The sequence below is a fragment of the Meleagris gallopavo genome, chromosome 8, assembly GCF_905368555.1.
Source record: "Meleagris gallopavo chromosome 8, MGAL_WU_HG_1.1, whole genome shotgun sequence".
Taxonomy (NCBI): domain Eukaryota; kingdom Metazoa; phylum Chordata; class Aves; order Galliformes; family Phasianidae; genus Meleagris; species Meleagris gallopavo.
The window spans coordinates 25,613,300-25,685,388 of record NC_139411.1 but is presented as its reverse complement, the minus strand read 5'-3'; the positions used below and the strand labels follow the sequence as shown (position 1 = coordinate 25,685,388).

At 40.2% G+C, this 72,089-nt stretch overlaps 1 protein-coding gene across 6 annotated transcripts; it reads right to left on the bottom strand.

The window, feature by feature from the left end:
- Positions 1-25,991: 25,991 nt before the first annotated feature.
- Positions 25,992-62,822, bottom strand: LOC116216900 (uncharacterized). 6 transcript variants are annotated; one of them, XM_085229473.1, is made up of 12 exons: positions 54,442-56,841; positions 54,108-54,284; positions 53,869-54,003; positions 52,511-52,605; positions 45,493-45,648; positions 43,884-44,410; positions 42,714-42,930; positions 40,094-40,210; positions 39,559-39,713; positions 35,459-35,549; positions 34,941-34,984; positions 25,992-34,258 (listed from the first exon to the last, which is right to left on the bottom strand). In XM_085229473.1, exons 7-11 carry the CDS (start codon positions 42,714-42,716, stop codon positions 34,961-34,963), a joined length of 390 nt encoding a protein of 129 aa, XP_085085599.1. In that variant the 5' UTR covers positions 42,717-42,930; positions 43,884-44,410; positions 45,493-45,648; positions 52,511-52,605; positions 53,869-54,003; positions 54,108-54,284; positions 54,442-56,841; the 3' UTR covers positions 25,992-34,258; positions 34,941-34,960. The 6 variants fall into 6 exon arrangements, 3 of the variants coding, with proteins under 3 accessions (XP_085085599.1, XP_085085598.1, XP_085085601.1); XR_014884709.1 differs by having other exon boundaries at positions 26,005-27,394; positions 28,257-34,984; positions 40,094-40,207; positions 54,442-62,822; XR_014884710.1 differs by having other exon boundaries at positions 26,005-27,391; positions 28,257-34,984; positions 40,094-40,207; positions 54,442-62,822.
- Between the last annotated feature and the right edge of the window lie 9,267 nt (positions 62,823-72,089).

Below are 72,089 nucleotides of genomic sequence, written 5' to 3'. Positions count from 1 at the left end.
TTGCCATGAGTAAAGAGGGAAGTAAAATATTCTCGATATGGGCAGATCTACCCACCATATCCCTCCCAAACATCTTTGTCCCAGTCATACAGGACTAGTGTCCCAAGTCATCAGTTTGATGATAGAATCATTTAAGCTAGAAGGTCATTTAGTCCAACTCCCCTGCAGTGAACAGCTAGATCTTGCTTTTCTACCTGAGGGCAGAAGTAGCACAACACAAGCCATCACAGCAGGACAGATGGCTCCACAGACTCTTTATCTCTACATATGATCAAACTCTGATTGAAGTAGCCAAGAGAACGTGAAAAATATTGTCATAAATCCTCAGGGAAGGAAGGAATTGATTTCTTCAGATTTCCATCTCTGAGTAAAGTCTATACCGTGGTCCTGTCTTTCACCCTGTGATTTGCCTTCTGGAATTTCTTTACATCCTGGAGATACACTGTCAGCACATCCAAAAATGCTAGCTTTTTCTCTACAAGACTTTGCTGTAGTTGCTTCTTGCCTTCATGCTAGCTACCATATGCAATCAGGCTGCATTGAGGATGAAAGGTATTTTTAAAAACGGAGAACCTAAAACTCTATTGAAGCTCTCTACTAATCTCTCCACAGTTGTGTTACAGCTGTGCAATAATTTCTTAGACTCATTATAACTGAAGCATTTTATGACCATATTATGCAGTCCAGTAGTTGCCAATGTTTGAGTCTTCATTCACTTGTAAATGATACATCATCTGCATTTCCACATGCATAAGAAAATGATTCTATTAATATGATTACACTTCTGATGTTTCCTAACCAAGGCAGTCTGTCAGAGCATCTGCAAATCCCAGGAAAAAAAGAACAGTTTTCCCTTCATTTTCTTCCATTTTAACTTCATTGTTTGTGTTCCAACTTCCAGGGAGGAGAGCTGTGTCGAGTAAGAGATGAGAAGATGACTGTAGTAGCACCTGTATCCCATCAAATGAAGAGCAAATGTGGTTGACCGTAGAAACTTCATGAGGGAACAGAGAGGAAAAGCTTGAGGACATCTTTCTCCTGGTATTTTGCCTCAGTTTCCAGTGGAAACACAGATTTTGTGTGTTAGAAAAAGCATATGTTCAGTACAACTTAGCAGCTGTAGTAAAACATTTCTTCCACTGAACATCCCATTTATTTAGAGCCCAGGCCTTTTGATTTCCTTTTCCTGGAAAAGACATAGCCTTTTTCTCCAGTCAAAGAGACTAAAACCTTTGATATTGATATGATATCTATGAATGTCCTTCTCTTTTTTTTGTTAGTACTATTTCTTCCTTTCTGAGATAAAGGGACTGTTAAATACCATAATGAAGATTCTCCAGATTCTTTCTTTCATTGGTTGTGGGTGTTTTTTTCTAATACTTCATACTACTCTTTTTGTTGTTGTTGTTAACAATCAGGCTGACCATCTATAATTTGTTCTTTTTACCATTTCTATAAATTATCTGGATGCAGGACTTGAAGTCTATCAAGTAAGTTTGCAGATGTTAAGTTAGGAGGAGCTCCCTGAAGGGTGGCAAGTTCTTGCAGAGAGTTCTTGACTGACTAGAGCAATCAGCAATCAAATTAAGTGTAATAAGAGCAAGTGCTGGATTCTGCACTTGGGACAGGGCGACTTTGGATATGTGTACTGACTGGGGCACGAGAGTCTGGAGAGCAGCCCCAAAGAAAGGGATCTAGGGGTTCTGGTTGATGGCAAATTGAATATGAGTAAGCAGTGTGCCAAAGCAGATTTGGTGAAAGTTCTGGAGGATAGGACATGCCATGAGTGGCTGAGGCCACTTGGTTTGTTCAGCCTAAAGAAGAGGAGACTGGGGGGAATTTCAACACTTGAGAGAATGAGGATGGCTGCTAGAACTGAGAACATGCATAGGACTGTAAAAAGTTTCTTGGACATGTTTCCAACATCTGTTCTGCCTTTGAAACTGCATGGTATGTTTTGAGCAGCGTGTTGAGATGTCTGGGAGCTTTGACATTTCAAGGACATTAGAAACTGTTTAGAAACCATCCTTAATAGCAAATAACTAAACAGAAACTTGATTCATTTTATTCAGCTCCGTGCAATGAGGAAGTGGGCAAGCAAAATAATAACATTTCATAGGACTAAAGCAGAAGTCCCAGGGCCCAGAAACTCTACTACAGTGTGGCACGTGGCAGTGTAAGGTCCTTTTACACTGCAGTCTCTGTTGTCCTGTACCTTGGAATTCTTCAGGCAATGAGGGTGTATAGTGTTACTCTACTTTAGTCATGGTTTTGCTCTGAAGCAATCATTTTATTTTCCTGATTTGTCTGCAAAGAAGAGAAGGGCAAAAATGTCAATACTGCTTTGTTTCAGAACTGCTCTCTTGCTTGTCCTTTGTACTCCCTGCTCTCTGTTGGTTTGTGTTTTTTGTTTTTGGTTTTTTGGTTTTTTGGTTTTTGTTTTTCCCCTCAACATCTCATCTGACTGCTTATTCCCTGAAGCGAAAATGCAAACCAGGCCCTTGTTCACCTTCCAACCTTCTTGGCATTTCTCTCTTTTTCTACAAATCCATACCAGCATTAAGTGTTCTATCTTAATATTCCTTTGTGTCTACCTCAATGCTGCTCAACCTCTTACTGTTGAATTGCGCAAATGGCTGTTTTACCTTTACCTTCTTTCCTCTGTTTCTATTTCTCAAGAACTCGCTGTTCTCTTTTCCTTTCCTACTCACTATTGTAGTTATTTTTTTCCAATTGGTCATTATTTGCCAGTATCAACAAATTTGTCACAAAGCACCACCTGCTTTCTTCTCTGTGCCCTTTATAAAACCTATACAAACCACAGAGAACTGAGTCAGAAATTCCTGAAAACCTCACAAACCATTAAGTAGGAAGGTTTAAACAGGCAATAATAGCTGGAGATTTAAAATATTCATTGACTTATTCATTATGAGGATGGAGTCATGAGGGCTCTAAGTGGCAAAAGCCAAACAGTAGAGGGTAAAGATGGAGAATTATTTATCAGGCTATGAGTGAGGTAATGAATAGCACATTTGACTTTCTTTCTCTACCAGAAATCAGATACCAGCTCTATATAAGCTACCTAACATCAGTCTGCACCATGTTTATTCCTGCTTCTATGTTCTGCTCCTCACTTTGGTGGGCTACGCACAGTCGTAGCTGGAGCTATATGAGAAACGCTTTTTGCAGCTGAAAGCTGCTTTTGAGACTTCCTTATGCAAAAACATGTTGCTTAGGATGGACCAGTGCAGGCAAAATCCTACTAAACTCTAATTCTTGAAGAAAGCACTGCTGGGAAGAAAGAAACTCAGACAATCGCACAATATTTTCATGTGGAATTGAAAGGTCTGATGAAGTCAGGATGAAGACTGGTCCAAAGTTACTTGTATCTAACAAGTAATTGCTGAAGCCATTAAATGGTCATTGTGGTTACATTCATTTCATTCTTACAGTTTAATTTGTTTATTATATACTCAGAGTTTCAATCTATGTTCCATAAAGTCTTGAGGGACTTGGACCTCTAGAGACTTTAAATACAGGCAGCATAACTCTCCAAAGATTTCCACACACAAAAAAAAAAACATTGTCTTAAATCAGCAAGGATTTTTTCCCTTAGAGAAGGCAGCACTGGTAAAATCAACATTAATCCTGCCTTGCTACTCTCCGTTCTCAGTAGAGAAGTCCCACTGAGTTATATTATGAAGCCAATCTTCATTTTATCTTGTTTTAATATCTGCTGGGAAATTGTGAAGACAAAGTTACCTTTCTTTTCTAGCTAAGAAAAAAAGAGTTAATAATTTACAGGAAGTTAATGGAGCCTATTCCACCTGGCATATTAAATGAAAGAAGAAGCATCCTAACCATCTTAGCGTTCTTGCTTTACTGCTCTGTCAGAGAGTCCTTGGCCAAATGCTGCTCTGCACTGTCCTGTAGGTATCAGGTCTGTATCAGTGGAAGATCTGCCTACGTACCAAGGCCACTTTCAATATATACAGAGCTCCAATACTACGAAAATGTCTTCACTGGGCAAAAGCTGAGATTGACTCAGCTGGAAGTTTTATTACTGGGATCATTATGGTTGCGCATTACCAAGCCTGGTAAATCCTTGGTAAAATTAATACACAGCAGAGAGATGTTTCCTACTGGGCTGTGTTTTCTATATATTTGGTGTCAAATGGAAATGGGTTGTTTTGCTCTTCTCTCAATTGAATGCCAGCATTCCACAACAGATGCTGCAAACCTGTGTATTGACTATTTTCTCCTTCATAAACTGACAACAGATCTCTGAGCGATGCTGGACGGCCCCAGAGATGAATACTGGGCAGCCTGAGAGTTAAATGGGCTCTCTGAGGTGATTTTTCGGAGATTACCTTCTCTGTTTCACTCCCACACCCTGTACCCAAACAATGAAGTTGCTTCAAGACACTACATGCTAAGAAAGAAACATTGTTTTCTTGGAAGCAAAAAATAAATACAGCGCTTCTCCTGTAACAACCTCTTCAGTCCCTTGCCCAGCTGCTAGTAATAAGCTCTGCAAAGCAAGTATTGGGGCTTGAATGTGAAATGACAAGAAAGAAAGGAATGGAGCCTTTGAGGTTACTTGCCCCCAGAGTGATTTGCATTTGTTTTCTGTGCTGGGAACAAGCAGGAAAATCCAGTGAAGTCAGCAAATATGTTGTAACCCCTGTGTCAATTTTCTTTGGGGGTTAAATCTAGTACTGTTTTTTTCGACTTCCTGATGATAGAAAGATACATTCACCGCTCTCTTTCTGAGAGTGGATTTTTAGGTTTTTTGGATGATCTGTGATTTCTAGTTCCCTGAATAACTCATAATTATTGTAGAACCCCAGTTTCCCATTTCACGGGTGGTACACAGCACAGCTGGACACATGGGGATCAGTACGTTGACCAGCACATCTCGATATTGCTATCGAGACTTCAGTCTCAGTACCCCTCAGTAGCCTTGGTTAATATACAACACCATGTGGCCCTGCAGCTCTGTCCCTGTAGCAAACAGAGGTGCTTCAGTCCTGGACTCCATCACAGCATTCAGGTGGGGCTCACAGCCCCACGTCACCTCTCCTTGTGTCACCTTCTGCCTTGAGCCTGTAGATATTGTGTCCTTCTGCAACACACCAGCATTTCAGGCAAACTCAGAGCCGTCAGCATCAAACACTTCATCCTGGAGGGGCTCCAGCTCAATGCAGACTGAGCTCCCACCCCAACAGAGCCAAGGTCTTCAGTGCTAGTGCCAAGGGCACAGCAGCAAGGGGCATCTTGGAGGTGGTTGGTCCAGGCAGGCAAAGCAGGCTGAGCATGGGGGAAACTAGAAGGTAAATGCTCTAATTCTGTCCCCTCTCCCCCTTCACTCTGCTCTTGCCTGCTTGACTTTCAGGATGTTGCATTATAAAAGCAAATACCTGGAAGTCAGCATGAAACAAATCACCTTTCTGGTGTACGTGATCGCTAGCACAAGCTCAGAGCAGGCTGTTAAAACAGAAATTTTCTCAGACGGAGCTCCTAGTCTGTTTTTTGCTCTACTTTTCTACAACATCCTCATGTATTAGGTTGTAATTGTCCCCCACAAGAACACCACTACTTCCTGCACCAGATCTGAGTTCATTTTTTCCTCCCTTACATTGCAAATGATACCCACTGAGCTCTGCAAAGAGAAGCATAATGGACTGCTGTTAGGCTTCGTTCTAGAGATAAACAGAAATGGGGAATATGCCAAAAGGAACAACCTTGAATTGGCTGAATTGGCCACATTACAAAAGAGTCATTTTCAGGAAAGTCTGTCCTTCAGGGCCTGGCTGAGTTCACGCTCTGCAATTCACAGAACTAGTGTCATTAAGGGAAAGCATTCCTGCTCTGCCTGCACTCAGGAGTCAGCAGCAGATTGCTGTCCTCACAAGGCTCCCAGGGGATAGGCTACAAGCCACTACTTCAGGTGGTTTATCAGACTTCTGCTCTGAGATAAAATGACAGAGTGAAAAAGAGCATGCTCTTATTTCATGTTCCTCCTGGATCACTGGAACCGTTTCTTTCCTTACACACAATTAAATGCTATTTCCAAAATCTGTTGTAGTTGCTATAGGACGCTAACAATAAAACAAACTTAATTTGTTTAAAGAAAAAATAAATTCCAGTATGTGATCCCCAGAAATACTGTATAAAGATTTCTCTTCTAGCTTTTATAGCTTCTATTTAACTCTAGATCCAGGGTGTTCATTTATAATTCACAAACTTCTCTTATCTGATTAGTTTAGTTCCACCAAGCAAAACTGCAATTTCAGAGGACGCAAACAAAAGTACAGAGTTGGAATTTTTAAAACTCCTTTCTTCTCTCTATCAGAATTCATACTTTCAAAATGTAAGGAGTTGGTTTTCCTTTTTTTTCTCTTTTTCTTTTTTTTTTTTTCTCTCTTTTTTTGTGTGTTAAAGGATTTAGTCGTGATTTTGTAAAACTCAAAATTCAGGGAATAATTCAGGTTAGATCTTTGACGACGCATGGCATGTTAGAAAACAAACGCTCACTGAAGCTCAGTCTTCTGCCAACATGCTGCCACATGACAAATGCTGTCTTCCAACATCATTAATCTCGCTTATATAAAAATATTCTACAACACTTCTTTACAGGCTCAGACACTCACTTTAGTGTTATTTTGTGGGAGAACATTTAGAAACTGCAAGGAAGCCATAAAAGAATGTAACTAGGATCCAGCTTCTGAAAGCTAGAAAAATGACTAGATTGATTTCAAGACTAGAAAGCTTCTAAAGTAATGGAGAAAAAGTGGCTAAGAAAAAGTGCTCCTGAGGCAAAAAGGCAAAGGAAGAAAAAGTAAGGGCTCTTTTGCCATGATCTGCTTGCTCTTCTTGGTCTCCTGAAGGGCTGTCACTTGAATCAGGCCAAAGGACAGATTGATATCTGTTGCTACCACAGAGCTGAGGTGAGGATGGCCACCCAGGAAGCCCAGTTGCTGTTCTCCTGCTGCTGAGCCTGGTGAGATCACACACTGTAGCAGAAAGAGGTATAAACCAATATATTTTACCTCCCATTTGCTGTGGAAATTTGCCTGCCACAGGTTTACTGAAGGCGGTAACACACTAAGTCACAGACTCAGTCACGCGTTTAATTCTGAAGTGTGGTGGGATTTGATTCAGTCCATATGAAGACATTAAGCAACACCCACTGGCAAACTCATCATCTGCAACCTGGAACAGGTCCTGCACAGCAGCTTCCTCCTCATGCGTGGAAGTGATTCCTCCCATCCAGCACATGCTTGGAGGCACATCTTAAGTATGATTAAGTGCTTAAGTACGTTTCCATGCTAACAGTCCTGTCTCTGAAAGAAAGCTGCTTTGGAAAAAGTGTCTCTGAGGGAATTGTAAGGAGATGGTGACCCTAAACTGTACCTTAGCAAAATACAAATGCTACAGCACAGTCCTGATCAGACCTCATCTTGCAAACATATGACTTTGAGCAGGTTTGCAAATGACTTGGCTACCTTGAGCAAGTCTATTTTAATGTCAACAGGAGACCAGCCACACACTCACTCATGCTACACCTCCAGGTACATGACTTCAAGAACTTCATCTTCCAGATAAAATAAAAGTGTCTGCTCTGAATCAGAAAATCTCCTCTACATCACTGCTAATAGTGGATTGCTCATTTAATCTACCTCTGATTTCCCCACCACTGATAGCAATAGATCTCAGAAAATTAGGTGTGATTTAGGCAGTCAGCCAGCTCTAGAAATTGCAGGTCTTCAACTGCTTCAGCTGCTGAGCCTTTTGGAACAGCTCGAGCTGTAAATAAGTGTTCAATGCTTTTGCATTTTTTATGATATGCTGATGCAGTTTTTTTGCGTCCTCGCTAATTTGCCAATAAAACATGGCACACAGAATTCATGTGTTGTGCTGGGGACAAACTGTTTAGAAGACAATATCAGAAAACTACGGATTAAAATGTTTCCAGGTGGAAAAAGCATAACAATTGGAAGCAAGATGACTTGATAATCTGTTGTCCTGAGAGGGTCTTCTGATTTAAAAAATAAATAAATAAATAAAAATAAAAATGAATGGTTTGCTTTTATCAGTTCCAAAGCCATTTAAAGGAAAATGTTCATTACTTTATAATCTTATGTTTAAGGGCAATTTGCATATTTCAGAAGGAAACTTGACTCTCCATAATTCAGATTGTTGGACTGGGACTTCAAAAACAGAACAGCAAATTGGTCATTGCTTTTGGTACAACACCATCTGTTAGTATGGATTTTTTTCAAAAACAGCTTGTCCTGGATTTCACCCTTCATCTGTTCTTCTTTAGTGCTGCTCACCTTCAGTCCAAGAACTTCAGAGCACTGAATATACACTACTTAAGCTTCCCCACTAGCAATACTCAAGTAAGAATGCAACAGGCATATGAGGAGCAGTTGACAATCCCAGGTCTGCCCTGGCTGACTTTTAGAGTTCCTCCCAGTTGTTCTCTCAACCAAAGCTCCATCTTTTCTTCTCTGTCACTGTACAAAATGCCATTCTTGCCTGGCAGTGGAAGTGTATGGTCAATACTCCTCTTTCCCCACTCCAGTGAAGACATTGTACTTGTAACAAACGAAAAACTTTTTGTGTCTTTCTTTCTTTTCCCTGACACAACATAATGTAACTGCATTCAGACAGCCACTATTGGTTCCTGTTGGACATTTCCCCACCAACCGCATGTCAGGTCTCTAATTTCCTCAGAGCAGGCATTAATATTCTCCCATTTTTTTGACAAACAGCAGTCACAAGTAATTGAACAAATCTTCCCGGACAGTTGACCAAACTGAGGGAACAGAAAACAACTCATTCCTCATCTGCAGAGTCAAGAACTTTTCCCGAAAGGGTTTTGATTTTGGCTTTAAAAATGTAACAAGATATCTTTGTTTTTACTTTTTCCAGGGCAAGGATATTCACTCTAATAAAAATAGACATGAAAGTAGAACACAGCTGATGTCCTTAAGAAATCAACAGTCACATCAAAACGTATGGCTATCTGCTCTTGATTAATGCCACATGAAACACTCCATAGCTATGAGCTCTGGGCAAAAGCTGAAAACTTTCTTGAGGTGTTGCCAGCTGTTTTGTAAAAGCCAGAAAGAGTGCTTTTCACGGAGGAGGCTGCAGTATATTTGCTAGTCACACAAGTGCTTACAATTCAGCAGCACCTATTTATGCTGCTTTGTGACTAACTGCGCTATATGTACCTTAAAGGGACCAGGCAGCAGCTCCATGCCATCATCTCTCTGGTAAATCACTATGATCAGAAATGAACAGCCCTATTCCTACCATTTCTTTCTTTAACTGAAGTTGTTTTTTGAGGCAAGAACAAAATTCTAAGCGAGACAGAGTTGAAGTAAAGATGTAAAGGTCTGGAGACACAGGCTCAGCCAGCTCACAGCAAAACCCAGCTGCTGACTCTAGAGGAAAAAATGCCAGTTTGCTCAGGCTAAAGAGTCTGTTTCACTGAGGCCACCCAAGCCAAGTGATGTTCCAGTAGCATCAAGTGTCCTCATGCTAACGTCAATGAAAGCCCCCACTGAAAGTCAAGGTTTAGAATACCCATTCTGGCACTCTCTCCGCATCACCTGCAGATGCTGGAAGCTCGAGGCACTGCACTTTTACAAAATACTAAAATTTTAGAAAAGGACCAGAAAGACAATAAGGATAACTGTAGAAGAGGGAGAAAAAAATAAAAGGAAAAAAAAAGGAAAAAAAAGTAGAATTTCCTTTTTACTTTTTTTTTTTTTTCCCCTCAGACTATCCATTTGCAGAACTATGTCAGGGCTGTGGGATTACGCAGGGATCTGTGTGTGAAAGCCTTCTGCGGTCTCTGTCCTAGAAGCCTCTTCTTTTCTGAAAATAGGCCAATGGGCCTCTTTCTGCTTTGCACAGCATGGGGAGGATTGTGACCAGGCCACACCAGCCCCCAGGTGAGTCCATGAGCATTTCCCTCAAGGAGAACTGGTATAGTTCAGCTGCAGCAGTGAGCTCTGTGAGCACACTTCCACCAGCAGCAGTCCCTAACTATTTCAGTTGATTCACAACCTGACGCCTCTGACCCCAGCTTGCAGGCACTGTGAGTGCTTCAGATAACACATGAAAAATTATCAGACTACAGGGAGAGACTGCTGCATTATTTCTTATACTGAAAACCCATGGCTAGCTTTGGCATGAAGAAAAAGTGGCTGCTTCCTCCCAGATGTCCTACCCCATTTTTCTGTGTTTGTGGTCCTTCATTTTTTCCCCTATGGGTAAAAAAGGACCTTATTTCTTTGCACTAAACATTAATGATTCATGTCTCCGAGGGCTGAACTGGAAAATTTCCTAGATTATACACCTGCCTGTTCTAGGAGTACTAAATGTACTAGTAGTGGGTGGACTTACTCAGGCTCCCATTAAGCAACATCTGTGGGTGGATTTTTAGTCCAGCTGTTAACACGTGATTTATTCTGCAGTCAGATCAACCATGCCAATGGAAAGAGTAGGCTTCAAGCCTGCTACTGAAGGGACTGATTACAGTAATTACTGTCACCATGAAACATCTTGTAAATGTTGGCAGATAGGCTCATAGTCCCACATGCCAGCTGAATAAATGAGATCTCGTTACTTGCAGGTTGTCAAGTCAAATGATGCAAAGCAGTTTAGGGCAGGCATTCACAGCGTGGAGATACCTACCAAGATACTGGCCACAGTCACAATGACCACATCCTGCTACTTCTCTGGAGTGTCACCACTCTAGAGAACCAGAATCATAGAATCATAGAATGATTACAGTTCAAAAAGATTTCTAGGATCATCTAGTCCAACCATCCACCTACCACCAATATTGCTCACTAAAGCATGTCCCTAAATACCACATCTCCATATTTCTTGAACACCTTCAGGGACAGAAGCCCATTTTGGTGCATGACCACTCTTTCTGAGAAGCTTTTCCTAGTATGCAGCCAAGAGTCCATGTTATCTGTCCGTGTTACAGGAGGATCTAGGAAAGTCATGTTCTGTGGCTGGAAATTGGTCTCTACCATAGGGTACAAAACTTGTTTCCATTTTATGATAGAATCATAAAATATCCCAAGTTGGAAGGGTCCCATAAAGAACATCAAGTCCAACTCCTAGCTCCATGCAGGACATGGAATTGGAATGCATAAATTAAAGAGTCCAGGGCTAATTTGTCAGTGACAAAACAGGTTGGGCAGATGTAGGGCAGTACTGACCTCCCTGATAAGAGGTAGCAGCACTGTGCTTCTGGTTTCATTCTGACCCCAGCACTCCATGAGGGCAGAGGCAGGCAGATGGCTGTGGTCACCTCTGCACTTGGAGGTCACACAGCACAGCTGGCAGAGCCATCACACACTGAGTCAGGCTAAGCACATGTTCCTCTCCAGTTGGGAACAAGAACAAACCAGATAAGTATGGCCATGAATCAATCTAGCCAGAATTTTAGGAAAGTTTGCAGTTATCAGACAAAAGAGAGGAACCAGAAAAATACATTAATCAGTGAGAGTGAACTCACCAACCAGACCTAAAGTTTAATACATTTTAATAGATGTTACTTCTAATTAATGGATTAATGTAATTATAGTGATTATAAGTTATGTAACCAATTCTTGATCAATTAATCTTTAATTAACTCACTTTTAAGTACTCCCATTTTAATTAATCGATCTGTACTTTGTTTGTGTATCTCAGCACTGCACTCCATGACCCAGGAGATCTCTTCTTGTCACTCTCTTACAGTCTCGTTTTTCCTGCCCTGCTTGCCATTAATTTCCCATTAACATTAACTTCTTTCCTACCCCTCCTCAACTCTTCCCCACAGCATGGAGTAGCCAAAGATGAGGATGTCATGCTTCCCTCGAGGCGGGGAGATGATGGACTGAGGTGATGGGCCCAGTCTACTCAGGGCCAACTTCAGAGTAGAAAAACTGCTACTCAAAAATGCACTCATAAATGCTAATTCTCCCTCTCAGACCTCTCAAATGCAGAGCAAACAAGGCTCAGATTGGCACAGCCAAAGCAAAACCTCTCCTCTCCTCTTTGCTTTCTCTCAGCACCTTGAGCTGAAGCCACTCTGATTCTCATACTGATGCTGTGCTAACTGCTTTCCTGTGGCTTTCCTGCTCATCAGCCACAGAACTTACCTGCTGCTCAGGAGGCAGCTGCAGCTTTGGGGACAGCTCTTTGTCACACTCACTGATTTTTGCTTTTCCAAAACAGTATTGTGCTCTGAAAGGATGTTGCCCTCACTCCCCAGACTCCTGGCTGTGTTTTGTGTGAAAAGACCAGCATAAAGGCCGGACTAGCAAGAAAAAGCAGTTGAAAAGATTGATTTGCTAGGAAGCAAGTCTGAAGATGAGTCCTTGAGATGCAACATGTTGTATTCAAGGATCATAGAATCATAGAATCATTAAGGTTGGAAAAAACCTCTAAGACCATCTAGTCCAACCATCCAGCCGCTGCCAATACTGCCCACTAACCATAGATGCCTCAAAAAGTCACATTGTTCTAGAAAGTAGAAGTATTTTCCAAACTATACAAATTCTATTCTATCTATATCTTACTTTTGAAATCAATACTCACGCTTTTGTATTTTAATTGCAGACATTGCAATGTATGGACAGTCGGAAGCACCAATTTGAATAAATATTTTAAGTTGTTTTGTTAAAATTTAGTACAATGCCAAGTGGATACTGCTACTAAGAAACAGTCATTGAATTTCATTTTAGCCTACTTTACGTAAAAAGTATTTTGTTTGGGGGAGCAGAGCCGTTCCACTGCACATACTCCTAAGGGGTCATAGTCTTAATACTTGGATTTGTTCACTGTATCTGAGTATCAGAGTTTACCTCTGAGTAAAAATTAATTGGATCCTAGTCTAGGAAAGGGAGAGGTGATGATCTGTTCCTATGTCCAGCAGAATAGATAGTGGCAGGCAAACCTACAGGCATTTCTTGTCCTCAGTGACAGGTTTTCTCCTCAAATCCCTCTAGGATAAATCAGTTTAACCTCTTTGCTATTGAGTGGCAAGAGAGAAACAGCTCACCGTATGGCCCAGAGGGTGACAGTGCTATAGCCAGAGACATACCAAGATTTCAATGGATGCATTTTTTTCTGAATGGAGGAATTCAATTCCACACCTTTTCCTCATCCAGATTTCCATGTCAGATGCCATTCTGCTAGACCACTCCTCCGCTGCTATCTGTCACTCAACAACAAAAAGTAATGGAATATTGGTGGGAAGGTCCAACCTCTACTGCCGTTGCACCAACATCAGCCTCTGTTGTTCAGTCAACGTAACAAAATAGGAGGCATTACTTTTGGAGCAGCTGTAGTTTTATTTGGATTTAAAAATTGCTGACAGAAACTGAATATGTAATAACAGTTTTGCTATAGTCATTCTTGTTCTCATAACAATCACTCCTTCCAGAAGCACTAAAGAAAATTAAGTGCTGCAGCAAATGAACCATGCAAAATTATTTTACTACCATCAGTGATGACAGAAATCATTTACAACAGTTTTAAATGGTTTATTGCATGGGTGTAATTGCACATGGGGCAGTAGTTCCAGACTGAGTGCACACTGTGGAACTATTATTTATTATTATTTAAAGATTTGGGGAGTATCTCTTGCTGCAGCAGTTAGTTGCTTATTTACTCATTAAAGTTGGTGAATTACATGCACACAGAAATACCTACCCACAATGACTGCAATTATGAACCCTGTAATTTCATCAAATTGGATAGAAAAGTGCAGAAAGGCAATTATCAGACAAAGCCTAAACCTCAGCATCTTATCCACAGCTTAAAACCCTGATGGCCTCAGACAGTGGCAGAGAACTCCAGTGACTTCAGTTCACTGGAAGCTGTACTCAGCTACTAGTCTTGGAGCTGAACAGGTAGAAATTTCAGTGTCTTAAATAACAAGAGGTCCAGTCACAGAGACTTTTTCTTACACTACTACTTGCTAGTGATTACAGGGAACTCCACTGGGTCTAACACGGTTATGGGCAGAAAGCCAGCTGTCCTCCCACCACCCAGTGAAGCTCATAGTTGGATATGGTTTACATAAACCCATAGGACACCCAACTTCTGCTATCTCCAACCCTAAAGGCCTCAGTGAGGATGCTGGGAGCCTACTGAGAACACTTTGAGCCATTCTACCCACGCACCAGAAATGCAGATTTAAGACATAAGGAACACCGGGTCAAGTATAGAGTTGCTTGGTCACTTCCATGAGACAGATGAAGGCTCCTTTGAGAATATCATAAAGAAGAACATATATTCGAAGTATTTCTCTGTGGAAAACCAAATGAGCAGCTCCAGAACCAACCCAGAAGGCCACACAGCAGACAAGTGATGAATTTGGCCTCAAGCCACACAACCACCCTTACGTGACAGGCTGTGCAGAAATGTTAACTCTTCTTTTCTATTTGAACTGGATCTACTCAGAAGAAAATCTCTTAAAGATTCATTAAGCTACAAAGTACACAGAAGAGACAGGCTAACAATCAGGAAGCTCACCTGGGACTGAAAAATCCTTAGTAGCACACCATTCTTCAAGGTCCTTCGAAAGCAATTCCTTAAGCAACTCAGTCTGAGGCTATTCAGGGTCTTGGGTCTACAAAAGATTTATTAATGCTAAAGCTGTCAAAACATGATGATGGAAATGAACACTAAGTAAATAATTCAATGCATACATTTTACAGCTAATTAAAGATTATAATCAAAAGTGGTAATGATTTTTGCAATCATGAGTTAAGTGTGTGGAAGGGAAAAGAAGCCGCAAAGGGATTTTTTTAGAATCAGTTCTGGGTTGTTGAAATAAGCCTGAAAGAACCAGCATATAAACAAGTGTTAATTAATCAGGCATGCTGATAGCTCAGTATCTGCATTTTCATAAACTTCCAGACAGCTCTGTCATACGCTGTATAAGACCTCCCTCACACACTTTGCCCCCAACCAGTAAACACTGTCTCATTTGATGAAAATTTCCTAAGCTGGGTAAGGTTCTGTTCATAAATAAGATGTTCAAAGCCAGTGATTTTTTTCCACAGCAATGTAGTTTAACATCAAGATAAATAGAAGATTTCTTTGATTGTCTGGACTGGTTGTCTAGCTATAAAAGCAAAGCACTTCTCTATTGTTTTTGTTAGACATACCACCATCCTTCAAATGGCTTTGTAAAGGAGGGGTGGGTTTGGAGGAAGACTGAAAAGAAAAAAACATGTCAAAATAATCCTGGTGCACTTTACAGGTTATGATCCTTAGTATTTTTGGATTTCAAAAAATGAGTGAAAGTACTTTATCTACACATACTTCTAGACTCCATCCAATGTAAAAAGGTCATCACACAGAAGAGAATATCAATACATATGTACACAGGGATATCAGAATTCTTCCAAGGAGTACAAACTCTTCTCGCTCAAGCTTTGAGGTTCCTTAATCTACCCATGTAATAAAATGTCCAAAGAGTGCTGCACATTCAACCACTGCACAGAACTCCTTACGCATGTAGATACCAACCAGTGAAAGGCAGCTGCATTGTGCAAATGACAGTTCTCCAAAACACTTGTACCTACAGATGAGAGGAAATTATACGTATCCAGAGTGTTACCCAACTGATCTTTGGAATACAATCCCAAATAGTGGTTTCAGCTACCCATACTTGCACCTTCACACTTCTCTATACAGTTGCACCAGTCTCCATATTCAACAGTAGAGTTTCATATACACAGACCCAGAACCACGGCTCAATTAATCCATTCTTGGGAAACCCTTTCCTGTTATTTAATTCCTCTCCAAAAATCTCGCAGACTTGTCTTCAGGTCACTGATCCCATTTACAAAAACACTTTCTAACAAGAACACTTCTTACTCCACATGAGTGTTATGAACAGTTCTAGGGTCATACAATTTATTTCATCTTGGCTGTACTACGAATTTTTGTAGTCAAGGCTCATGATAGAAATGCCAAGAGCCTGCAAACAAAGAAGAAAAAAGCCACATAAAGAAAACCAAAAACGAGATAGTTTGCTTGTTCTGAGTCATTACTACTGTTTGATATCATATCAAACGTATCAACATATAATTTTTTCTACTGTTCACAAGTGGAAATGTTTTAAAGAATTTTTAAGGTCAGCTCGTTAACAGATTAACAGCTTATGAGGAATTTGTATACAATTTGATTTTTTTTTCTGTTTATATAAAATGTTAATGAAAGTTAATCCTAAAATATCATTTGGTCAGACAGAATATGGGAAAAAATGTGACAGATCTTCAGTGGATTTTGCTGGGTTTCTGTTGTTAAAGAGAAAAATAACTTTACACAAAGGAACTGATGATTTACTCTTCTCCAAAAGTATTTCTTCTTAGTCATTCAAGATTAATTTTAATTGAAATGCTATGAAAAATGGAGGAAGAAAGAATTTAAATGGAAGAATAAAAATAACATTGAGCTATATGGAGAATATTTTAGTGAATGTTTTCAGCTTACTCATCAACTAGCTTCTAGATCCAGAATATATTAAATATGAGGTTTACTCATTAAAAATCTGCAAAGCAGTATGCATAACATCAAAGTCAGATGATTTCAGGTGTTTGAACATCTTGAGTCCTAGTAGCCAAAAAATGAACCTGATCTGAATGCAAGATGGCCTGACTTCTACTGCAAGAAGATGGTGTATTCATTTCCACCCATGCAAAAGGAATGCAAATTACTGCTGATCCAAGAGAACAGCTTTTCAGAGTGTTTTAGGAGAAAACTATTTTGGAAGGGATCTCACCTGGTCTTTCTTTCTACCTAAGACAAGATCAACTCTACTGGAATCGCTTCTTGCTGGCGTTTGTCCTATTTAAAAAAGGTTCTTAATAACATTGCGTGAGGGAGTGAGGGAGTCAGCCAGTCATAATGGCAAAAGAATAGAGAAAAGTTAAAAATGATTACTTATTTGTTTTGAAATGTTAACAATTTTGTCTTTTCCTCCTTTTTTTCTCAGTCTACACATACAGCACTTTGTCAACAAGTTAACAACCTGTAATTGTGAAGAGTAAGATGCACCTAGAGAATTTCTAGAGGACATTAACTGTGTTTTCATTGCACTGTTGTAATGGCCTGCAGTACCACATTTACAACACTGAAAACTCAATCTATTTTGTCATTACTCATCATCCTCCTGGTGATATTAAAGGCACAGCATGGTGGTTGACCAAGGAACAGTCACTCTTGCAATCAGTCTCAATTCAAAGTAGAGACAGAAGAACCACAATCACCCACAAAATCTTGAGACGTAAGAACCTGTAACTATGACAGCTGCATCCTACAAATGCTACAGAAGACAATAACACCAATTCCTCCCTGCAAAGCCTGTGCTGACTCAGTTTCCTTTGTACACACTGGCAGCCCCATCTAAGTGCAGTGTCAATACCACCACCAAACAGTTTTTAAGGTATGCTGTCATCAAAACAACACTGTTGTCCCTTCCCTCTTTTCATGGGGAAATATAGCAAGTGTTTTCATTGATGTGGATCCCTGAGGCACTGAACATGTGAACTTTCCATGGCTGGGTTATTTTATCTCAACTAAGGGTCAATATTTGAAACTAAAAAGGGTATGATTTAGCGTCCTCTAGTAAGAATGGAGGATTGAAAAATACAGTCAATAAAGGGAAGATAGTTGTCCTGGTTTAGTTGACAGTTACACAGACCTGCTGTAGTGGAAATGTCACGGCCTGTAACAGTGATTGAGCACCTGGTGGGAAGGCAGGGCCAATCCAGGGGAGCTCAGGTGCAAGCAATGCATCTGAGTGACCAGAAGGGGTGGAGCCAGGATACACCCCTTCCCAGGCCTCATTTAAGGGTAGGCAGTGGAGGTAAGGGTATCTTTTGTTGGAGGTCTCTCTCTGGAGGAGGTCTTCTACAGGTAAGCAGTTTTTCTTTCCTTGTTTCTGCATATATGGCCATTGCTTTTGAGCTTGTTTTTATTTGTTGCAGCCTACGATTGTGCTATCCTGCTATTATTACTGTACTTTCCATTGCATCATAGTATTAAGCTTGCTTACTAAGATTTACTATGATGTTTACCTCTTCTAGGATTCTATGAGTTCCGATTCTATGAGTTCCTTATGCTTTGTATACAGCTAACAAAGCATACAATAAAGACAGAAATAATTACTGGTGGTAGAGTGAAACAGTATATTTCAGAAACAGTATATTTCAAAGTCACTGTTCTAGTTAAGATGTGCTATGGGATGGGAAAGTAGTCTGTAGTATAAAACTAACTGCAAGGGTTGAGGCTGAACTCTATAAATAAAGTCAGTACTGTTACCACTCATTTCAACTGATAATATAAACCCATTGTTTATGGACAAATGTTGGGTGAGCTAAGACGTACTCAGAATTACTATAGGGAACTTAGACATTCCCTATGTGCTTTAGTAATACTATGGTGGTGGTTGGGTTATTGTCTAATGTGTGCACAGATACAGTTATGCTACTATTTATCTTCACCTTGGTAAATATATTTAAAGTGGTTTTGGATATCTTAAATTGCTTTTTTCTGAGAAATTGCTTTTAGGATCTTATAAAAGGCACATTTCCTTGACTGAATAGCAGATGCTTCTCTAACTTTCTTTCAGAGAAGAAGTTTACTACCTGCTCTGTTCTTATCACAGAAGCACTGTCCATTAGATTGTTAGGATGTATTCTTTGAGGCTGGTAATATTTTGCTTTCTCAAAAGCAAGAGCTAATCAAATTCTTTTGTCAAATGCACTCCTGGTTAACTCTTGTTCACTCTCTCTGTGTCAGACCTTTTAGCCAGGGTAATCCACTTTCTTCAGACACAAGTCATTATCTATAAAACATAGTTTTAGCTTTTTTTTTTTTCTCCCACTGTTCTGTTAGAAGAAAGTTCAAGGCAGGTGTTTCAGGACAGCATAGAAGGACTGGGTGAGGAAAAGCTGCAGCTTGCAATCAGGATTAACTTTCTTGGAGAGGACAGGGCAGGAAAATCTTACCACTTGATCTTTCCACAGCATGTGTGGAGACATTGTGGTGAGACCTACAGGAAGATGCTGCACTCCCCACTCAGGAAATGGGCAGCCACAGTGATGCACAGACAGGCACAGAGTTGGCTTTCACAGCCTCAAAACAGTTTTTCTGAAATGATTTTTCTCTAATGAATAATGTTTTACTTAAGGTAGTTGTCCAGTCTTTCATTACCTCTTTCATTACTTCCAAGGGAACTAACTACAAGCCAAATAGCATTCATTGCATATAAATTGCTTAGGTCTGAGAGGCTTTCTCTCTGGGCTGTTTTGAGGTCTGGTGCTTGCAGTGGAAGGGATCCTGTAAGAAAAGAGTGGGCTTGCTTCCCAGAAAGTGTGTCTTGTGATTAGTGTAGCTCTTCTGCATTTGATCCTTCTGTGAAGAAAACAATTGAATTTTGCTTGTGTGTGTGTGTCTACTTTCAGAGTACAACTTACAGCTTGTAACTAGATGTTCTGTTCTGCTTCTACGAAAACATCTGAATCTTCACTCTCTCCTCAACTACATACTTAAGTTACTGTTGACTTAAAATGACACTAGTGTGAGCATTCCTCCCCTTCTGCATGGCAAGTGCTTGGATCTTGGCTTTGAACTCAGTGACTCCTGAAAGTAGAGAGAGCAGAGTTCAAACGCAGACACAGAAGCTTGGAGGGTAGATCAGTCTCGTGGTACTGAAATGATGAAACCGAGAATATAGAAACAAATCAGCTTCTCAACCCTTCCAGCATCTTGTGTTAAATGCAGACTGAGCTCTCTGCAGCAAGGGCTTTTTTAAAACTACCTATTTGTAAAGCAGCTAACATGATGGGCTGCTGATGGGACACCATGATAATCAGTTGCTCTTTTTGCTAAGAAGGCACTGTGTAATGCTGGTCCCACTACAGTTGTAGGTACTGAGCATGGCTCAGGGAGGAGGCACAGCTTCATTCCCTTTGTTTTTCTCCAATTTCCTTGTACATGAGTCAAGTATGACCAACTTGTCTTGCTTGGCTGAGCAGAACAATTCAGACCTAGTATTGAAGCCAATTAGGCAGCAAACTCTACAAACACAACACTACTGACAGAAATGCATGTTTTCTCAGATGGCAGCTATTGCCATGCACTGCCAGAGGTAGTGCTTAGCCAGCCAAAAACTCCAGAGGAGAATGGAGTAGAAGATCCAATTCCTTTGTGCAACTTCAACTCTACTGGACACATTTACGTAGGTAATAGACACAAACAAAAGCGAGCATTCTTCACTTGCAAGATGAAGAGAGGTTTGTAGTAGGCTTACCTTTTGAATTCTAGATATTAGGTGTATTCTCAAATATTTTTATACTTCTGCTTTGGAGGCTAGGCTTAGGACTAACACTGCCCTTATAGAGGAAGTAGCATGCTGGGTTCCCACTGCTTTGGTTACAGGCTTCCCTTCTCTGAACTGGGAGAAATGGTGCCTCATCTCAGTGGAAGTTCAGTTCTGCTAGGGGCAGGGAGGAGGACACATTGAAGCTGTGTCCATTCTCTCTTTACTGCACAGGTGGTGGGGAAAAAAAGTGCCTGGAAAAGGCTCGACTTGCCTTTCAGTGATGTGACCTCAGTATGGAGTGGAGGATTCAGTGAGAGGTACTGACTCTTTCAATAAGTAAAATGAAGCTATGGCTCTTGAGACCTGTGAAAACATCCTTGATGATCTTATAAGAAAAGCATGTGAAAAATAAATAAGAAGTGTTGCTGCCTGAGAACCTTTCAGACACCAACCCCAGCTGCTTAGTCTCATGCCAAGCCATTAACATGGAAAGATTGCAATGTACTCTGTGGCATTCCACTAGCAGAAAGCAGCTTTCCAGCAGTGGAACTCATGCAGCCATGGACCACCTCTGCGATTTTTATTTTTTTTTTTTGTGAGCAAGCAAACATCACCAACCCAGCAGGAATGCTTTCTGAAGGATGTGAGAGTAGCAGGGACTCTAAACTGCAGCAAGGCTAGTATCATATAGAACACTTCATCAGTGGAAGGCATATGATCTGTCTGTCGGTGGGCTGAGATGCCCACATGCGTTTTGTTTTCCCTATGTCAGTGAAACAGCAGTGGATTCTGGAGCAGAGCTGATCCTCCTTGCATGACGCACACAGGTCACCTTTGGTTTGATTTAATTTTTGAAGATACCTTTCTCACTAGGAGAACTTTGGGTGTTAAATCCAGTTCTTGCTCATTTCAGGACTGCATTTCTGGGCGCAGGCAAGGAATAAAAAGAACTTTGGCACATTAACACTGCCACTGATCAGCGGTAAATCATGATAAGAAGCTGACGTGACCCTTGTTCACTGGGTCTGAAACAATGCATTAAACACTTCAGTAATCTGCTTCCTTGCTTTAACAACAGCAAAGGAGAATGGGGAGGCTGGAAGTTAACAACAGCTGAACTTTTTATTAAGTGATAAAGTGTATAGACCCAGACCTGCAGTGATTTAGTCACTTAACAGTGAAAATTCTGTGGTAAAAGCCCTGATCTGTAGAGTCATGTTAGCATGTCTGACACAGAATCTCACACCTTTCCATATGTAAACTGAGTGCCATGCTAGGGAATAAGTAGTGATATCATGAGGTAAAATGGTAGTAAAGGAGATCAGTGCCAAGGCAACCCACAGATCCAAATAATTGCTCACCACAGGTCAAAACTAACCTTGAAAGGACTTCAGACTGAATTAGGGCTTATTTTAAAAATTGAGTTGTGAAGTATATTTATTCCCTGTAACCTAAGACTAGAGAGATTGCAAATACTGTCACACGCTCTCTTAAGAGGAGATGGATCTCAAAATCTTCAGGTCTGGTTCCCAAAAGTATGACGTGGTTAGTTTCCCTGAACACAAGCCAAGACAGAAATCTGAACTGCCACTGAGAGAAGAAATTGCTTCAGAGGAATTAAAAGTGTTAGGAGATCTTTCTGGCCTTCAAGAACTGTGATGGGGAAGCAAAGACAGGAGAGAAAACGGAGCATAGATGTTCCTACGTACACACTGCCACCAAAAGGAAGGTGCCTGACTTCTGGATGATATGCTACCATTGACCCCTAAATAAGGCAAAGGTGAAAGGTGCTACCTACCCACAGAAAGTAACACGCAGGTGGTGCTGTGAATATACATGCCCCAGATATCAAGATCTGATCACACCAGCAAGAACCAACTCTGGACGACACATCCCAAATCAGGAAAGCAATTAACTCTTTATCTGCAGAGGACACCTGCAGCTTTAACATCACACTACTGGAGATAGGGATTTGATTTTTTTTTAATTTAAATCTGTTTCAGAGGGAAGACTGCCAACTCTGTGGCCAAATAGACTGTGTTTTCTGACAAACTGAAGTTGTCATTTTTGTTTTTAGCCTCTGAAATGTCAGGGAGAGAGTTAAGGGGAAGGCTGGCTTGTTTACAGACATTTTAACACAATTCTGGAGAGCAGCCAGAGTAAGGAAGTTCATCTTTCCCACCCACTGTCACATCCCATGATCAAAATTGGAGTAAACTAGACTCACCTTCAGGTGGATATGCAAAGTTCTGTAAAATAAGAAGTGTTATTCTTTTGCTCACGACAGCAAAAATCATGAAGAGTGTAGGTGCTTTGAGCACATCCAACAGAGATGTTGCTTTCAGTCTTCATGTCATCTGCATGCTGTACCCCAATCTTAGATAAAGTAACTGAATAAATATCACCCATCCTGTGCTCAAGAAGGATGGCCTGTCCCAGCTCCTAGGGAAAAATAATGACATAGGACTCTAACCCAAGCTATGTTCTTCTTGAGAAGTAGGAGTGGGAGAGGAGACTGGCAAACAGATTGAAAGCCTCATTAACTCCTTCTTTAGAAATGCACTCCATCTGAACCACTTGCAGGGATAAAAACACCCTCAGAAGTTACTTTTTTAAGTCACTTAAAGGAAGAAGCTGCAAGGGAAAACCAAGGCTGAAAATGCTGTATTGTTCTGAAGGTATACTGGTTGGTTTTGATGAAAGCATTTGGTTCATTAGTGCCTTTTATTTTGAAGGACTACAGAGTTAAGACACGATAGGTCTGTGAGCAAGGATCCTTTTACCTGCCAACTAAACACAGAAGTTTAATTGCACTCTTCTACTGCAAGTAAGGCTTCAGGACTGAAAGCAAGGAAAACTATTAGGCATGATGAAAACTGGAGGAAAAAAAGAGGGTATACTGTCACCTAATACTTCAGATTTAGGAACTGAACTGATCCATCAGAGGAAATTTACTAATTAGCAAGTGTTTTTGACCATTAATTGACATTAGCCACTCAAACACTTATGCTCCAGGGAATAGGGGGAGTGCAAATATGTTTTCTGTGAATTGGTCTCTGCTGACATCTCCTTAACCTAAACAGATTCCTATGTATCTAATATAACAAATACCAGAAAAAATGTCTAAAATCGTAACAGAGCAGAAAGTCTCCCTCCTAACTCAAGGGTTGTCAATTTCTCATCTTACAAGACTCCAGAGAGGCACCATCAGTTCTCTTCTAGGGCTTATCTTTTGTAGGAAGCAAAAACTCAGAACAATAAAAGGGGGGAGGGGGGAGAACTAAGAAGATAATGTAATTCAATGACCATCATAGCCTATATATTTTCTAGTAGCAGCTAGACATGTATCTATTTCATCTCTTCTGTCTGGACATGGGGTTTCCAAGCTGGTGCCCATGGACTTCACCCTCCCAGTGTTGATGTTACAGCAAACCAGGGGCACCTGGCTGTGAGACATTACTATTATGTGTTCCAAAATTATTAAGATACTGCTACCAGACAAAAGAAATGTTGTCTTTTGAACCATAACAGCTCAGGCTGTTTAACTTCCATTCTGAACTCCTCCTGGAGGTCTGCCAGCAGCTCTTTATATTGCAGTTGCTCAAAACATTTGCACAGAGAAAAAGATACTGGAGCCTGATACAGAAATTCTTGCTTACAAAACATGTATTTCGTATTGTAAGCAAGAATGGTTTCCTCATGATATTTAAACAATGAAATGTTGCAAATACAAACATTACATATTTTACAGACTAAGACATTCTGGATTCACTGTATTTCATGCACTCATTTTTGTGACATGGGTTGTTTGTTTTGTTGTTGTTTTTTTTGGGGGGTTTTTTTTTTTTTTTGCAACACCCTCACAGAGACATTCTTTGTTGTAGTTGAAGCAGCACTTACCATAGTTCGGGGTAGTAGATCAGTAGTTGCAGATTACTGCATCATTTCAACAAAGAGAATTGAAAGACACAGACTTCCATGTGGTCTCTTCTCTCTCTCTTTGTACTGTCCTTGTTAGACTGGAGCAATAACTACTGAATTAGGGAAGTTGGAGTAATTCCTCTCAACATATGATATTGTCCTTGTCCTACCTTCCAGCAATGCCTCTGTGTTACGGTAACTTGATTGTCTTGATACTTACAGTCAGTTTTTTATGTAACATGCTTTTCATTTTTGTAGATAAAGATTTTCACAGGTCTGAAAGTTAGGCATTCAAAATCCTTATTGGGCATATTTGCTTGCACCAACTGCATCTTGGGTACTTTGCTATATATCTCAAATATATACATCGGTACCTTTGCAGTCTCAGTCCAGTTAGGTTATTCCCTGGTCCTACTTGATAAGCTGCCATGGAACAAAATACAGAGCATGGCAGAAGCAGCTCTTTGGTCTGCAGGGAATGATTTTAAAAAAAAAAAAAAAAAACAATAATAATAACAGAGAAGGATTCATCTGTGTTACCAAGAGCGACATCTTAAATTTGCAGTCTTTCAGCTTTTGACCATTGATACAGTACAGTACCAGCCCCTCACATATCTTGCACAGACCATAAAGCTAACTCTGCAACATACTCATCACAACACAGGTGTAGGCAGAAGGAAGCTTATTTCCTTGATAACTATCAGTCTGCTTCCACCACCAAGACAGAGAGCTGATCTCTGCACAAGAAACATGGGGTTTTGAAGTATTATGGTTTGCTTGATTGTTTTTATTTCTTTTTTTTCTTTTTAAAATGAAAGCGTAATCAGAAAAGAGCAAAGCCTGGGACAGCCAGAAAGTAAGGGCTTGGTTGATATTCAGCTTTCTCTGAGCCGTGTCCACCATACAAGTTTTTTGAGCAGTGCTCAAAAAAGAGAACCAACTAAAACCTAACAGGCCCTCTGGTTAGTTATGATGTTCGCACAGAACCCAGTGGCCTGTTGTCTTGCTGGGTTTGGAATCTGGCCTTAGGAAGTCTACCAAGATTAATTGGCAACTCAGTTTATAGAAGGAATGCAGAGCAGCAGCCTCTGTCCCTGGTTCTTGATCCTCTGGGAGGACTTTGGAAACAATGCTGTTGACGTCTGTTGGAGTGGGATCATGTCTTCTGACCTTACCAAGTTTCCTTTGCTCCTCATTCTCTTGACTTGCTTAAAAGCTGCTTATGAGAGTTTATTGAAACTTTCCAAATAATTTTACTTTTGAATGTAGCCAGTCCTGGGAAATTTTCTTTATAATGCAAGGTTTGGGGAAGTCAAGTGTGTGTGAAACAAAAATACAAAAGGGCATAATGCAAGATCTTATAAGCCTGCACTGTAGTGGCTTCCATTAGCAACTGTTGCAAAGACAAAACCAAGGATATACTGGAAGGAGTTACTTGGAAGTTTGGAACCAGAGCATAACAAGGATGTCATTCACATGGCTTGAGTTTGTGATTTGCATAGCAAGTAGCATAGACTTGCTAGACTACAGGGAAACACTGTGACTGGCTGCAAGGAAAATACGTATGTACAGAGAATGGCTCACTGGTAAGAGGTGGAACTGAAGTCAGTGGCAAGAGAGGTATCTTACCTAAATAGGCATTGCTAGAGCACTGGGTAACTCATCATTGGTTAGACATGAGTCAAAACTAAGGCCTCGCATCTGATCTTCAAATGCAAAGATGTTTAGGTTCTTTGGGTCAACTCTTTTGGATCAACACTGACTAATACAAATAGTCTTGGTGAGAAGAGTCAGTGTTTCATCTCTGGGGAAGCTCAGTGGTTACTTGAAAAGCTCTTTTATTTTGCTTTTCTTTAGGGAGAAGGACTTAATTCTGCTGCAGAGTTTGTTTAATATAATTCAGTGTAGCTTCTTGTAGTTTTGGGGTTTGCTTGAGATTTTGAAATGTTAAAGAAAACAGAGTAGAGTTCTTCATTCTCTTTATTAGCACAAGAAGAAAAATAACTCATTTTAGAACTCTAAATGAGAAGAAAGGAGAAAACAGGCCCTGAGTATAAAGAAAAGAAATGCTTGAGTTCTTGGAAGGACTGGAAAAAACTAAAATTGTTCTTCATACACAAATGTTTAGGGCATTAGGAACTGATTTTTTTTAAATGTTCATCTGAGTTGAATCTAAGCTTTCATATTCCAACCCAGGGTCACTTGAATTTCTTAGCTAACTGTATCTAAACAAAAAAAATCCCCTTTTTATATACTCTTAAACTGATGAGAATGTGCAATTGCAAATTCTTTTGACCCTGAAGGTCTTCAACTGTTTTTACAACTAATCTAGCAAATACTTTTTTCCCAAAAAGTAGTACAATGTATGGTGAAGAGAATGACAGGATCTCCAGCAACAATAGTTTTAAATAGCAAGAAAAAACTCATAACATCAAACTAGAACTTCCTTTTCCACTGAGGCTACATAGAATGAAAGAAACTGGGGTTATTATTCTGACCCTGTAAGCCCACTTTCTCTATGATGGCTGGAGAGAAACATGCACACTGACTGCAGAGCAGAGAAAGGCCAAATGGAAGAGAACTCAAGGGACCCCTCTTGGACTCTTCTGCTCCCCCACTGCAACTGTAGATAAAGCTGAGGTGTGGGGGACAGCAAGTACTAACGCCTACTTTCACATAGCACTACTTACGTAGGCTACTCTGTTCACAAACAATCAAATTAGGTCCTCTAAAGAGGTCCTCTAAAGCGGTCTCTTCCGTCTGTGCCCTCAAAGCTTCTCATCTTCCCATCTCAAAATAACATACTTTAACATGTTGAAGCACTGTGTCAAACATCTGGAGGCCAGAAAAGGCCTGTTCATAATCTCACTGTGATTGGTTCAGTCTAACATCAGCCTGAACAATTCTGTGCAGGAGGAAAGGTTTAGGATGGGGTTTCCAGAGATGCTGTGCCTACTAAATATTGACTACCAGCGTCTTTACTCCTTCAGTCCTGTAGTTCTTCATAGTACCACTGCCAAAATCAAGTACTCAGAAGTTCAAGTACAGGGAAAGAAGACACGATGTCTGAAGGAGGTATTCTTGAGCGATGCAGAGCTTCATCTACTGGTGAAATGCAGAAAACATACAAGCAAAATAATATTTTGCTGCCACTTTTCTGTACCATTCAGAGCAGTTACAGGATAGACAACTTTTCCCATGGAAGATGCCAACTAAAGCAATGAATTGGGAGTCTGTACTGAGAACATTTCCAGAGGGAGTTGCAAATCAGCAGCAGCTGGTTTGGACTCAGAAGGAATGGTGATTTTTTGATGGGGTTATAGCTGGATTCAATTTTTTTTTTTGTTATATATATCTGATATTTTCTTAAATACCGAGAGGTCCACTGACTCCCACTACTCCTAAACCTTTTCAATATGCTTTTGCTCAGATATAGGAAGTGTCAGGCAGTACAAATGCAAGGGAGTTTTTTCAGTACTTTTTCTAGTATATTGCAACACTCAAGACCAGCTGACAAACAAATTACATATAAATGTACAACCTGACATATTCCCTTTGTTTCAATGAATGGTATCAATTTTGAATTTATTATCATTGTAATATATGCTTGCTTAGAGGATTCTTTGCAGTCATCTTGTATCTTGCTTCTTAAAAGCTTTCAAAGTACATTTCAAAGAAATGCCTTGAAACAAATTTCATTTTCTCCTTCAAAACATATGAAAAAAGCTTTAAGGATATAACAGATACTTGATCCTTCTTATAGATTTAACTGCATTCTTGTTTTGTTGATTAAAAATGTATTAAAATTAAAAATTAAATTAAAAACATATTAATAGTCATATAGGTGTGCTTTTAGTTCCATGGAGGTAGAACATTAAAAACTAGCAAACCTGAACTTATTTTAGCTGCTATTTTATATGTGAATACAAAATATCCTCAGTGAAAGGGTGTAAGAAAGTAGACGTACCTACTGTGATTCTGTCTCTGGCATTTCATCCCCAGAGTTTGGACTGCAGCTCCCTATGGGAATATATGCCAGAGAGATGCATGAATCTCCACTTTAATCTGTCATCCGCTGGGAAAAGCTTTTCATTAATTTATATTCTCTAAAGGGTTCAGAGAACTGAAAGGAAGGCAACATCCTTGGAGGGATTTTCTCAAAGGCAATGCATAGTTACTTAATCACACCATGGTCTGCATGCTGACTTAAGTTTGAATTGGTATCACTAGCTATCTCTTAGATTGCAGGGTTCATCACACTGAATCAGGGTGGTGGTTGTTGTTGTTTAAAACTTCATCAACCTTCTGTCAAGTAGAGATCTTTTGCCTCAGTCCTATAAAGGCTGTGGTACTGTTGTTTCTTTTTAACACAAGATCATTTTAAAAGAAAATGAGATGGGCTTGGTTTACAGAAAAATTGATTTTCTTTTAAGCATAAAGCACAAATTGAAATGAAAGTCTTTCAAAACTTAAGAATTCCAAAAATACTACTGAAGAAGTAAGAGCAACTTACCTTTAAGCAATTAGGAAGAAGCCATACTTTAAAAATAGATATTATACATGAAAGTTCCAAGCAAAACATATTAGTCAACAAAATACTAATGCAAAATAGCAGAACAGCTGCTAATATAGTAAGGATTACTGTGATATTTCTTCAGTATAAGGTGGCATAGTTTGATCCAATCTGTATTTATGGATGGACTAATTAAAGGCACTGACAGAAAATGCCTGACATTCAAATAGAAAATAAGAAAGTAAAGCAAGAAAAGTGCCTAAGCAGGAGATGCTGAATAATTAACTGTCTTGAGATTAACCTAAAATCCTTCTTATTTTGTCAGCTTTATTATTTTTAGCACTTACCATTCAAATTTTCCTAAATCCATGCACAAAGTATTATGACGGGAAGTCCACTTCAGGATGGAATGAACAAATTCATGGGGTTGTCATTGTTGAGAGCACAGATGACTAGCTAGAGCCTTCAATACATCCAGTTCCCTATGTCTCCAAATCTAACGGGACTGTAGGTCTTTGCTACTTTGTCAGCTACACCTGGAAAAGCCCAATAATAGCACATACAAATCCTGCACATGCAGGAAATAGGCACAGTAACTGCAAGCAAAGTTGACATCTGGGCAACTCTTGCTGTGCAAGCTTGAGGATGTTACTCATTTGGGTAAGTGTGATGAGGAAGTGCAGGTGCACTTGAGAACAGCTGTTGAATGAAGTGCATGATGTCAGACTAGATGTACAGAGACATGTAAGCACTGAGGACTCTCAAGACAACTCTGAGATGCTGTCTAACCAAAAGGTCTCTTTTTCCTGTGTGTTCAAAGGGGTCTCTACTTACAGATATTTCACTAATTTCACACTTGCAATGCTTTATAAGTACCAGAAATTATTTGCCTCGGATGGCTTTGGGATAAGAGCTCTGGATTTCATCCAAACCCTGCCTCTAATCACAGCACTTTCCTGTACTGACTCTGAGCTCATCGCTGGAGCCAAAAATCTGTGCTTGTCAAGGTCCCCAGGCTGCCTTGTTAAGCCAAGATCCTTGCAAGACCCATTCAGAAAGAGTTCAAGCAGTGGCCTCGGAAAGAATCACATTTCGAGAGCTTTAATTCATCCTTCGTAAAACAGCAGTGCTCAATAACACTTAACGTCCAAGGAAGTTCTCCATGTTGATTTGCACTTTGAAAATCAAGTGTCCTTCAATGGAATTATATTTAAAAATGGAAGCACAGCAAGACCATTTGCCTTAGGAACTAATTTCTTATCTTCGTAACTTAGAAGCACCACTACTTCAGTAGCCACTGGGTTAGATAATTGGAAATAAGGATTCTTTCACAGAAAACCTATAAAAAGGCTGACTCAGCTTGGCTTTCCACTCTGTGTGTTCATTTTCAAACTGGAAAAGAGACTTGAAGCATTTTCAACCCTTAATCAGAGGAAGTAATTCATTGCTGTGTCCATCCTGAGAAGAAATCTACTCCAAGAGTACAAAGAGGTAGACAACCATATTTCGAATGGTCCTGTTCATAGGCTATCTCTAGGTAGTGGAAGGCTGCAATGAGGTCACCCTGCAGCCTTCTTTTCTCCAGACTGAGCAAGCCCAGTTCTCTCAGCCTGTCTTTGTATGGGAGATGTTCCAGCCCCTGATCATCTTCATGGCTCTCCTCTGGACCCTCTCCAACAGCTCCCTGACTGTCTAGTAGTGGGGGCTCCAAACCTGGACACAGTACTCCAGATGGAGCCTCATAAGAGTAGAGAAGAGAGGGACGATCACCTCCTTGTCTCTGCTGGCCACCCCTCTTCTGATGGAGCCCAGGATAGCATTTGCTTTCTGAGCTGCGAGAGTGCAATGCTGGCTCATGTTAAGCTTTTCATCTATCAAGACCCCAAGAGTCCATACTGAATTATGGAATTAAAAAGTTAAAGTGATCCTGAAGGGAAAATAGCAATATCAGAATCAAATCATTTAAGCCTTGAGGAAAAAAAAAAAAAGCAGAGTTCAGCCTTTTATTTTGCAAGGAAGTAAGTGCTTTTTAAAAAAAAAAAGTCACACTTATAACTAAAATTTCATATCAGATGCATCATTGTTGCATCTCAATAGAAAAGCTCTCATTAAGTATGAAGGGCCAGATACCTTAATAATAGCGTGTTTTGAAGAGCTAAATGAGTTGAAGTACTCAGCATGCCATCTCCTAATCAGGAATGAAGGTTTTAATGCAAGGCTTCCTGACAATCTCACTTCTGTAGTGCTTACATAAATGAATCTGTAGGTATGCGTATGTTTTTTTAATTTATTGTGTGGGTGAAGGAATGCATTTCCTAGTGATACAAAATAAGATCTGACTACAAATGTAACCAGGGCTATCTGCTTAGGTGATAAACATTAGGTGATCACCTCACAAAGCTCCCTGTTTAGAGAAACACTGTGGGAATGATTTATCCCTCCAAAGACACAGATGAGAAGGGTTTGCCTTGAATACTGCTTACAATTATCTATGGATACACCAAGTCAGCACCCAATAAAATAGCCGAGGTCCAGTTTGAGCTATTAGAGAGAGAGAGCTCATGTAAATAGCCTGGATTTGAGGTTCCCATTAAGCTTGTCAGTTCTCTCAGTTTCTCTCACCTTTAAATAAGTCCACATCTCATTCTACAACTGACTCCACTGTTTCTGCCATCTCTGCATATTCACTACAATCTTTATAACTGCCCTCCTTTTTATTCGCTCATGCAGCTAAATCCTTACATAGCTTCACCTTAACGTTGTGTGGAAAAGATACATTCTTTCAGTTCTTTGGACTGCAAAATTACAGTCTCTTTCTCTCCCTATCTCCATTGAAAGCCATCCAAAAACCTGTTGCAAAGACAACAGCTGAAACAAAACCTGATTTGTAGATCTTTTCTCTTACACCGCTGCAATGTCAGGTCAATAAAACTTTCAGTGAAGTAGCTAAGGAAAAAGTGTTTATTGCTATGTTTGGGCTAATGGAAAAAAACAGGAAGAATGAGGAACATATGGCAGATATTGCAGCACTCAAAAGTATTTCCAACCTTAGTTCGTATTAGGCTGAGCCAAGTTCTTTCTGGCTTTCCGTAAGTCCTATCAGGTTTAGCTAACTAATCTTCTGGAACTCTTGTAAGGACGAAGGAACACGCGGTGTGGTCAGTCTGTTAAAGTAACTCAGGAAAAATCAGCAGCAGCTTCACAATGTTCCTCCTGGTTAATGATTGGTCGGGACAAGAAGGCTGACTGCAGGGTCTTTGATCCATGAATGTATCTGTAATAACTAGGGTCATGGTACTTCCTGTAGTGCATTTTGAAAGTCCAAAGTCAGTAACCCCTGAGTAATTGGGACTGTTATTGAGCAAATGACATGCTTTAAAGCAATGACATTATGTTAATTACCTGGGGGAAAATCGAGGGGTGAAAGTTTGTAGCAACAACACAGAGCCAGAAATTAAACTTGGGACAATCCATCATAAATTCAGTCCAAAATCCTATGTTTGGTCAGTTTATGGTTCATTGCTAATTTGAGCTCTGGAATGAGTCCCTGGAGAAATAACTTCTGATGGTTCCCAGCCCTGGAGTTGTGGAGTGGCACCACTTCTGCTAAGAGGAGAGGGGGAAGAGAGGGCTGCCAACCTCAACCCCTCTGATGGGGCACATGGATGTTTGCAGTGACACAGTAGTAGTGGTACAGGCTGCCCAGGGAAGTGGTGGAATCGCCAATCCTGGAGGTTTTCAAGAAAAGGGTAGATGTAGCATTGAGGAATGTGGTTTATTGGAGGTTGTGGGAATGGGGTGACAGCTGGACTTGGTGATATTAGTGGCTTTTCCAAACCTTAATGATTCTATGACTGTATTAATCAGGAGGAGTGGAGGAGATGGGGACAGCTTTGGGTCAGCACTACACCAAGCTAACACTTTCTGCTAGATCGTGATCTCCACTCTGAGCCTCTGCTGCTCCAAAAGAGCAGATGCTGGAGCAACCACAACAAGGCATGCAGCGCTAGTGATTTACCTTCACTTTGCTGCTGGGGGATATGACGCATGCCAGAGATGGGAAATAATCCAGACTTTAAATCAATTCTCTGAAAGACCTACTAGGTGTCTAAGAACAAGAACGTAGTATTTAAAAAAAATCTATGCATTCCCATTAAGAAATTTAGTCAAACCAGCCAAATCAACATTATAATATCAATATGAAACGGCATAAGCGCTCATCCCCAGATCTCATTTTCTTAAATTTTTGTAGAGTGAGAGATGAAATGGTACCTGAGCTACTTTGACAGATCATAAAAAAAAAAATAAAATCTGGAGACACCTTTTTTCAAGGATTAATTATTCACTATAGTGAGGAAAGACTACAGCAGCTTTTCATAGTGAAGATGATACTACATGGAAATTTAACTTGTATGATAATAAACACACGCTATCTCCAATATATCCAATACCCTTAGGATACAGCACAACGTTGGCTCAGATACAGGCCACACCATCCCCCTTTTACATCTGCACAACAGTCACAATGCTTTTACAGTGCTACACAGATATAGCTCTACTCTCAGTTCACTAGAAACCACTAGTTAGATGAAAGAGGAGCACTGTTTCCCCACTTTCCTTAGTTTGAAAGTAGTGAAAAGGGATGTCTGAATACTTAATATTCAGAAGAGGTTTAGTCCTCTTTCAACAACCTTGAATAAATGACAGAGAACAAGATAACACCTTAGTGGCAGCTTATTCTAATGATCAAATTGGTCCATCCATCACTGGGGAATAAATGTTCTACCTAAGCAAAAAACATTGTTAATCCTTAAAGAAATGGGTCACCTAGAAGGAAAATTTACTTAAAATTGTCCTACTATCTTTGTTAAAAATAAAGAAGGCGGTTTGTATTGTTATCACAGACTTTTGCGGTGTACTTGGCTGAAGCAGCTTGTGTGAAAACTGGGAATCAACATTGGTTTCTGCAGTTTGAATATCTATGAGGCTTTTTCCCCACACCACAATACAGCAGTGAATAAACTCTGAGAATTCTGCACTGCAAGCTTGTTTCCTCTGAAATGACACATAAGAAAAGAACTGACCTTGTTTCGATTTACATAGAAGATTAATCCATCTTCTCCGCTTCATATCATTTGTGTTTTGATCTTCTAACCCAAATAGATCATTTTTACATTAATCAATCCTTCTAATTCTCCTCTGGCTCTGCAGTGAGGTTGCTTCTCACCTTTCTGAGAAGTGAAACATACGAAAGAGCTCACCTTTTCACGTCCACGTCCGCCTATTTAGGAGTGGCACCTGGAAATGTCCCATTTCTCTATTTATGGTTATGACTGCAGCACTTCCCATCAGAGCCATTTCTCCTTCTATCTCGTTATTTGCTTTAGTGAGGCAGTGCACCTTTTTTTTTTTTTTTTCCCCCTCATAGCCCCAGTTTTGTGAAGGAAAAGGTTCTGCTACAGAAAAGAAAAATCAGGAAAATATTTTATATATATATTATTTATTTTATATATATTTAATATATACTTTATGCGTGTACAATAAATAATATATCTCTATATAAATAAAATATCTGAGATGCCCAGTACAGATTCCTAATCACTTGCAAAATCAAAGAAAAAAATAAAGGACAGTTCTGGATTTTAAGCCTTATTTATTGGGACTGAACTAGACCCAATTAAGTTTATACAAACTGCAGAATGATGTGCAGATGAGAAACAGTTAAAGCTCTGACTTGAGGATGGCCTTAGCCAGAATTTCTTTTATATAGCAGGCGAATGGATGGATAGATGGTTGGTTGAACAATATCATGCAAATGCTATGTTTCTGAAACTGTCAAAAAAAAAAAAAAAAAAAGGCAGACCTCTCTTACTATCATGTAATCCATGTTCAACTTGGCAGAAGTACAAAGTAAAATCCACGCAGCCAGAACTTGATCTTCTGTTCTTTTAGTCTGTAGGGAATTACCCGTAGCAATGCACTATAGGACTGAATTATCAAGTGAATTAAGGACAAAGTGAAATTATCAGTAGTGTAGGTGTACAGAATTTCCATTGTACAGAAGATATAATGCATAGTTCTTCACTACTCATTTTCTAGTCTAACCAAGAAGATGCCACAATATTAATTTGAACTTACCTGATTTATGTTTATTGTTCCTAATCCTGATGCACTGCATTTCTCTAGGAAGAAAAGATAGAAAGAGATGAGCTGATACCCATGAGAACAAAGATAAAGATAAATTACTGAGAATAAATTATCCAGTTTAATGTATCAAAGTCTATTGGAAGTAATAGAAAGAACACTTATCAGAAGGTTGGGAGAACGTGATCCTCGATTGTCAGGCTCTACTCATTCGAAGATGTATCATTCTCTGGGGGATTCATGCATTTTATGGGGACTTGAACGGTTAGTCATTAGTCATCATATCGTTGTATATCATTGATCTTAAATCAACCATAAATTTAAGAATAAACTTTTAAATTATACACATAAGGGTTTTGATTCATAGAGCAACCAGGGGATGTGCCATAGTTTGTTGATTTAGTAAGATTGCTTATCTACCCGATTAAGTATAATCATCTTTCTGAAAGTCAGCTATACCTTTGAATTTTATTACGTAAAGCAAGGTGGATCCAAAGACTCAATGAAGTTACCTGTTTCTTTTCACTGAGCTTAATGTCCATGTCTGCTGCCTTCAGTACAGCAAGTGGTGATGCCAACCATCTCACAGGCTGCTCTGTAGCCCTAGAGAAAGCAGAATGGATGATTATGGTATGTGGAGAAGACAAATGACACAGGGACTGTCCAGTTTGGAAAATAATTAGATTTGACATTGTTGAAGATCCTTCCCTGGCCCCTCATCAGACAAAATATGGAGATAGATGGATCCACTGACCCTTGTCTGTACATCTGTACCCAGCATTCCTGAAGAAATCCACACATCTCCTTCTGTACTGACTCAGGAATTACCCAAGAAACTCTCTGCTTTTGAGCAGGCTTCTCAACTGTTTGTAATAAATTTTTAAGACCAATGGGAAAAAGATGTTGCGCTCTTTATTTATGCATTTCCAGTATTATTTCTCTATTTTTACATATTTTCAAAATGCAAGGTGTATTTCCTATGAATGTCTGTCATCACACTGTCATTATCTTCCCTGATGCTCACCCTTAGCAAACAGAAAATAAATTAAACTTGCTATAAAAATGATATAATCATTGCTGAAGATAAATGAGGAAATTGTTCACTGCTATACGTGGATAAAAGGTCCCTACTCTAATTAGTTAGCAGTGCATAAGAGAAGGAAAAAATAGCAAAAATACAGCAGAGGGGCTCAGAAATGAACAAGAGCATGTAATGATGTTTACATGCCAAGGTCTTTGCATAAGGGATTTTTCTGGGCAGAGAGAAGAGAATTGTGCACTCCTGCATCTTGTCTGGGGATGCCTGTGAAAAGTCAATCCATCTGTTCATTTTCCATTCTTACTGATTTATGAGCAGAAAAATACAGGCGTCAGTAATGTGCATCTCTGTTGGAAGATGCAGCTAGGAAGCAGTGCACCCACAAAATTAAACTTGATATAGTGCTTGTAGAAACTTGAAGCTTGTTTTCATGTCAAAACTAATTCTCAGCCAAGCAGCTTGCAGTTCTCTGACATTCTGGATTTGGCATACCTGTCCTTGCCAGGCCAATGCAAGTTAGAAGCACTTCTCAGAAAACTTCTGATTGCCTTTTTTCCAAACCACACCTGGCAGAGCTGTATTCCTGGGCAATAAGGCAACAAAGGGATAGGAATTCCTCTCCTTTGGAATATTTTCTAAAAATCTAATGCACATGAACTGAATTCTCCGCAAAAAACAGCTATTTGAAATTCTCCCAATGTGCTCTGGATCCTGTCTGATTAAACGTGGAAAATCCAAGGGTTTCAATTTTGTACAAGTAACTGTCCTTATTATTTTGAGTGTTATTCATAGAATCATAGATTTATTGTTATTGTTCTGCTTGATCATAACTGCAGCAGACATGCCATTTAGTAGCCTTACTGGCATTACAAATAGCCATCCTTTGGATTGCTTTTTTGATTAATTACATTTATGCTGACATCTAAAGCTTGTTAAAGCTCTTCTAAGAAAACGCATCCTTCTGTCAGAAAATGTGCCAAATTACATTATTTTCATGGGAACACATTGTTTTCAGTAAAAATGAGAATAAGAAATGGAAATGAAGCACAGTAAATTTTCCAGTAATAAACCAAATGATGCAAAATGTACATTTAAAGATAATATTGAAAAAGCTGAGATCTAAATGTAATAGATTTTCAAAAATGCTGCTCTTGGTGAAATCTTGAAATCTGAAAGTCTGCTGTGATTCAAGAATAAAAAGATGCTGATATTTCAAAACTATTCATGAAGTAGATATCTATTCTGGTTTTTTAATTCTCTTGTCTGTAGAGTTTATCAAGTTTATCAATGCCAGTAGAGTCCTGCATCCAGTACCACCTTCACATCACTTGGGGCTGTAGGATAAGAACTACTACTGCAGAAAAAACTGATAACGCTGGAGTGAGCCACATACATGCATGCACTGGACTCTTAGAAATCATATAGCTTCAAGTCAGACATATGGGAAATAGACTAAATTATGTAAAATATCTCCGCAGCATCTCTCCAGTTATACCTCCCTTGGTCCATTTTGAGATTTAGATCCATATTTAATAAATATTTAAGCATCTGCTTTACTTAAGCACAAGTAATAGCACAAACATCTACTCATGGGCTCAAAGTCACGCATACGTTTACCTAATTAACACAGAAAGTCTTGACTAAGTGGTTGTTTTATAGTGTATTTATAGAGTTCCCAGAATATCCAAGTTCCCATCTCAGTGGGAGGGAAAAGAAAACTACAGGTGATACAGCATGATTTGTTTAAAAATCTCAGAGCAGAGATTTTTGTTTTTTGTTTTTTTTTTTTTAACCCTCTAACATTCCTTTGTGAAGACAAAAAACGCAGATACAGTTTTCTGTGTTCTTGTGAGCTTCTGATGTTATTTAAATTTCCGTGTTTTCCACTAACCTTGGATTAAACAGGAATCATTTCTCCCTATCCAAAGTCCTCCTCGTGACAGCTTTACTGCCTAAGTTTTGTTCCTGTAGTCACTCTCTCTGTGCTAAGCTGCTGACAGCTACAGGAAAGGAAAAGGCTCAGATCTGCAAAAGACAGCTATTTGAAATCCTTAACTTTCTCTTTCTCATAACCCTATTACACTGCTGTCAATTTCTAGCCAGCCTTTACTATAGTTTATTTCCAAGCAAATGCTATTTTCAAGGAATGTACCCAACTGGCAAATTCGGAACATGAAACTCTGTTCAAAGGACAAGGTCAGTGGTGTTACAAGTCTTAGACATTTGCATCAGCTAGCAATCTGCAGCTAGCCATGATGGCCTCTCCAGACCAGGACAGGGTGAACCTTTGGAGATTTTCCATTCTTGACTGCCGTGAAAGGAGTGACCAACAATACATTTTCCACTTCTGTCTGGTCCTTCTGCACCTGGGCAGATTTCTCTTCACAGGTAACCAGAACACTGCTAACCTAGTTCCGAAAGCACTTAGCAAGCAATTCCATGAGGCGCAGGAACTGAATTCACGCAAGACAGCACTTGGAACATCCATCACATCTATTCTCTTGAGCAAGCCAAGTACTATATCTTCAATCACACAAAATATTTGGCAGTTCTTCTCCATAGTATGCTTAACAAAAAGGCCACAATAGCACAAGTCATCCTAACTGTGACTCTGGTTTGGCCACATAGCAGATCTGCTTCCAATTCAAGATGAAGGAAATTATAGAAGTTATGAAAACAAGTACTTGTGCTTAAGAAGTAACAAAAAATGTAAGCAACATTTCTCCAACTCATAAGAAAGTTGGTTTTTACTGGAATTGTATCTTTTGTCTTTTTTTTTTAATCTGCAAATTTTACGATTGAGAATTTTTTTCCTGATCAAATTGTATAATTTTTGCATCTTCAGCTTCATTTATAACACCTCTGCAGTATTTGCTACTATACTCTACTCAACTTGATAGCTTCTTCCCACAGAATCAGTTAGGCCTTCATACATTTAGGAGAAGAAGGAGCTGGCTTTTGGGGTGTAAAGTAGTCTGCACAACAACTATATTTCCACTTAAGTTATTTCTTCCAGTTAAAGTTTAAGTACAAGTGGAAAGTTCTACCTGCAACTGATGGGCTGCTGTTGTATCTTTGCATTGCTAAAACTATCTAGTACATACTACCCCATGTGCAATAAAATATTCTGACACCTGAAATTTTAGCACAGACACATACAGAATATAAACGTGTTAGAAGAGGACAGGTAACATCTCTGATCTGTCCCCTAGGCACTAGGGATTTTCCTAGGAGCAGTGTCTTTTCACTGCCAGCTAAGGGCACAGGAGCCTGTTACAGATAAGCTGACTTTATGGCTTTTGTGCCAGCCAGAAGCTATGCTCTTTTTCCCTCCTCCAAACAAAGAAGTTCTAGCTCTGGTGCACATTTGGCCTTGTCGACCATGGCCTACAACTACTGAGAAGAGGCAATCCAGAGGTTAAGTAATAAGCTATCTGCTCTCATAGCTATAGCTGGCTATGGACCAAGGTAATCTCCAACAGAGTTTGAATATTGAATATTAATGCACAGCCATCTTTTGAGATGGATGACTGTTGTTAAAAGCAACATAAAACAAAAACTCTTGTGACGTACCTCCTCCATACAGAGCAGCTGCTCCCATTCCTGTTTGGTTCTTCATTAGAAGCGTGGATTTCACAGAGGGAAATGTGAGAACTCAGATGAAGTGCCAAGGTTTTTTCTGCAAACATATTCTTCCTCATAACAATGACTTGAAAACAATCAAACACCTTGAGGACATACAGAACCATAGCAGTCAGAATACATAGCAGACATTACCTTACAAATGTTACTGTTTGCTAAAAGTCACCCCCCCCTCAGAAAGATCTGAGTTTCCCTGTTTTGAATGAGGAAAGCCAAAAGGAAGGGACTGAAGCAGCCTTGACCCTTTCCTGTTTCGTCATAGGAATGAATTTTCATCCATCTGGGATCCAACTGTCCACCCACCCAGACAGAGGGACGAACAGCTCAGCTTTTAACTCTGCAGCCTTTCAGCAGGGAGACAACTGCATGCATTTGCATCGTGTGGGGAAGCTGAGCATAGGATGGGAGATAGAAGACATGTTTGTACATTCTAGATGTTTAGGGAATAATACACCAGAAATCTTACCAGCCAGAAAACAGCAATAAAAACATCTTCAACTTTTTGATCTCTCCCCTTATTTTTCAGTTTTCTACTCTGGATTTCTTGGTTAGAGCGGCAAAGTCCTTCATCGCGCAGCCTCTGCTGGTCATAAAGGGTAAGGGATAGATTATGAGTAGCAGAAAGCAAAAATGCTCATTTTGAAAGTTTATTTTAGATAAAAATGACACTTCAGGTCTGGGTACAACTAACCCTGCTTAGTAAGAGAGACTGCAGTCAGGGACCTCTCAATATCCCTTTAACAGTCCAGCCCTGGCTGATCTTTTGTATTTGAGGGCAGTGCTGCCTAAATCTGATAAAGTTGCCCCTCAAAACCTTTCTACCAACATAAAAGAAAGACAGTTCAGCAGCAGACAGAAAAAAGCCTAAGGCTGCAGTGGTGGGATTGCTACTGGGGATGTGCTTGTGGAGATGCAGAAAGCAGAATATCCATTTTTGTAGTCAGGTAAGGACATACAAGGAAAAAAAACAAATCAGAACTCATGGGTTGAAATAAAAACTAAGTACAAAGAAAGAAAAAAAAACAGGAAAAAAATGTAATAGTAATAATAATATAATATATAAAAAACATATGCAAAACTAGCGATGCACAAGGAATTGCTCACCACTCACTAACTGATGCCCAGCCAGTCCCCAAACAGCAGCTGCCACCTGGCAACTCCCCACCATTTTTTGATCTTTTTTCTAACATTTTCATCCCTCTTTCTTCCACTTAGGTATTGATTTGCATGTGACAGTACGTACTGCTGTTTTTCTCGTGCAAGCCTGGGGGTTTGCCCCTAAGAAATACAAACCATAGGGACACAATGGCTGCATATATCCCTTGGTAGATCTTACAATCACAACTCAGCAAAGATCTTCAAAGTATAATTTTCTTCATGCTTTATAAATTCCTGTATCTTAAAATGTGCACGATTTTGCTGTCTCTGAGGTTTATTTCACCTGTTCTACAAGAAGTTAAGAGGTCAACAGTGAAAGAGCCTGCTAAGAAGTGGGAAGAGTCAAGGCTTTCCTGTGCAAGTAGAGCCTAGTCTCTAGGATCCACTGAGATCCATTTTAAGTCCCTTTCTTACCAGTATCTTTGCCAATCAACCTATTCTGCGTAGCAAAATTTGAACCTTTCATCAAATACCCCTGAGGAAAAAATGTTCTACCAAACCTGTTCAATGAATTACAGACAACAGCCTTGGTTTCAAAACAGGATCTCACATACAGTTCAGCCACCAGAGACAGGTACTATATTTTGAGTCTATTTTGGCTGCAGTTTGTGTGTGCTTTTGTGTATTTAAGGTTATAATCCTTGGCCAAAACATTTCATCAGATATCTTAAGGATCTAATCCCTCCCTTACTGAATGGTGGCAGAACTCCCACCGACACTATGAAAACAGGATCAAGATCTTTATCTTTTATGCAAAGCATAATTGTATGTTTTTCAACTCTTGAACCTCAAACACCACCCATATCACTGCATTTTTTTGCTTTATATTGTTTAGTATTTGCCCAATGTTGAGTTTGCTACAGCTTGCCTATAACTCCCTGAGAAAGAAAGAGAAAAAACAGAGGGAGAGGATCTGTAGAACACAGATTTAAAAAAAAAAAAAAAATCTGCGAAGAAATTTAGAGGCCAGCATGAGAAGTTTCACAGAAAAGAAAGAAGGACAACAGTGTGTTAAAGGAAAAGAATAGGTAAATTGACCCAAGTTCAACTGACTTCAGTGAAATTATAACCGTTTTGGCCCATCCACTGAGTGTTCAACCTGTGAACAGCAATGGTATTTTAACATATTGCATTTCACTAGTGGTGTTTACACAGATATTGTCCAGATTTTGAAATCTAATGATAATGTAATTCATACCTAGTCTATCCAAACCGTCAACAAGTCAGCATGAATACTAAACTCAGTCTGAAGTAAAAAGTTGAAAAAGATATTGCATGCTTTAAGAAGTCTCTTGGAATGAGATGTAGCAAATATGCCTTAACAGAAAATAGAAATTTAGGTTGGATTATGTATTCCATTATAAATCTTGAGTAATATCAATTAAATCATTTTAGAGTTTCAACTTGAAGTCTTTTGCTGGGCTTCCCAATGCATTAGAAGCAAAGCAGCTTTGGTTTTGTTTGTTTGGTGTGTTTTTTAATTTTTATTTTTTTTTTTTTTATCTACATCTATGAAAACCTAGGAAATTGGGACTGATAGCAAATAGACAAATTGAGATGATTTTTCTTTCTAAAAGTAGCATATTTCATAATAGCTGATGTTCAAATTACTCACCAAATAGTATTTATTTTCCTTGCTGAATTTTGTTCAGAATTTTCAGTTTAACACATCAAGCACCGATTGACATTCCCTGGCAAAGGATAGAAACCCATCACAGCATATAAGAAACCCATCCCAGCTGCCTTGGAGTGATATCTGCTTGGTAGCATATGGACCCATCCTATGGCACTTACAGTCTTCTCACATTTATGGCAACAGAGACAGTCAGAAATACCCAAGGAAACAGAATTTGCCAGATTAGTAACTTTAAAAAGTTGTACGAGGACATTTGGAAGAGCAGCCAAATGAAAGACAGGAAAATACCCACCATATGGCTGCAGCTGGCAGCGCACTGGGAGTGCCCAGATGTCGTGTACCACACCTCCGCATCACACCATGCTGGGGCTCAACTTCCCCTGACAGATGAGTTATGAGTTTTCATCCCTGTCCTCTGTGAAGTGGGCTTTCTGTCTTAATTCCACAGCTTGGCTCTGATTTTCAGCTAGGATAACTGCCCATAGATCTCGCGCGCAGTGCTGGCAATGCTGTACAGAAAGAGATATAAAATAAAAATTATGTCTTGTTATCATTCAGGAAGTACTCCATAAACCTCAGTACCATGAGCATTGATAATGATTTACCTAGGAAACTAAATCTGTGCAATCCCTCTCCAGCTGTCACAGGCTTATTTCATCTACCATAGAGAAAAGTCACCCTAGGTACACCAGGTGCCTCTGTGAGAACTCCTGTCAGATGAACTGACTGCAATTGGTCCTGCATCCTGTCAAGCCCCAGGAGTGGGACACAAGGTCGGTGTCTCCTCCTGCTGTACCAGCTGCCACCTTACCTCTTCAGAGGACCTTTACCTACAGCATTGTGGAAGCCATCACATCTGCCTATTTTCTCAGCATAAACAAAGCCCTTGTCTGGAAACTGCTCTTTCTTCTCTCTTTCATTATATTTTGTGGATAGGTCACGTCCATGCTGTGGCTTTTGAAATCCCAACTGCTGAGACTTTAATCAAGCACCTGGTTCTGTTCAAACTGAAAATCATAAAAACAGTTCTTAGGTGTCTCTTCCGACTCTTAAAAAATGATTCTTTAAGTCTCTGAATACTCTTTCAGAGCTTTTTGCATCCATACAGAAGGGAGATCCCCTGATCACGCCATGGATGCAGAGGGAAACTTGGGACATGTTTGCCTGATGTCTGATCACCAAAGTCAGCTCTTTTGAAAAGGAAGTAAAAGAACACAGCTGAAACCATTCTATATGTGACACCGTGGTCAGTACTTGTCCCTCTTATGTGTAAAATGGCAGTGTTGCTGTCTGACTCTGTGATGATCACAGGGATTTCCCTAAAGTCACCACTATTGCCTTGGAATAAAATTATCAGGGAGAGCGAACAAAGCCTGCAGTGTGCTTTGAAAAGGGAAATCACAGCTTTGTTTTGATTTTAGCTGCTATAATAATTCACCCATAGCTCAGTAAATACTCCTACCTTAGTTTATAGAAAAGCACAGAAGACCCAGGATTTGCACCTGTTCAGCTGCAGAGCCATCAGGCTGGGTTCAAAGAGGTTTCATTGCTCTCTTCCTTGCATGGATCCTCCTGGTGACACCAGCATTCCCTCTGAGAATGAAGACATTGGAAGCACATGGCTGCCCTTGGCAGGACAGCAGAGTTTATTTCTTTCCTTGTTTGTCTTACGGAGGCTGTTTCCTGAGGCTTGGATTTAATGCTGAGATCCAGTGTCCTTGGGGTATTTTCTTACTTACTGGAAAGGGAAGTTTATGTGTATTTTGGGAAAACGTGTTTTGATTTAGTTTGCTTGTCGTTTCTCTTTTAGGATCTATTTTTTTTCCAAGCAGCAGAAAACTAAAATTATGGGCTTCAAAGGGTTCTGCAACTGTACCAAACATGATCCAGATGCAAGAGTGAAGAAAACATTTACAATATGATCCAGCTATGGTTCAACCAGCCACAACCGCCTTCTCAGTTGTCCTCTGTCACAGATGAATAAAGTGCCTGTGGGAAATGATTTGCTGATAAAGTAATAGTAATTATTCTTTTTCTTCTTTCCAAAATATGTTTGGCAATACAGAAGGCTATTCTGATCACTGCACTCAGGTTGCTCCCAGCATTAAAAAATAGCTAGAAGCAGAAGCTTTTAAGCAGGAACTGGCACAGTGCTCACTACAAGCAGAAAGCAGCCACAATGGTGAAAGGAACACTGTGAGGCTTACCCTGGGAGCTGCATGGCACAGTGCTCAAGGGTCCTGCCCCAGTCTCCCTCTGCATAGTGATTAAAGAGAGGTCATAGATTCCATCACCTTAAGCAGAAGCACAAGAACATCTGACAAGCAGAGTGCTTGGGAAAGATACCAAGCAACATCCCCGTGGCACTTAGTTGTGCACCCTTCATCTAGAAATGTCCTGGGGTTGTTTTGCTTCATCCCATGCTTCCAAAAAGCTGAGATCTTGATAGCATCCACTCTGCTTATTTACTGAGATGAAAGGATGAAAAGTAGAGTTCATTGTGTACAGCCTTCCCTGCCTCCAGCTGCAAGCTCAGCAACACCAAGTCTTCAAGCTCAACAAAGCTCCGTGTTGCAGCTGTGCCCTGCAATGTAGGAAAGCATTTCCACTAACTTTTCCTGTCAGCCTCAGCACTTAGACTGCTGCTGCTCCTCTCCCCAGGAGGGCAGAGCTCCCACTTTACTGAAGCCACCTGCTCTCCCTCAGCAAGTTGCCCATCTTCTGTAATGTATCTCCCCTTACAGAGGAGGTTTGGTCCCCCAGCCCTTGCACACCCATGTCAGTTTGCATTGTCAGGACAATGAGCTGCATTTCATGATGGTCTTCCCTCCAGACAGACTCAAAACATTTTGTAAACAATCATGTAATTAAGCAAACCAAACTGAGGAGGAAAGGCAAGTTCCTGTACAGCAAATTCTATTTGGATGTTGACAAGCAGATATTTTACCATCAGCCCAGCAGGAGAAATGAACTCTTGGTAAGGAAACTCAGAGTGGAAAGGAAATATCTGCATGACCCACAGGTACCAAGTCAGATGATTTACAGTTCCATCTAAACAACAAGCAACTTACAAGACAGGCCGGTTCTCTTTCTCTACTGCTCCCAGGGAGAGATTGCTGCAGAGTCTCACTGAGCTGCTGGAGATGAATGACCAGTTTCTTGCCTCCATCTGTTTGCCACCACATGAGATCAACCTCACACTACAGTGGTACATCTCTTGTGAACTGCTGCTGAGACAGAATAGCCAACAGGGGATAAATCAAAATAAGTTACTAAAATGGCTTTCTTGTTTTCCAGTTTTTAATGTTCCTTGCAGTCTGCCTTTTCTCCCGTAGGTTAAAAGTTACTTCTTCAGGGTTCTCACCTCTAGATTTTCAGGCATTGATGGGAGCCAAAACCTCTACATCCTACACAAGATTTTAGGAGAGGAAAAATATTTGCAAATAAAAAGCATTCTTGCTCTATTGGCTTTTCTCATGGCATGGGAGTCATAGAACAGCTTGTTTTCTTAGATCCTCTTCTGAATAATTCTTTGACTCTACTGGTGGTGAATAAGACCCATGTTCATCAAACACTTCTGTTACTCAATGTAATCACATGGACAAAGCCTGCCTGGATGCATGTTCTCATTCAGTCAAATCTAGGGATCCACTACACAAAAAAAACTGAATGACAGCAAAAGTACTGGAAGACTGAATACAGAGGTCAGCTTCCCTTATAACACTGAGGAAGCCCTCATCCAAACTGCTCCAACCCAAAAATTGACAATGTGGGGGTAGATCGGGAAGAATGATAGCATTTAGTTCATTTCATATCCTGGCCAACAAAGGTTAACTAGGGAGATAACCAAAACTGTTTTATCTGTGGCATGAGGTGAAGGACAAATGGAAGTTACTGCAATTTCCCTGTCTGGGGGAGTTACAACACAGAGAGTGCCAAAGTGAAACAAGGATCTTTTCAAGCCAGGATAGTGCTTAACTTATCACGCTTGTTTCCGATTGTGTTTCACTTCACGTTTCCAGGCACACTAAAAATACATGACTAAATAGGTAACTTCAGTGTGGAAATTTCCATTTTAAACTAGCATCCTACCAAAAAAAAAAAAAAAAAAGAAAAAAGAAAACATGGAAAAATAGACAGCTGCCCAAAGGCTATCTTATTTGCATAATGAGTGCTCCCCATCAAAAAGAAAAATTAAAGCCCTTTTAGTTCAAATTTAACGTTAGCAACATTCTTGAAAACTGCCCCAGGGTGCAGAAATATGCATAAGTGTTTCTACTCTGGTGCCAGGAGTGATTGTACCTTCAGGAAAGGCTTTTTAAACCGTTTCACACTCTCACTCAAACTATTTAAATACCTGCTTGCAGCTCCCATGCTGGTTTTTGTTACAGACTCCATCATAAATGCTGAATCCCAAGCACCTCTCAAGCTACATCCTTGGGAAAGCATGGGAAGTCACACAGGGAAAGGGATGCTCATTTCCAAAAGGATCTGTCACAATTCATAGACCTACTACTCATATCTGATGGCTTTCTGAAGTCCCCTCTCACATAATAGTGGCATTGTAAATCAGATGCCTGGGATGCTTGAAGAATGGTTTGAAGCTTTTGTGTCTTCTTAAGTTTCAAATTTTTCCTTTATACAATGCTTTCCTCAAGCTTTGTATAAATATAAGTTAAGAAAGCTGTTGTTCACATTTCATTATTTTCCCACTGAGAAACCACAATAAGTTTTCTCTCTCTTCAAGCAACAGCCTACGACACAAGTCTGTTATTTCTACATAGTTCCTATTCTTACAGAACACTTTCAAATGGCCACATAAAACACCAAATTTTAGAATAAGTCATTATGATATACAATTAAAAAAAAAATCTCTCCTGTCTTATTTCACCGCAGTATTTTTTTCAAGTAAATAAATATGCACCAAAAACAAACAAACAAAAAAAACATAGCTCTGATTCCAATGAAAATCAAAATAAAAATAAAAAAATAAAAAACTAGTGGTAAGAATAATGAGCAAAGCAAATGGGTGGGCTGTCTGTTGATGTTTTCTAGTAAAGGCAGGAGTCCATCTTGAAGCTCTGTTTTCAATAAAGACATGAGCTGCTGGACTCCAAACAGGACAATCAAAAGAAATTCTGTGGTTAACACTATAAAGATCTTAAAGGTCCATTTCACAGAATCACAGAATTGTAGGGGTTGGAAGGGACCTCTAGAGATCATCAAGACCAACCCCCCTGCCAAAGCAGGTTCCCTACACCAGGTCGCACAGGTAGGCATCCAGGCGAGACTTGAATATCTCCAGAGAAGGAGACTCCACAACCTCCCTGGGCAGCCTGTTCCAGTGCTCCGTCACCCTCACCGTGAAGAAGTTCTTACGCACATTTGTGCGAAACTTCCTGTGCTGCAGCTTATGTCTGTTTCCCCTCGTCCTGTCTCCACGTACCACTGAAAAGAGACTGGCCTCACCGTTATGGCCGCCACACCTCAGATATTTATAAACCTGGATCAGGTCCCCTCTCAGTCTTCTTTTCTCAAGGCTAAACAGACCCAGTTCACTTAGCCTTTCTTCATAGGGGAGATGCTCCAGGCCCTTCACCATCTTTGTGGCCCTCCGCTGGACTCTTTCCAAGAGATCCCTGTCTTTTTTGTACTGGGGAGCCCAGAACTGGACACAGTACTCCAGATGAGGCCTTACCAGGGCAGAGTAGAGGGGGAGGATCACCTCCCTCGACCTGCTGGACACGCTCTTCTTAATGCACCCCAGAATGCCATTGGCCTTTTTGGCCACGAGGGCACACTGCTGGCTCATGGCCAACCTGTCGTCCACCAGGACGCCCAGGTCCCTCTCTGCAGAGCTCCTCTCCAGCAGCTCATCCCCCAGCCTGTATTGGTGCATGCAATTATTCCTCCCTAGGTGTAAGACCCTACACTTGCTTTTGTTGAACCTCATCCGGTTTCTTACTGCCCAGCTCTCCAGCCTGTCCAGGTCTCGCTGAATAGCAGCACAGCCTTCAGGCGTGTCAGCCAATCCTCCCAACTTCGTATCATCAGCAAACTTGCTGAGGGTGGCCACTATCCCCTCATCAAGGTCACTGATTTTGACCTGAAGATCTGCACTTGATGCCTACACTGCTGTGTTAGCTCAGGACTGTGCTCAGATTCAAGTTCTGTGGTTCACATGATGACTCCAGTCTGAAATACACCACGTATCTCATCTGATGGTCAACATCTGCATGAAAGAGATAGGACTGAGCTGAATTTGCCCTCTAGCTGGGATGCACGTACAGTACAATAGATGTAGACATTATGGTGAAGATCACAGTTTAAAAAAGACAGAAAGTTTGCCTGCATTTCATAATCAGCTCTGCTCCAAATAGACTGTACTGTTAATTGATATTCCTTATCCCTCACAGTTAACATTTCTGTCACTTGACAGGAGCACATTTACTGTCCTGTGGACTAGGCAACCTGTCACATACCAAGAAAACAGCTGAGAAATGGGAGCAGTTAAAAGGTTAGCAACTATTTCACTTATTTCTAGGATATATTATATAATTATGTGCACCAAACAGACATGGAAAACAACAGCCGGAGCACAGAGAATTTGTGGACAGAAAAAAATGACTGTATTTACAAGGCATATTGTTAGCGATGCCTAATGTAATCTGTCAGAGTAACACTATGAGGGACTAATTAAAGCAAAACCAGAACAATAACTTGTGCTCAAGAAAAACATTGGGGAAAGCATGGACAAACTTCAGCAATTTGCAAAGAACTGATGTCTGCCAGCGTGAAGTGTTCTGAGGTAGTACGTTTTACCTTCTTTAAAGCAAAGCCTTTTCCACGAGGATAGCTTTCAATATCTAACTCTGAAGCTGAAAGATTTCAAAAGGATTCAAGAAGTATAAATGTATGTTTTGTTTTGTTTTTTTTTTTTTATGTACTCTTGAACCCTGCCCAAAATTTCATTTTTATCACATGTATTTACATGTTCTGGTAGCACAGACACAGGGGTGCTGATCAGATCAGGCAGGCCGCATCAATGGACCCACAAAGGAGAAAGGCAATCCTGCTGCACATCAAGCAGAGAGAGCGCTGCACTGCTGAGGCTGTCACGTGTCAAGCTCTGGGAATTTCAGTAAATTAGATGCATTCTCACCAGAGGCTGAGATTCTGAAGATGCCCTAAAAAGGCCTGATTTAAAATTCACTGGAGTTACGGTATTTCAATACTGCCCGTTACAGTAGGAGTTCATCTAGTTACCAGGCTTCTGTCCACAGATCCATTTCTGACCACTGTCATGCTTGTTCTCATTGTTTCTGGCTGGAGCCAGGTTCTGTGGAATGACTGTACAGTGCTCAGAGTGGTCTGCAGAGAATATGAACTTGCAATTGCACACTTTCAGTGGCTAAAATTACTTCACTTTTGCTATCACCAGTTGGCATGCAGAACCTACAAAGCCAGGCAGCAAACCCAGGATGTATCCCAACACCCACCACTTTGTCCCATTGATCAATTATTGATTGCCCCCAGTACGGAGCAGTGCAGCAGTGATTATAGTTCCAGCTGGGAAGAGTGAGACTCTGGCAGGGATGGCTTTATCCTTTCCTGTGGACAGACCACCTGAATGGCAGAAAATAGGCCTGATGTGCTGGTTCGTGTTAGGCTCTTTTCAGATCCAGTTTTTATTCATCTTGAGCTGGCTTCCACAGGGGCAGGAGGAAAGCCATCTTTGAAGATTAGTCAGAGGCTGCTGTGCAACTGTGCAATACCACCCTCAGTCAGATAAATCACTTTTGAGGGAAAAGTTTCATAACAATCCCAGATATGCATAATGCTTATGGTTTCTCTGCAAGTCTCTGGTCAAAGCCTGAGACTGTAAATGAATTCATTACACAAAATTATTTGTACTGCTGCAGTGCTTGATGAAATGACATCTTGCTTTCATAAAATGGCTCAGGTTGGAGGGGATCTCGAAGATCACTGAGTTCCAACCCCCTGCCATGGGCAAGGTTGCCAACCAACAGATCAGGCAGCTCATCCAAGCTGGTCTCGAATGCCTCCACCGTTGGGGCATCCACAACCTGTTTGGGCAGCCTGCTCCAGTGCCTTACCACCATAGGAGTAAAAAATGTCTTCCTAACATCTAATCTAAATCTCCTTTTTCTGAGCAAAGCTCTGCCTGAAGTATTCGTCATTCCAACAGAAAGGACCCTGGGGCTGCAAGAGGTTTGGGGCCAGCTGAGAGAAGAGGTTTTGCAGTACCACATAAAGCAGGTAACTTGCTAAGCTTTATTTTTATCATTGTCATTATTAAATACATTACCAGAGCCCTCTCCAGCACTGTAAAGCATGATAATCTCCTCAAGCTATGCTTCAAGATGCATATTATACCCCCCACCAAACTTATTGATTTAAGTAAAGAATGCGTGCTATATTTATTTACGGTTTTCAAGGCTCATGAATGCTATTGTAATTGTTTTCATAACACAGATCAATAAGTACAGTCAAAACAGGCCCTGTCTGCCTCAGGGGACAGCCATTAAGAGTGACTGGGTAACAGCTATTGCAAGAGATCTTTCTGCCCAGCAAACAAAAGAAACTTGCTTTAAGCTCTCCTTGGGAAAAAGCCTCAATTTGCAACTCAGTCCTTGAACTGTTTTCTAAGCAAAGGCGGCAAGAGCTTTCACTCAGAATTAAGGAATTGAGTTTACCTGGCAGTAATTTCTTTTTTAATGTTCTAAATCTTAAAGCATTTGAGAATTATCCATATTTAAAAACACCCCACTCTGTCATTCTTGTTGAGGTTCATGTACCGCCGGGATGCAGAGATCTGCCAGATAATCTCCAAAGTTTTTCATGCAGGAAAAACTTGTGAACACTACACTAGTGGACCATTTGAAGTAAAAAAAGATGCCAAATGCTAATAAAATAAAGGAAAAAATCCTCCTGTCTTGCTATATTAGGGAATCTTTGACTGTGCTTGTTGCTCACTGCAAGATTAAATATGCCTTCCTATTTATGCAGCACACTAGCATATTTCTAAAGAAATAAATAAAAATATCAAGGTAAAATACCGAGTTTATCAGCATAGTTATTAAGAACTCTTTCCACTTAGCAACCTAAAGCATACACAGAGTAATTTGTAATCAACACTTCTCAAATTCTGAATAATCCATTCCTTCAGCAACCTCTCCTGCTTCCTTGAAAACATCTTTCATGGCTTCAAACCTTCAACAAGGGAAGCCAAATTCAATAAAAGAACTTCTCAGCTGTGCTTTTTTCCTCTCCCCCTCATTCCTTCACATCTCCTGTTCTTCACTGAGTTAATTATTCTGAAAGACCACCAGAGCAGGACCAGGCACAGCACTGGGAGAAGATCTCACACAGATGGGATCCAGCTGGGTAAGGGACCAGCATGGCACAGGGATGTGACCACTGGCACAGCAGCAGAACTGCCAACACTTGTTCCCTCTTTCTGGTTACACCTGTTCCTCTGGCCAGGGATCTCCTCCTTCTCTATGCATCTCCTCTCTCACCCAGGCTGCACTCCCCATTTCTCTCTGACATTGAATCTCTCACCTCCTCTCATCTCCTTCTGCTCTGCTGATCACAGCAGTACTTGTGAACCTTCTCCCCCCTCACTAGTTCTTTCTTATATTTCTGCTGCTAGCTAGCATGTATGAGATATGTTGTGCTCATTAAGACTTGAACATGCACCAGCTAGTTCAGGTTAATATATTCTCTTAACTACATTGCTGACAGGCTTCAATACGTAATTTTAAATCAAACTAGCAACACACAGTTGCTACGGATAACTACAGATATATCATAGCAAATAAACGGACCTACAATTTTTTGTGATGATCATGCAAGTGAGACACCTTCTGGCAAGGGTACCACGGAACAGAGGGAGACTCACAAATAACAGGGTTGTTTGGGTTTTTTGTTTTTTGTTTTTTGTTTTTTTTTTTTTTTTAAGTAATCCATGCAAACATATTTGATACAAAGATGAGTGCCACCACAGAAGCAAAATTCATGTTCAGATAGAAATCCTGAAAATCTGTGCCATTTCTACAGACCTACCTTTCCTCTGAAGCTCACCACATGAGAAGTTCAGATTCTTTCCCCCTCCATTGGAATGACGCTTCTCTCTTTTTCTGCACTTTCCTTAAGTTCACCTCAAATTCAAAAGGTAAAGAATATGTAAGCATCTGAAACACCCACAGGAGAGCTTCCACGATGGCTACAACACCATCTGCCACAACAAGATGTTCTGTGACCTCTTCTGTTAGATTTTCATTTGCTCCTTCTCGATGTTGTTTCCACTAATCTCGAATAAATAATATTAGACTGAGAGCATATGGTGAATCTAAGAACCTAATACAGACAGCCAATTCAATTACAGTCAGTAGAATGGGTGGCTTTACAAGACAGAGAGGTAATCAGTAAACAATGAGATATTAACAGTAGCTACTGTGGGCTAGAGCAAAGACCCATCTCTCACCATAAGGCATAACTAGATCTATACCAGAGACTGCTCTGGGCTACACCTTTTTTTAATCTTGACTCAACAATGCAACACCAAAAAAGTCACACTGCAACACATCACTATTCCGATTGTTTTTCAAAACCTGTAAGCTTTCCAGCTTTTATGAATACACATTCTGAGAAGGAGGAAGAAAGAAATGCAAGAGTTTTGTTTTTTTTTTTAAATCAGAACAATTTTCTAAGCATTATTTTCCGAATTTGCAATGAGTAAAAATACATTCATGAATTAAGTTTGATTCTGACAGGAAGATCTTGAAAAATAATAAGAATTCCAATCCAAATATTTTGATAGGATGCTAATGAAAAAGCTCAAGTTAAAAGTATGATCAGTATAAACTAAAGGCGCTGCTAAAACAGGTCCTCATTTTTGCATTTATATTGCCAGTACAGATCAAATAAGATCATGCTGATTGCAATATGGGTGCAGGACGGGAGGAGGAATATCATAAAAATCCAATCCTAAGCAGCCAAAATGCAGAATACATTGTTCCAATAGAAACTGACACATACATAGCACCATCATAGGAATCATTTTACTTCATTTGACAACATCTTGAATTATTAGAACAGGGTAGTTTGTTGGATAGGAAGTTCCAGAACACACATCTACCTCCTAACCTCCTCCTAGCCTTCTGAATACATTACATATACTGGAAGATTCCATTTGTCAGGTTATAAATAGGAAAAGAACAGATTCTGACACACAGCTGACACTCATGGACATGACTGAAACAAGAGCTCCCTTACACTGTAGTTAGACAATTGAGTCATATTACTTGTCTGGATTCTTGAGCTCTTGGAGACCACAGAATCTGAATGAAAGAAAGAATGTTACTCCTGTTAAGACAGATTAATTACAATGTAATGCAGACACAGCAAAGGACAACACTTACTTTTTTTTTTTATCAGTAGGGGACATCTTCTCAGAAGTATTTTCTCCCATTTTTTCCTCCATTGTAGTTTTAAAGCATTATTAGCTTTGATGACATCTTTTTACCTTGTGGGTGGTACCTGCTGGAGATTAATGCCTACGTAATAGAAGACATTACACATCAGAGAGCAAATCATGATGATTTAATAGTCATTCTAGCTTCACATTTTCTGAAACCGTTAAAAAGAGGAAGAAGTATACCTGTGACATCATGAAGTCCTGTAATCTTTTACACCGACCAGGATTCCCAGACACTTTTTTACAATGGTTGATGAATGACAGAAGAAAACAGTACTCTGCGTCTGGGAACTCCACTGGAGCAGGACTCCTGGTTCTTCAAACATCCTCCGGTCTGAGGTGGCTTCCCTTAAGGAGATACTGTAGTGAAGGGGGTTATTTGCAGCCTTAAAGAGATTTAGGTGTTTTGCAGATGAAGGACAAAAGCTTAGAGCACTACAGAAGGGAATAAATATGACTCCTACTTTATGAAAGAAAAAGGTGGTTGGTAAAACCTTCTTTCCTCTTCTCTACTCACCGTTTTTCTTTTTGTAACCAAGATTGCAAAGGTCGGTACAGAAAGCATTGGGTGGAACAGTCCATTGTGGCTCTAATATTGCCCAAAGAAAAGCTGCCTGAACTTTTAGACTGCAGAGATCTGACAGTTCAGCCAAAGGGTGTTTTTTCCTTTCCTTTCACAAAAAAAAAAAAAAAAAAAAAAAAAAAAAAAAAAAAGTTCGTTTTCCTCAGGAAAAAAAATAACATCAGCAAGATTTCTGTAAGTAAACTGACACTTCATAGACTTCTTTTGGCTGAAGCAATGTTACTGAGGTTTGGACCTCTTCTCGCAAGAAGGCAAAATATGTTCGTAAATATGTTCATGGAAATCAACAAATTAATAACAGATAACACAAGGCGCAGAGCTTCAGTGCAAATCTCCCAGCGTACAGCTCTCTGGAAGGTGAGCTGAACAAGGGGAACTCAGATCATTCCATTCCTCTCATTCTTGTCTTCTAGGAACACCCACAGGCTGAGAACTGTGCAGGAAAAGAAAGAAATACATAACAATAAATAAATAAATAAAAATTAAATTAAATTTTAAAAAAGTAAAAGCTAAGTGATGTTTTACTCTCTTTAGTCTCATGAAAGACAGCTCTCATGGCTGGTCTGCAGCCCCACAGACAACACCAGAGGGCTCTGTGGCTGCACTCCGGCAGCCCCACCACACGGCACTGTGCTCAGCAATGGATTGCTCTTGGCCTGCTTCTTCTGAACCCTCTTGCTCGTGGCACTCCTTTTACCTAGGCCCAGCCTGGCAACGAGATCTCCCTTCTTCTGCTGCCACTGGCTGCTCTGTTTCTCCACGCAGCTTATCTGGAGAACTGGAGTGCCCCTCTGCTGCAATGGTGGGGCAAACGAGCTGGTGGGGAACTGCAGACATGCCCAGGGGGCTGACGTCTCACAGATGCCACGTTTTAAGTGCTTGCCTTGTCTTCTGAGTCCTGCTTGCTTCTTTCTAAAGAACTTCAGAGCAGGCAAAGCTCTCGGTTTCATTTTATTTTCTATTCTGAGTTCACTGATGCTTCAGCTGCAGGCAGAGCCTGCTATGTATGGAAGTCTGCAGTGTCTGACGAGGAGCTATTCCCACCTGGGTCTGATCCTTGTACCCAGCTGCCCCTGCTGTTCCCATCCCATCACAATCCCAGGTGCTGTAATCACCAATTCTGCTGCAGGAGCTGCAGCCTGAGCAGCAACCTTTGGCTTTCTACCATCAAGGCTTAGCTGATTTTTCTCATATCTTTTCATAGAACTTGGTTCCCAGGGAGCTTTGTTAAAAAGAAGTTTATAGTAGGATCACTCACACCATGTCCTGGCCAAGGAGAGGTGCTCTGCCTGAAATCCGAGCACTTCCATGAAGGGGGCTGGGCACACAACTTGCCCTACCTGTCACATGGAACTGGACATCAGCCAGGGCTTTGTTTCACTGTTTCTGTTTCTTGGCTAGTCCACTCTCTTCCTTTTAACCCGTTTTGTGGTTCCAGGAATATGCAAAGAGGGGAAATACCACACTGAGTTCATCTACCCCATCTCTCTCAGAGTCTCCAGAAGAGCTAGCCACATCTTGAGGTTTGAGTTGATTTTTGGCGGCTGGAAGGTCAGACAGCATGTGCCCTGGAGCACATCCTCATGGGTAAAGAAAAGAGTTTGTCCTCTCCTGGGGCAGCACAGGGGTGAATTGGCTCATTTTCACATTGACCCCTTCTATATTGTGCTTGAGGTGATTTTATTTCTAGAAAAAAAGAGTAGTCCATGGTAAATCTCCTCTACCCATCTCAGTGGAATTTATTCCAGTCAGAACAATCTTCCCTGCTCATTGAGGAGCTCTGACAATCATCAAGGGGCATATACAGCCCCACGTATGTCAGGCACCTACTGGCAGGTCCTGCCTGCCTGCCACTCCATCCTACCAATGCATGAGCCATTTTCCTGGTCTTTCTCCATAAAGTCACTTAAATCTCTGCACTGCAAGTCTTGGAAGAGGATCGCTGGAGTCTGCTGCACTGCTTGGACAAGTACATCCTTCTTGTGGTCCACAACACCAACTGCAGGTGGGTCCAACATGTTCCTGATGAATGGGTCAGGTGTATTTTTTCCCCATGGCCAGTGCAGAGATAGGCACAGCCAGAGGAAGCGCAAGCCTGTCCCCTTTTCAGACACACATTCCCAGTTGGCTGAGTCTCCAGGTGGCAGATCAGAGGAGCCAGCTGCAGTGATGTAAGTTAGACCTGTTTTCTGGCTCTCACATACAAATACAAGCAACAGATGAAAGAAGACATGCTGGAAGCTGCTATTTATGAGGAACAGTTTAACGCAAGTGATTTATAGACCAAGGTTAGGCTGAGATCCCAGATAAGAGGAGCATAGGGCAGTCATTGATTTCTAGACTTACATCTCAATGCATTCTGAGGAGAAAAATGCTGAGGTCAGCTCAGATCTACAAGGAGCAGAGGCAGCATTGAAGTGTCTCCCTCCATGTCTGGAAATAGCCTTCTGTGGGACAACAAGGAGAGATATGAGACTGCAGTGAGGGACCAAGGAATCTCCTGTTATGAACCTGTTACCAAAAAGTCAAACATTTTGCCATTGCCTTAGCTCCAGCTCAGCCAAAATCCTTACAAGTGCCTGGGAGGGGAAAGAGGTTTGTGCAAAGCCAGATGGGAAAAGCTAAGGGAGGTTGTCCTCATGAACGTAGTTGAGTGCAGGTCCTTGCCACCCCTGGGCCTTCTCAAGAGTGGAGGTGGTGAACCAGAAAAAGCTGACAAGAAGCAGCAGGTCCTTGTACACATGTGGAGAGAGCAGCAATGGAGTTCCCTTTCCAGAGCAAAAGCAGACGGGAAATCCATGCTCCAAGGAGCTCAGAGGCCCCCCAGCCTGTCCTCCCCACAGGCACAGCCTCCACAGCTCCCAACGTCGCATCCGTGACCGAGCTCTGCCTGCAAGAGACAATTCCATTTCAGTGCAACAGATTCAAACTCTAATTGAGTTTTGTCATTTAAACCAGGGCAGGAGCAGCTCTGCCAGCCTGCAGCCATGAGGGCTATTTTTGAAGAGAATTGTCAAACGGGCCAGGAAGTCAAATATGACATTTTAAAACCATTCTTAAGTGTGCGCCTGCACGTGTGTGTGTATTTCCCTCTGCAAGCAAGAAACAATAACTTCCCATGCACAGAAGGAGCCCAGGTTGCTTTAATTGTGTGGATGCTGAGATGGCTTCTTTGTGACAGCTGAAAGAGAAAGGAAAAAATCCTCAGCTTCTGTGTGCTTTCTTGCTTTACATGACTCACTGCAATGGAAAAAAAAAAAAACCTCTTTCTTCTTCTCTTCACCCCATCTCATCCCAGACACCATCTATCTTCATGCCAGTCCACTGCTGCTTGCACAGTGCAGTCCACTCCTTTATGTTCCTTAATTCAAGTGCATAGTGCAGAGGTAATTTGGAATATAGTTTTTCCCCTTCTCTTTATAAAACAAGGAAAGACTGTTTTAGCATGAGGACATCAGATTAAGACTCAGATCCAGCTTTCATATACAGTACTGATTCAGATTTCTGGTGTGACTCAGTTATTCATCTTCTCTCTAGGCAAAAGTGCAATAAAACTCTGTCTTGCATCCTGTTCTCTCTCCAGGCAGAGTCCAAAGCTTTTTCTCCTCAACAGGATTTAGTACAATGAGCCCCCAATTACACTTCCATTACAAATTACATTGTAAATCTCTATTTGCTATCATTTTCTTATGTCTTCTAAGTACCATATACTTTTATAGAGCTAAGTGAGCAGCTTGGTAGATGCTTTGATCTCTGTTTTACCAGTCCTTTGCAGTTAAATCAGTGTTAGGAATGAAAGTCAATACACACATACTTACGTAGTTACAATTTCATCAATTTTTTTTATTAAGGAAATATAGTCGTGAGGATATTTTGCTGTTTTTTACTGTCATATAGGTAGAGTAACTGGTATGTTTTGAAGATCCAAATACTTCCTCAAAACAAGTATTTCCTCAAAAAATATTGAGGAATATTGTTTGTATAAAAGCTTGAATTTTAGTGGAGAAAAATTAACACATGCCAGGATTTATCAGTTCCTAATGACCTTTACAGAATACCCAAAATTACATAATGTACTTCCAGGCCTTCTGTTCAGCCTGTTTCTCCCCATAACACTTTCCACTTACCTGCCTTATCCTTCGTCAGTTTGCCCATGAGGAAATATCAGTGGACAGTGTTGAAAGTCACCTCTTAAAGTCACAATGAACAAACGCAGAGCTCTCTTCTCATGCACCAAGACAGCCCTCTAGTTGCAAAGACTATCACCCCTCTGTACAGTGAGGAGCAGCAAGGTCTCAAATTCAAGGTTATGGCACAAAAAAGGCCAGTTTTGTTTTCCCAGTGCTTGAAATCGTTATTCCTGGGATGAAGGATGTTATTCCACCTTCTGACGGAAGAAAGGTAGATGTGATTCCTTCATTTCTATTTCATATTAGTAAATCTTCTTTACCCTAGATTTCAGACATTTAAATGCATTGCAATACTCTGAGTTTAAAATTGCACTGCGACCTTTAGAAGAGAAAAGGATTCTGAGGCTAAAATATCAGTTGTGCCTTTCCAAAGGCAGCTCATTTCCCCATGCAGAGCTCTTGGTGTTGTTAACAAGAAGTGTGGTTTTTATGCTGTGCCGCATGAAAACAGAAGTCCCATTGTGTGGTTCTCTCTCCTTGAGGTAGCTGAAATGTGAAATTGGCCCATGTTTTACACCAAATGCAATTGATAGCTTAGTTGAAAATCGGATTGTCTTTAGAACAGAAAGCAAAGTGTGCAAAAGTCAATGGAAATATACTTTTTGGCATCCCTGGGCTTGGAGTAGCTCTTCGAAGATGGATTCTTCATGAGGAGAGCTGTAATGGTGAACTAGGTCCTGAAATTACTTCCTTAGTCTAAACTCTTAAATATTTTACAGTTACATTAAAAAGGAAGACTCTGTCTGCCACATTTAGCCCTTCAAAGCCATTTCTCTGCGGAGATACAAAATAACAGAGTATATTGATACAGTCTGATTTGGAGATCTGGAAGAAAACTATGCCTATTCCTGGATCTGGCTAGAAGTGTTCAGTTATACCACAGGTTATCACAGATTACCAGACCGGTGTGTGTGCCACCTGAGTCACAGCAAATGTGCACACTCATACCTGATGGGACCAACAAGATGCAACATGGTTTGCTGACATCCTGTGGGAGAGCCCAGACGAAGTCTGTCAGCACGGACTGGAGCACATTCTGAATGTAGAGAGGCTGAAAGCACTGGGGGTGTTCAGATTAAAGCTGAGAAAGCTGATGAAGAATTGTATCGTTCTCTTCTGCTACCTGAAAGGAGATTACAGAAAAGGCAGCCATGCTCCTCCTGTAGAAGCACAGTTAAAAGATGAGGGACAATAATCACAAGGACATGAGAAAAAAAGCTCTTCACTAGGATTAAGCACTGAAACAAAGAACCAGAAAGTCTGTGGACTCTGCATACTCAGCCCAAAGCCCTGAGAACCTGACCTGCATTTGGTATTGATCCCACCTCGGGAGGGAGGGAGGGAAGTTGGAATGAATAACTCCAGAGGTGCCTTCCAGCCATGGGTCAGTAGCTCAAGAGGGAGTCAGCATAACTCGCATTACTTCAGACCAACACTGTGTGCCCAAAAACTTACAGAGGCTTAGAGATGCACAGAAACTCACAAAGCTGAGAAAAGAGCCTGAAAACATTCTTTTAGCTGGCACTGAAGTTTCAACAACATTTTTGAACAAACTATGTAACTAATTATCTGCAGTACTCTTATTAATGATATATGAACATTCAGGCATTTTTAAATGAGCAGAACATTTATGTCTCTGTAGTTAACTTGACAGTTTCTCTGATAGCAAAGCTATGCTTCCTAAATATGCAGGGCTTTCTTCACAGAAGTGAAGTGTAGATACACTGATATATTTTTCTCTTGGGAGATATTTTTAACAGACATGTATATTGGTTAAGGAAATACTTGGAGATAAAATGCTAATTTTTTCTCAGTAGTTTGTAGTATCACATGAAGGAACAAACACCAGACGAGCAGTGGATTTATTTCTGAAAAGAGAATATAAAAAGTATATAGATCAGTGCTATTGCAAAGATTTGAAAAGCTTCTCAGATACAGAGCACTCATCCTTTGCATCTGCTGCTGCTTTGTCAATAATTTATCTGTAACTAATTATTGAGATACTATTTTTAAAAAATATAAGTAAAATCTTGACAGCACAAAACTCAGAATCGTGAATTCAGTGTTGAACTGCTCAAGCAGAGACTGAGTAGAAAGGAAGATGAATTCTTATTAGCATACAAATAGATGAAATAATGTAAAAGGGAATATGCTGCTCAGGAAACATTTACAAATGTTATTTTTCAAGTGCTCTGCAGGATGGAAGTCCCCATTTAATAATGACATTTAAAAACTGTAATTAAGGCCTTAATCCTTTAATGTGCCCTGTGTGGGTTACTGCTGTCCAGATGCTGACTGAGATCGAGAGAGGAGGTGGGCTTCAGTGAGGAATTGCAGTACCTCTGCTGAGTATCACATTGATTTACAGGCTTACAAATCCTTCCTGCCCCAAACCCCAGAGACCACAGAGATCTTCAACCAAGTGCAACATGAGGAATCCAGAAAAATGAATGGGGAAAAAAAAAAATCTCAGTGGCATTTCTTTCAGCAACAATTCAGATTTCTAAGGATTTTGTAACAGTAGTTAGCAAAGGGAAGGTCGCAGGTACCAAGTAACCAACAAGCATTTTTTTACATCAATATATATTGAATTTATACTAATACATATTTAAAGAACTTACCTATCCTTAGCTGAACTGCAGAAATTGAAAGTTGCCACGCTTCCAGCATCTTGTAATGCAAAATAAAAAGGGATATCTTAAACAACATTTGCTGGAAATGGTCTGCACAAATGTATGCAGGAAATTGACTCCTCTCACCTGGGAGATGATAATTGCAAGCAATGAAATTATCTGACCGTAACTTTAAGGAAATCCTTGTGGACTTCAAAAGAAAGCTTGCACTGCACTTTTGTGCAGGTGATAGAACTTGAACATGGAAAATCCTCATTAAAATACTCATTACAAGGGAAGTGCTGCAAATTCCATCTGATATCCTATATACTTGGCCCGGTCTAATCAGCATGGCCAGTATCTTAATCCCAGGAAATACGTGATGTCTGTGGATGAATGTCACATTGGCAATAACATAAAAGAGTTAATCACTTTGCAGGATATTAGTTGGGTTTTTTGTTTCTCTAGATATAAATTAAGTGCTTGAAGTGAAGCACTGAAATTTGTTGTAATGGAGTTCAGCAAGGTTTATTTCAAGCACAAAAAGGTTATATTATAGTTGCTGTGCTCAGCATTAAAAAAAAGATAAAAGTATATCTCAAGGACCTAAGCTCTATATAGCCTTTGGAGCAGTAAATTTTTGACAGTATTTCATAAAGAATTCTTCATGTGGAAGACCAACAATTGTACTGCTATAAGTCACAAAGTTACAAGTCACAGTTAAATTATCAGATTCCAGCAGACACAAACATCAAATCAAGCAAGTAAGCTTCCAAGAGGAGACGTGCATATGATGCTCATCCTACAAGTAGGGTGATTCACTCACAAATATTCTTATGTCTGATAATTACCTCTTTCTCCAAAGAGATGATATTTGCAACTAGGACATTCATTGCTGAGATTTTGGTTGGAAAATGAAAAGAAAATTGGGACTAATGGAGGGTTCAGCAAAATAAGTATTGTATGTCACTGACCTGATATATAACACTAATCTACTTCTGCGATGCAGTGAATAAAACGCATAGACTCATGAGCACCTGATCCTACCTCTGGTTTTATCATTAACACCTTTACAGTTACCAGGCAGTATAACCTGGGCGTGTAAGTACCAACAGTTGAAATATTGTGCTGTTTTACGTGCCAATGCTGCTTTACAGTTGGTATCGATATAAGAAATGCAACCTGATAGACGTAGACCAAACCACCTGAAAAGTGAGAAAGAAAAGGAAGCTGAGAATCTGCTGGAAACCAGAAAGGGAAGTTATTTCTGTGTTGCTGGATGATTCAGAGCTGGGGTATTCAAAGCCATGTTTCTGTGTACAAAAAAGATCTCTACCATTCCTGTTCCAATTCTCACCTTTATGTTGAAAGATTTCTTGAGCTCAACCTACCTCCTGAAATATGGGGAAAAAAATAAAGCTGATATTGAAGTTAATCATCTGTTCTCCCTCTGTCAATGGAAAGACATCCTTAGTATGTCTCTCCATGGCAATCTGGAGACAAACTGGCAACATGATGCTGAAACACTGTTTTTCACGCTTATCACTGGTGACAGGTGCTGTGCAGTGGACAGATTCAGGGTCGATAACAAAGGAAGACACCAGATACACAGCCCTGGTGCCCCACAAAGCAACAGTGCAACAAGACATCCACTAAAACAGCCTGAGACCAGTGCTCGATTGAAAAGGATAAAGTAGGATGAAGTAACAAGGGAAATTTTTTAATTTTTTAAGGGAAGGAGATGGAGAAAGAGAAAAGGAACTCAGCAGAACTTCTGAGCCTGAGTCATTCTTTTAATAAAACTTTCTGTAAAGTCCAAAAACTCAACTACATTTTTATCTCTGAGCCTGAAAAGATGAAAGCAGCAAGGAGCAGAAGGTTGTAACTTTCATGTTTATACACAAATACTCCGAAAGAACCTGCCTCCGCCAAACACCTTCATTCAGTACTTAGAAGTACAAACACAAATTAAGCAGAGTCTTTGAAGTCCTCAGCTATGCAGAAGCTTCAACAGAACAAAGAGTTCTGAGCTGAGGCAGAGGAAGAAAGGTGTATACGATGTTGGAGAAGGATTACGAGAAGCAAGGAGACACAGACAGGTGTGTATTTTAGCCCTCTGAATTTTCATTCTTTGAGGAGCCACATCTAATGTATTGAGGAATTTGGCATGGAAGGCCATAAGAGTCCCTGTCCTGATTTGGCAGTGTGTCACAAGTCTCTCTGACAGTTACTGTTTACCTCATGCTCAGATCAAGCCCACTTGTTGGGGACCAGGGATGAAAGGCTGAAGGTAGATGTGGCAAGTAGCAAGATGCTCATCATCAATGCTGCCACTCACAGAGGAAATGTGGCTGCAGTTTAAGAGCCAGTGGCAGCAGCTGCTCAGCTGATGGTTCCAGACACTCTCCACAAAAGCTCTTCCTGGGCAAGGTGCCAGAGGCCTAGCAATCATCCCATAAACCCACACCTTCAGCAGCTAGACTCCATGGTGCCCCCAAAAGACCTCCAAACAACAAAGCTCAAAATACATGGGATTTGATGCACTCTGTCAATTCCTCAACTGTCTCCACGCACCACTGCCCATCCTATCCTTACATTAGCCCCTCTGGCCATGAAGTGCTCTCTTTCTCAATTAACAAGTTTGACTTATCAGCTATAGTACACCACAGCTCCAGTCCTGTGTTGTCTAGACAGACATCATTGATAGTTGTAATGATCTCTCAGTGAGTGTAAACCCAAGAGAACCAGAGGACAAGAAGTTAACCTCTGATCAGTGGAGAAATGCTACAAATATCCAAGTAGGTAGAAAACGTTGAAGAGAAAGTCAAATGCCAGTAGTGCTGCTGTTCATGCAAGAATCAGAACATTATATCCCAGAAGGAAAGCTAAAACAAATACCTGCAGAAAGGGAGTTTTTGTACTTGTTTTTGGAGCCTGAGGGCTCCTTGTTTTGTGTACAGAAAGGCAATATTGACTTTGGCAATACAGTGTACACCCTGCAGGGCTTTGAGCTTGTTCCTGCTGCCCTTAGTTTGCTTCTTCCATAAATTCCTCTTAGCAATGACGGACCTTTATTAAAAAAAAAAAAAATCTATTTAATGAGTTTTCTCACATATGTCCAAGAGCAAAAAGCAAATGCTTAACCTCTGACATCAAGGCTGAATTACCACATGGTAAGTAATGAACAGCCACTGCTTACTGTTTGCTTTCAGAAAAGTAACCAAGTCAACATTTCAGAGAACAATTAGTGCTCCAGCTGGTTTCAGCGCTGAAGTATTTTTTCTTGGAGGAATCAAATAGTTAAGGTTGTTTTATTTTTCCCCTCAGGTTTACAGAAAAATTCTGCAAATGCAGGTCCACAAACTCTGTTGAGAACCTAGATGTTGCTGTTAAAATACATGGCTATATATATATATATATATAACCATATATATAACATTTAGCATTTTTTTATATACATATATATATGTAATATATGCACACATACATATATATATATACAAGAGTATATCTCAGTCTAAGTGTATATGAAAGAATACATGGATTGTGTTTTTCTACCCAAAAACAATTATTTGTTTTTACGTTGGCTGCCTTCTTGTGGTACCCATCTCTGGAGCATATGAACAATTTAGCACCATGTTTATCCAGTTTCTCAGCTCCTAGAAGGAGACGTGCTTTGTATTTTCCATTTTTAACTCATGAGGCCTGCCATGAAAAGCTTGTTACCTTGTTTCTAATAGATTAATAAGCTTCAGAGAGGAATACTGGGCCCAATTACAACAGTTAAATACCCCTACAGTCAACATTTCTCTGGAAGACTTTAATCTCTGAAATGAAATTCTACCACATTGCTCAGAATGACAGACTTTTTTTACAAAAAGTTTTTCCTCCTCTCACTGGTGAGCTTTTTGGTCCTCATAACTGTCTCTAAGTCAAAATTAGATGAAGAGAAAACTTTCCTAAGCTTGGCATGAGAAATGTTGTGTCCCAAGTTACAGAGAAATATTAATGAATCTGCTAATGGATAGAATAAGGAGCTTTAATGACTTACATCCAGCTGGCTGGAGCTGTACAGTCTATGAAGGACTGAAAGAAGGCTCCCAGAGGGTCTTGTGATGTGCTGATTCTCAGATAAATCCTTGGATGTGTTTCCTGGGAGCGCTCACAAACTTAGTAGATTCAGGCACCAATTCAAGAAAACTGTCTTATTCACTTTTTGCCACTGCCAGATATTCAGAAGTTTTCAGCACCCAGCAGCCTGAGAAACAGAACTTCCAATTTCTAACAGTTTTACAAGGTACTTAGTTGTAAAGAGAGATTTGAAAACTTTGGAATAGGCTATTTTCTAAGTGCTTTCCAGGGTTACACAGTTGCATCTACATTATCAAGTGAAATCCAGATTTTTGCTATTCCAAGCAGGAAAAGACTCCAGGTCCATGTGAGATCTACAAAGAGCTTTGTCACACAAACTGCATTTTATGTCTGTGTAAAGTCCATTTCAGTTTTAGATGCTTTGTAGATGCCAAATCAGATTAATGGTTGCCTTACTCTGCTATTGACTTCTTTAATTTTATTGCCCTCTGGCAGTTAATGCATCTGCTTAACCACAACAGAAAAGAAAGTTGCCAGAAGTTTTTCAAAGACCTAAATACATAAACAACCCTAGAAGAGATCAAGTTCATTGGACAAATGAAAGCCCTAAGGAAACAGTCGTGTTACCACTGTAAGATGGTTCCAGCCATTGCTGGTTTCTTGAAAGTTTCACACTGTCATCATATTGCTATAGATCTGTCACTGCATTTTATATCGGCGTGCCACAAAATACACTCTAATTATTTTACTCATATAATATTCTGACAGAATATGTGAGATGACATCATTAAATGAAGTCTCCCAGATTCTTAATATTGGATAATATTACTTTGGGGAAGTATCACCTTCTGATGCTCTGAGGCAGTCTGGACAGTAGAGCAGCAGCAAATAGCAGAAAGCCCAGTTCTGTCTCCACCACCTACTCCAAGCAGATGTCTCCAGATGAAGGGTGTGTCTGCATCCCTGCTGAGCAGACATGGCCCTCAGCATTGTTGCAGCCACCCCTGCTGCTGGACCAGTGATTATGCATCACTGGAAGCCTGCAGACATCCAAAACCATGAGGCACGCCTCATTGCACAGCCAGATGTAGCCACTAGAACATGGCAACAGCTCAGGATAATGTCACAGTGATGTGAGAATATCTCCCAAGGAACCTCTATAATTTTCCCGTGTGATAAATGTGAAAACATATCAAGTAGTAGGAGTTCTCAAAGCCCTAGGGTGTACATTAGCTAGTTTTTCCTCTCGGTTATGCTGCTTGCCTGCAGCCCATTCATGCAACTATGATCTTCCCTTGCTGGTTGGTTGGCTAGTGCAGGCCACTGCAAGATCTAGATGGATCAGCATGGTGGCAAACATTTAAATGCCCCATTGCACAGTAGGTCCAAATTCCAATACACACAGAAAAGCTGCACAGAGGTTTCAAACTAAAGCCTTCTCATTGTTTCTGTAAAGGTTTGGGGTTGTGTTTGTTTTTTTTTCTTTTGTTTTGTTGAGCTGATGCTTATTTCTGAAAAACCAGAACAGACCCTAAAATATTTCACAGTTTGTCTATTTAAATCAGGTCAGGCCTGATCCCCTCTCAGGTTGTCTCTCTGATTGGCTATCTGTTATTATCATTTTTTAACTCAGACTTTAACACTTCCTGTCCTAACAAGATATTAAATTCAAAGGGAATAGATGTCATTGGTGATTTTGACCTCTCTGCAACGCACCAAGCAACTTAGATGTCTTAATATTTCTCTGTCCTTGTCCCAAAAACAACAGGTATAAGCAACCTGTTCCTACTACCATGTTAGAGATGATCCACCTGCGCACTGAGAGGCATAGTTTCATCTTCCTTAGATCTAGAGCAATGTCCATTACAGTAGAGGAGGAGTCGCAGCTTTACATTATGTTTTTAAAGATTTTTATGCTTCATCTTGGGATCTAAACTGATTTGAATCCTTTCATTGGCCTTCACAATAAATAAATAAATAAAACTAAAATCTCTTGAGTTCCTATAAGAAAGCAAGCCTAATGTGATACTTGAAGGTAGAAAGCCAGGTAGTCCCAAATGTATTCTTGCAGTGAGTGGGAAGAAACAAATTATGCAGCTGAAAGGAAACCAAGATAATCTTCCTGTGGTTTAAAGAATCAGAAGTCTGGCGCCAACTGTAAGAGATCAGTACAATCAATGGCATTATTGGCCTATCCAAATGGAGAGGAGATTTTCATAATGCTACATAATACATATACATAAGACTGGTTGACAGTTGGATTTGTCACCACTTGTGGTTTCATGTAATGAAGAATATAAGAAATACCTCAGCATTTTCAGCAACAGCATTCCAGGTCCTAGCAGACAGCAATAGAGCTAATTATGTGAAAGGTCCAAATGAATGAATTAGTCTCCTCCAAAGCTTTTCTCAGTTAGGAATTCTTGTATCATGAAGTAGGACAAACAAGCAAATTTTGCTACCTCAAGGCTTTCTGCTGACTAGTACCCTTGTGTCCCTTGAATAGTCTGAGTCTGCAGATCTGTTAGAGGGCCAAGTCAGCCTTCAGCTCCACTTCACAGCCTTCCTAAAGCACTTTCTTTAGCAAAATAAAGGCATCGCTCACTATGAGAAAACTTCAGCATGTAGCCATTATTGCAGCTTTGCTGCTATTCCAGCACCTGGTTGGTTTGTCCATTTCTGGAGATCAGATTTTCACAGGTTCTGGGAGAGTCAGTGGAAAGCTCAGCCTCAGGTCTCCCCTTATTCCTTCTCTTTACCCACATGGAGATTGAATGAGCTCCTCAAGCTTCACTCTTTGGTTTCTGTTAACCCCTTGGATCCTCTGAAATCAATCCATGCCAGAGAAGGGCTCTCAGCTTGATTTTCAATCAACAGTTGAAATATCCTTGTGTCTTTCTCCATATCCCGAGGGACCTGATACTATTTACCAACCCTGATGTATCGTTCTGAGGTGAAAATATCTCGGAATTATTCTCTATTGCCTACAATGAGATATTTAATATATTTAATATTTTCCTTTTCTCCCTGGAGGCAGCAGACTAAAAGATGAGGAAACACTGACAGGTGCAATAAAATAATAATAATAATTAAAAAAAAACTAAACAAACAACAGAAGGTACTTACCTCCACGAGGTGGAATCTGTTTTTTTTTTTTTTTTTTTCAGGTTTGCACAGTTTGCAGAAAGCAATGATCTTCAGCTATAACCGAGCTCCTACATGCACAGACTATACAAATAATAATGAGTGCAGAAAGACCGTAGCTGCTCACTGACCAACCCATCTCCGTAGCTGCAGTTTAGGGACTGAGGATATGACTCATTCTGTTAAGGCTGTGCTCCATTTAATTTTAATGCTGCACAGTGGGTTTTGTTCTACCTGTGCTTGGTCTCTGATGTTACATACGTATCTCCAGTGGATGCCGTTCTCTTGCTTTATTCTGTGTTTGTGATATTTTACAGGGCATAATGTACGCAATGTAGAAAAGTTTGGATTAAGTCATCTCAGAAGTAGCATTTCTACACCATCAAAGCACTCTAAAGCGACTTTAGACCATATCAGAAAACTATCGTGGCTCTAAGCCTCCGGCATATCAGCTTAAAAGCATTTCCTGTGGTCTCCTCATTTCTTTTGAGAATATCCTGTAAGTGATGTACAACGAGGGAACAAATACAATTTCTCAGAGTGCTTAGTTTTCACTTTGGCACAATCTGTAGTGGTTATGTTCCAAAATCCTCATGGGAATTGAATTATCCCAAGTCTTACTGTCCTGGACCCCTTCATCTGATTTAGCTACTGGCTAGTACACTCAGAAGTACAAGCTACACACACACAGAGAATGTGACTGTACAAATTCTGCTGAGCAAAGCAGCTGTAAGTTTTCAAATTCAAGCACAAATTGATATTTATATTAGCATGAATTCCTAATGCTAGCTGTGTTAGTTTTCTGCGGGTCCCCTGCACAGATTGTCTCAGTGTCATAACCCTTTTTCATTTTTCTTTCCTTTTCCCTTTCATTTTTTTCTTATCTTTTCACCAGAATGCCCTACATCTTCCTGGAATTCCTTTTTGTGACTAAGATCTACGGCTAGGGAAATCTGTTATAGAAGAACAGTCTCTCCCTCTGTGCTTCCTTAGTAGTTGTCACTGGCATGAGGGGTGAGCAACCCCATCCTTTGGATCAAGGTGCAGTACAACCTGAATGTGTTTATTCCAGCATTTAATGCTGTTAATTATTAGAGATTGTTAGTGTGAACCATCTTCATCCCTCTCAACCCTTGCTAATGTGTCACTTCTCATTGGAAGGTCCCTATATTATCCCTATAGAAACAACCAGGGCATAAAACAATATGCATACAAAATGGAATAACTTTCTGAAAGCTTCTTATGAGGATGGGAAATGCTTGGGTTGTTGGAAAAAGCTCTACTACTAAAATGAAGTTCCACCTTTCCCAGACAATATTTTTCCTTATTTTTCCTGGCTCTGCTAATCACCAGGATATTACAAAATATGTCTGAAACAGCTTTGGTTCATCTGCGGGCATCTCACTCTGTGTTTTTTTAAGAAATGGCCAATCTCAATAGCACTCATTTGTTCAGATGAATTCCATTATGGAACTACATATACAAATTGAGTCTCATGCTTAATACCTGTGAAATTCTAAGAAAAAAGGCAAGACAGAGAAAACTCAATTTCATAAAGCAAAATTTCATAGCTTCCTTGCCCACTAAGCATTTATTCCTCAAATCTAATAGAAAAAAAAAAAAAACAGGGAAAAAAAAAAAAAAACAACTACTTTGATTTCACCTCATTGTTCAGAATTGATCTGAATTAAAGCCTGGACAATACAGCAAATTGGTCTGGTGAGAAAGTAGTTCAGATTTTAACCCCATAACACATACCTGGTGGCACGTTGTGGACTACACATAAACACTACTGCCAGTCTTCGTGAACTGATGGTAGGATAAAGGCCTTAAATTTACTTGTAATGGTTCTGAAGGCTCAGGAAAGGTGTGGGAGTTTAAAAGATAGATGTTTTTTTGTAAGAAGTACATCATTGTTGTTTATTTCACCAGCTGCAGGAAAAAGGAAAATTTCATAGAAACACAACAGAGATGATAGTTTAATGGTCTGATAGGGTGTGTATTACAAGAAAACAAAAACACGAGGCATATTTAAAAATGGAATGATGAATATGTCCTTGACTTACTTGGGAAGAGTCAATACAGCTACATCCTGATGCCAAATATAAATTACAGCAAGGCAAGGTGTGCAGTGAATGGTTTAATTTGGCTTCACTGGATCCAGATTTGGAAAGTAAAGCAGCGCATGGACTTCAGATGGTGAGGAGGCCTTGACCCATCTCTGAAAAATAAAAACAAAAACCAAAGACAATAATATTTCTTTCCCAAAACCTTTTTTTTCATGATATCTTTAGATGCATAAAGATTAATAGCTATGTTTTTGTTGCTCTCTTCCTACCACTTAATTTCAGTAGTATCTTTATAGCATTTGTAATAAGTCTGGCTATTCCAAAAGGACCTGAAGATGTTTATCAGAGGAAATTCATATGCATTTACTTGTTTGACAATTTTAAAGAGGTTTTTCTTGCTCTTATTCCTTATATCAAAAAAATACGCTGGATTTGGCTTGCTGGTTTAAGAGTTGTGGGAAATTTTGTACAGGTGATTGGAGCCATTAAAATGAGCATTTTTCATCTTTAATATCTAGGGGACAAGCAGAGGCAATCTGATAAAATATCACATCAAAGAAAACTATTCAAAATTCAGCTCAGTTTCCCTCCACTGCTATACCTGCAGTGTACTCTATCTGCAGTACTCTACTGAGTACAAACTCAGTAAAACACAACCACATATGCATCCCTAAACAAAGAAACAATAAAAGTGAATTTGAAGGAAGATATCGCAGAGAAAGAGGGGCTAATGTTCATTTCTGCTAAACTCCAAAAAATGCCCAGTTTCACTCTTTCATCAGCAGGAGGGTATATCAGAGAGGTAGGTCACAAAAGCACTATGATTGCCAAGTTTAATCTACCCACAGCTCCTCCACATTACTGCATTACAATTTCTTCAGCATATCCAAAAGTCTGACTGAATAATTTTTTTTTTCTTTTTTCTTCTTTCTTCTTTTTTTAATTTTTAAGGAAAGCCATTAATCTTGGAGGATTCAAAGTGACATTAGTACGTCCAGTGATAGGGTGAGATCTATAACCAGGCAAAATATGTGCTGACTCTAGAGATGTGAATGAAAAGCTGCTTAAGACTCATTTGTGATTTATGTATGGACAGAAGTACACAAACTTAGATTCTGTCCATCACCTACCCGATGTCTTTCACGGTATTCTTCAGCATGGTACAAGCATAAGGCTTAGGTTAGCGCTCCTACCCTGGATGCATTTATTCTTTAAAACAAAGCTCACATTCATATCTGTCTGAAACTGTGCCAGAGATATAGAATGCAACAGGCAGATTAGGCATATGTAAAAAATTCCTTACAAACCTGCAAATGCATGTGGTCTGCTCAGGTTTTCTTCCCTGGCAGGAAGAAAAAGAAAATTAAGACATTTGTGAAAGAATATGCTCAGGCATCAGGGAACAAGCAGTTTCTTAGGATCTAATGTCAGGTCAGGGTTTTGAGAGATCTCCGAATCAGACAAGACATAGTAAT

Excerpts from the sequence above, each read along its gene's own strand:
- LOC116216900 (XM_085229473.1), bottom strand. Across the intron at positions 39,714-40,093 it reads TTATTGCTGTTTTCTGGCTG|GTGTTTGATTGTTTTCAAGT; the intron begins GTAAGATTTCTG and ends TATGTCCTCAAG. Across the intron at positions 35,550-39,558 it reads AGCTGCTCTGTATGGAGGAG|GGCTACAGAGCAGCCTGTGA; the intron begins GTACGTCACAAG and ends TGCTTTCTCTAG.